Source organism: Thamnophis elegans, chromosome 13 (genome assembly GCF_009769535.1).
Source record: "Thamnophis elegans isolate rThaEle1 chromosome 13, rThaEle1.pri, whole genome shotgun sequence".
Taxonomy (NCBI): domain Eukaryota; kingdom Metazoa; phylum Chordata; class Lepidosauria; order Squamata; family Colubridae; genus Thamnophis; species Thamnophis elegans.
This window is the reverse complement of record NC_045553.1, coordinates 43,685,746-43,744,923: the sequence shown is the minus strand read 5'-3', so window position 1 is coordinate 43,744,923 and position 59,178 is coordinate 43,685,746. Positions and strand designations below refer to the sequence as shown.

The window sequence follows — 59,178 nt, the reverse complement described above, 5'->3', positions numbered from 1 at the left end:
CCCTAGAGGTCTTCTAGTCCAACCCTCTGCTCAGACAGGAAACCCTACACCACTCCAGACAAGTGGCTGTCCAGCTTCTTCTTAAAAAACCTCCAATGATTGAGCACCCGCAACCTCTGAGGGGAAATTGTTTCCCTGGTTAACTGTTCTGTCTGAAAATTTCTGCTTAGTTCCATGTTGCTTCCCTCAAATTATTTATTATTTCTATTATTATTTATAAAATTTATATGCCGCCCAATCCTGAAGGACTCCGGGCGGCTTACAAAAAAGAGAGAGAGAAAAAAGACACATAACAAACACATAACGAGGAAAAAAAACGGTTTAAAATCGCAACACCACATACATTCATTCTAATCGGGGCTGGATCTCAACAGTGAGGTCAACAGCCCCAGACCTGCCGGAACAGCCAGGTTTTTACAGCTTTCCTGTAGGCCATGAGAGTGGGTATGGTCCGGATCTCTGGGGGTAGCTGATTCCAAAGAGTCGGAGCAGCCACAGAGAAGGCTCTCCTCCGGGGGCCCGCCAGCCGCCACTGTCTGGCTGACGGCATCTGAAGGAGGCCCAATCTGTGGGATCTTACTGGCCGCTGGGAGGTATGTGGCAGTAGGCGGTCTTGCAGGCACGCTGGCCCTAAGCCATGTAGGGCTTTAAAGGTAATAACCAACACCTTGAAATCAAACCTTTTATTGTCAATGCACAGTATGTGTACAATGAAATTGAATGAAATGTCCCCGGTTAGTTTCCATCCCAGTTCTCGTTCTGTCTTCAAGTGCTTTGGTGAGTAGCTTGACCCCCTCTTCTTTGGGGCAGGCAAGAAATTAAATGTATTTGTATTTGTATTTGGTTTATTTGTATGCCGCCCTTCTCCAGGAGGGACTCAGGGCAGCGAACAACTCAGGGGGGAAAGGGAACATAAACAACAGTACACATAATTAAAATACACGAAAATCACACAGCCATACCAGTCGAGAGGGGAGGGGAACTCATCAACCCCAGGCCTGCCGGCACAGCCAGGTTTTGACGGCTTTCCGGAAGGCCTGGAGAGAGGTGAGGGTCCGGATCTCCGCGGGGAGTTCATTCCAAAGGGCCGGAGCTGCTACAGAGAAGGCCCTCCCCCGGGTAGTAGCCAGATGGCATTGGCTGGTGGACGGAAGCCGGAGGAGGCCGACCCTGTGAGATCTGACGGGTCTTTGGGAGGTAATTGGCAGCAGGCGGTCTCTCAAGTACCCAGGTCCAATACCATGAAGGGCTTTATAAGTTACGACTACCACTTTGAAGCGTATCCGGAGACCGATCGGTAGCCAGTGCAGCTCGCGGAGGATAGGTGTAACGTGGGTGTACCGAGGTGCACCCACAATCGCTCGCGCGGCTGCATTCTGGACGAGTTGAAGTCTCCGAATACTCTTCAAAGGCTGCCCCATGTAGAGCGCATGTAAATCAGGGTTTGCCTTGGGAACAGAAGAAAGCATTCTACTGCTGAACTGCAGCGAAAGTGTGACACTAAAGCCCATTTCCCCCCCTATTTGCCGTTCATTCCTACTCCAGGCACCAAACACCCCCGAATTCCAGACTCAAACTAAGACCTTGGTCAACCAGAGGAAAACCACCGAGTGGAGTTGCTCCATAAACCAGAGACCAGCTTCGGTTCTTGAGCAGAAGGAAGGAAAAAAAAAAGATCAATAAATTAATAAATCAGTATTTAAAAAAACAACAACAGCTCACTTATGCCTGACTTCCTGGAAACGATCCAATAAAGTAAAATGAAACAACAGCATCTTAAGAAGCAGAGTGATGGAGATTCGGGATTCGCCCTGGGCCATTGGTGAAATGCGAGCAATGCAAAAAATCAACAAAGAGGGCAAAAGTGTCCGTTTTATTGATTGGTCGGATTCGTCAATCATCTGCCATAGATATCAGAACAGGATAATTAGAAGGGAAATTGACACGGGCTATAAACACTCTAGGGCTGTCTGTCTGAAGCATGCTGGCTGGGGAATTCTGGGAATTGAAGTTCACTCTTCTAAAAAAAAGCCTAATGTTTCTCAACTTTTAAGAGAACAGTATGTGGAGTTGAGGTCCCAGAATTCTGGGAGTTCAAGTCCATGCAGCTCAAAATTGCCAGATTGAGGAACTGTACTCTGCCTAGACTGAATCATCTTCTTTTAATGAGCCCATAATCCCTTGCGGGGTGGAGTCTGGGCAATTGAATGGAGCTGAGGGTTTACTGGCCAGATGCCTTTCCTGTCACCAATGCAGAGTTTTGTTTCAGCAGATAACATTCTCATTATGCCCAGAGAGATAAATATCTGCCTCTACCTAGGATCGAACTCGCAGCCTCCTTGATTGTGAGGCGAGAGCTCCACCTCTAGGCCACCAAACCACTCAGTGCCCTAGACTGAATAAGGTGTCAAAGCCTGATGCTTAGAGGTTATTATAACTGCCTATGTAATACAGCCCAGGTTCGATTCCCAGTAAGGGTATGGCTAGCTGATGAGAGCTAAATAGCTTGAAATAGATCCATACAAGTTTCCCTTCATTTATTTATCAGCAAAAAATGTTATATACAGCATGCATATATATATATATATGTCATAAGAGACCATCCAGACAGAAACCCAATATTTTTACTGTTGCCTTTGTTACATTTGTGTTGTATTTGTGCTGATAAATAAATAAAGGGAGACTAGTATAGATCTATTTCAAGCTATTTAGCTCTCATCAGCTAGCCATACCCTTACTGGAATTGGTACTAAGATGCAATACAGCACAGGTTCCAATCCCAGTAAGGGTATGGCTAGCTGATGAGAGCTAAATAGCTTGAAATAGTATACTAGTCTCCCTTTATTTATTTATCAGCACAAATACAACGCATATATGTGTGTGTGTGTGTGTGTGTGTGCATGTGTGTTGTATTTGTGCTGATAAATATAGGGTTTCTGCCTGGATGATCTCTTATGACGAGCCGATGGACAGAGAATGGAAGCAGTGAACTTCCTCCCATATTTGGGCATACCAGGGGTTGTGACTTTATATATATATATATATGTGTGTGTGTGTGTATGTATATATACACATACATACATATATATATATGAATGAAATCCTCATTCCCCTACATCCCAGGAAGATGCATTTAAAACTATATCAGTTTATAATCGAAAAGCGGGCTCAAAATTTAAGAGACCTCCCCTGCAGCTTATTCCGAGCGAAAGGCAAAAGTGATGCATGGAAAAGAAGATACAGATGAGTGGGGGAGATAGCAGAACAGGATGCCCTACTACACACCCTGGCCTATTCACAAGGTCTATTTTTCCTGGTACATGCTGAAGTTACGTGGATATAAAGATTTGGGGGGAGGGGGTTTGTTGCATAATGAAGGGCATACATGAGCTTGCTGGCAAGAATGGCGGTAACCATCTTTGGATTGTATCCGGCTCTGGAATGATGGTCAAAACTTCAGCGGCGCAAAAAAGGAAGAGAGGGCCGAGGTGGCGCAGTGGTTAAATGCAGCACTGCAGGCTACTTCAGGCTTATTTTTTTAATCTCTAAACTGAGTGACTTAAGATGCTTAAGGCCGTGTGGCTCAAATCGTGACACAGCCCTCTTGCGATAAGAGAACGCGACGGTGGTGCCAATAAATAATAAGAGACAAATTTCCTTTCTTTTCTTAATTTATTACAAATATCTAGCAAACCAGTCACAGGGGTGGGTGGGGAAAAAAAATCCCAAACCAACAAACCAACTAGGCCTTAATACAACTTTATGAAAAAAAAAAAAAAATTCAAAACCTCGGTCGCTGTCGGTGGGCAGGAGGGTGGGAAACAGCATTTTGAGTTAAATTCACATCAAAACGTTACGGAAATTTAATCCATGGGCTTTCCGAACAAAACCACCTGCCCGAACTTTTGATTAAAGGGGAAACGAGAGATGATGCTTTCTTTCTTTTCTTTTTTGAAAAAAAGGAAATTCGGTTTTCTCAGTGAAGCACGTCTTTCCGATCGCCATTCCTTCTGCTGGTCTGTGTGTGTGTCTCTCTCTCCATTTTATAAGTGTAACTCTGCCTGGCGGGTAGCAAATCGCAGACCAAAAAAGGAGAAAATTGCTATGATTCATCCCAATTTTCCTCCCTTTTTTTTTTTTTTGCAAAGGAGCACGTGGTAGAAGAAGGCAGGCGGGGATCTGTTCCACAGGCATCCTAATCTTTGCCATCGGGGTGCTGGTGAATTGCAGAGCTTCGAACAGGTGGAAGGGGTGCTGCTTCCCCCCCACCCCCTTTTGCCTTCTGTTTTTTTATAGCTGTACTTTTCTTACGTTTTCAATTGTAACTGTGGTTTCATAAACAGAATGAAAGATGGCCTCCAACAGCCGGAAAACACCAAAACGTCACTTGGGCTTAGCCATGGCTAGAGAAAGGCTGCCCAATTTTGGCAACCTTAAGACCTGTGGACTTCAACTCCCAGAATCCCCCAATTCTGGGAGTTGAAGTCCACGAGTCTTGAAGTTGCCAAGGTTGGGCACTCCTGTCTCCAATCCCTTCACCTGTAAAGGGGGAAGCCGGGAAAACCAAGCGCCAAAATTTATTTGGGGATGTGGTCGCGTGTTTGGAAGGGTGGCCTGCAAGCCACGACGGCAGGTGGCAAGAGGACGACAATGGACACCGATTGTGCCCACGGTTATTACAACACTTGGCTCCAACGGGGAAACTGAGGTCTCGGTTAAGGACGGAAGGAGGGAGAGACAGCAGGATATAAAGATCGGACGTTTATGGCTTAAAAGTGGCTTTTCCCCAACCAGTTTAGGGATACAAGATCCATCATGCGCTGGCTACCTGGGTTTGCCATAGGTTGTACCTCAAAGCACTGGAGGGGGTCACACTAGGGGAATGTAGTCATGTTGCCTTGCCTCTTAAAAAACAGATCCAATTCCTCTTTTGACTAATTATTCAGGAATGCCCTCCTCAAAGCATCCGTCCAGGCTGAATCTCCAATCCTTCAGACCCTGCCTCGGAGGCAGGAGACGAGGTCACGTCTCGACGCAACCCGTCATCATCCGAGGATTATCTCTGAAAGCGGAGCTGTGTTCGGGGATTGGGACTTCGGATGCCCCTTTAGGAGATCCAGTCCAGAAAGCTAAAACGGCTGCGGACACATCGAGAGTTGCCAAGTCCCATTTTGCTGAGGGAGGGGCGCCTGTGGTGAACAACGGCTGAAGCGCGCTACACAAAATTGCAACCCGGGGTGGGGTGGGGGTGTTGTGTGATCTTTTGCCGGGCGTCTCTATTTTTCTGAAACATCACCGTTTTCGGCTGGAGGAGCGGGGGGGGGGAGTCTCTCTACACTTAGGTTGGAGCTTCCTCCTGGCTCAAGGGGGCGCTATGAGAGTTTAGCGGCAGGTGAGTATATGTGAAAGTCTTGGTGCGAAGATACATCACGATGCCACCCACCCACCCTTTGTGATTGGTGATCTCCAGAACCTGTGGTCCAGCTGGGAGGAGTTGCGAGGGGCGCGTGGCGAGGGGCTTGAGATGTTACAGGCGCTCTGTGTAGCTTGGAGGAAGCCAAATTCCCACCCAACCACCCCCAAAATCCATCAACATGTCACCGAAATGCAATTCCCGCTGGCTTTGCATGGAAGTCGCCATCGACGGCTGGCATTTTATACGCCTGGAAACGTAGTGTTGCTTCCTCTTAAGATTTGGGTGGGAACGAACAAACGAACGCAAAGCTGTTTAAAAAATAACATTCCTTCACAGCCTGCCTAAAGGACCAACTCAGGTGCCTGAGACTGGCAGCTTTGAGGGTCTGTGGACTGTGGAAAAATGTTCCTTTTCCAGCCCCGACCTAAAGGAAGTCCCACCGCTGCCGATCGGCTGTTTCAATTCATTGGATCTTGAACGGCGGTTCCTTTTCGACAGGTCCTTAGCGTCCAGTGCTACAGGTCACGAGAACTTGCAGTAAAGTTTGGGTTTCCCTTTTTTTAGGAGAACGTTCCTAACTATCTGGGCATCTTTCTTTTTTCAAGTAGTCTTAACCTTCTCACCGGGCGGGCCTTCCTCGGCCAAACTCCACCCATAACTAGAAATTATAAGGATTCGGGGCACGGTTTTTCACAACGGGAGGGAGGGAGGCCTGCAGCCAGACTCTCTTACCTCCCACCATCAGTTAAGAACCTTAACCAGGACTACCAGTAGAGGGTGGGGCAATCGGGAAGAAAGCTCAGGTCACGTACTGAACCCTCCCCAAGAATGCCAGGTCCGTGGAATGGATGATGCGGCCTCCAAGACGCTCCTCAAATATAACGATCTGGAGAAGGAAGGAGAAGAGAAGGGACGGCCCAGTTCAGAGAAAAGAGCGGTTCTCTTTCGGATAACTCTGCCCACATTCCTTCTTCCCATTTCCCCCATGACAATCAACCCCGTGAGGTGAGTTGGGCTGAGAGAGAGAGGGACTGGCACAAAATCACCCAGCCGGCTTTCATGCCTAAGGCAGGACTAGAACTCCCAGTCTCCTGGTGATTGGCCCAAAGTCACCCAGCCGGCTTTCATGCCTAAGGTGAGACTAGAACTCCCAGTCTCCTGGTGATTGGCCCAAGTCACCCAGCCGGCTTTCGTGCCTAAGGCGGGACTAGAACTCCCAGTCTCCTGGTGATTGGCTCAAAGTCATCCAGCCGCCTTTCATGCCTAAGGCAGGACTAGAACTCCCAGTCTCCTGGTGATTGGGCCAAAGTCACCCAGCCGGCTTTCGTGCCTAAGGCGGGACTAGAACTCCCAGTCTCCTGGTGATTGGCCCAAAGTCACCCAGCCGGCTTTCATGCCTAAGGTGAGACTAGAACTCCCAGTCTCCTGGTGATTGGCTCAAAGTCACCCAGCCGGCTTTCATGCCTAAGGCGGGACTAGAACTCCCAGTCTCCTGGTGATTGGCCCAAAGTCACCCAGCCAGCTTTTGTGCCTAAGGCGAGACTAGAACTCCCAGTCTCCTGGTGATTGGCTCAAAGTCACCCAGCCGCCTTTCATGCCTAAGGCGGGACTAGAACTCCCAGTCTCCTGGATTATAACCTGGTACCTTTACCACTGGATCAATCTGGTCCTGGGTCTATAGACAGAGGTGAAAAGAAAGAGAACGAGATCCAAATCAAGCAACTCACTTCGTTGTATCCCTGTTGGAGCCAGGTTCCCGGGAGGTAGAGTGTTTCCTGAGGGCCAATTTTCCAGTAGCGACCGAGGTTCTGCCCGTTGACAAAGACGACTCCCTTTTCCCAGCCCTGGAAACACAAAAAAGGGACCCCACTAAAGATGGGTCGAGATATTCGTCTTCTCTGATGGGCCTGGTGCCCTTACAGGTGGCAAGTGTCAGCTCAGCGATGAAATGTCTGAGAATCACACCCAATAGGTCAGAAGTCACCAAACTTTCGGACCTCAAGGGACCACTGAGTTCATAATTTTAAATCCCGCGGACCACTAATATGATCTGCCTAATGACTCGCTGGGTGGGCATGGCTAGGTGGTCATGTGACTGGGTGGGCGTGGCCAACTCAATGTCACTCCATGTCGAGGGGCACCTCGCTGGCCTCTACTTGCCCCTCCCCTCCCAGCCACTCCTCGCCTGCCTGCCCGGGCTCCTTAGGGCCCCAACAGGAAGCAGTTGCTGGAGCTAAGCAGCCACCAGGAGAAAGAGTTGGCAAAACAGCTCAGTTCAAATTAGATCTGACCGAGAAGGAGGCTCAGCAGAAGCTCCTCACTGAGGACTAGGAGCATAGGCTTTCCAAGCAGAGGGAAGACCTGCAGGAGTGCAAGACCAGGTACTGGCGCCTGGAGGCTCAGTGGGCTGAGATGGTCAGCCAGTTCCAGGCCATGATGCAGTCCCACTGGAACGAGGCCCTTTGGCTCTTCGCCACCAGTGGTGCTTCCCTTTGGCTTTCCCCCAAAGCCCCCCACCAGGAGGCTGAAGCAGACCCCAAGTCAGAATTTCTGCCCCCCCCTCTGCCCCCCCAAAAGACCCCGAAAGGGGAGACTCGCTGCAGCAACACAAGCGTTCATTGCACATATCCGACCCAGGGGCCGTAGTTTTGAGGACCTCTGATTGAGTGCAATATAAAAAATGCAAATAATTTTTCTGCGGACCACCAAAATTTTCTCACAGACCCCCAATTGATGACCGCTGCAATAAGCCACGTTTAAGAAACTACTGCAGTGGTGCCCGAAGCCCTACACATATTTTTTCTAGCTCCTGCTGCAAATAACAAAAAAGAAAGAAAGGAGACAAATGCATATTCATCATTACAAATTAAGTATTCTGAGCAAAAGCTCACCTTTTCAGACCATTGTTAACACCTTGTATCTAACAAAACAGGAGGCCAATCCCAACTGCGTGGAAAGAATACTAACTGAAAATATACAATTGGCCGTCCAATTGTTTCCTTTCCCTTCCAGTGCCTTACCACCACGAGATGCCCCTGGGCCACCAAGGACTGAGGCACGATGAAGGCCATTGTCAGGCCTGCAATGGTTCCTTTAACAGTGTTTCTCAACCTTGGCCACTTGAAGATGTCTGGACTCAACTCCCAGAATTCCCCAGCCAGCATTCGCTGGCTGGGGAATTCTGGGAGTTGAAGTCCAGACATCTTCAAGTGCCCAAGGTTGAGAAACGCTGCTTTAAGAATCTTTGGCCTGCCACACTCTCATTAAGGGGGGAGGGGAATAGCAAGGGGTAGAATGTGTTGTTTTCAAAATAAAAAATTCCTTTCTAGAAGCTCAAGGTTATTCTTTGTCTCCGCACCTTTGCACCTGACCGGAACCAGCTGGGTGGAGATGCCAGTGAGGAAGAAGAGGATTGGACCATGTGATGGATTTGTGGGTGTGGGGGACAAGATCATGAATTTTAAACTGGGGTGGAATCCCAGGGAGTTTCAGAATTGGGATTACATAGCATGATGCCAACATGTCTGTTTTTTATTAAATTGGAACTTTAAGGATAGCTCTGCCTTGGACTCTGATTTAATTCTGCACGATATTTGGAACGCTGATATTATCCCAATTCACAGCCATTTCATCTAGGAAGCAGGCTCAGGTAAATCCAAACCGAACTGATCTACATTCATCCTACACGCGTACATCTCTTCTTATGGCTCTGGTGAACCTGTCAACAACTTACCTCGAGCTTCAGGAAGGTATCCTGGGGCACAAACTGTACTTGGAGTGTCCCTCGGAAGAAGGCGGGGCCCACCGCGCTGTCCGGGATGGCACTCCAAGGAGATGTTCCACGCAGACTAGGGGAGAAAGAAAGGGCTGTTTCTTCCAAGGGGTCAGCAGGAGGAGGACTGCGGGGTCCTTAGTGCTCTCTGATCTCAGCTGTTTTTTCTTGCAGATGTTTCATTACTCAAACTAGGTAACATCATCAGTGCTAGAAGGGAGGAAAGGGGGGAGGAGGAGGGGGAGGGGGAGGAGGAGGAGGACTGTGGGGTTCTTAGTCTCTCTGAGCATGGTGGTTTTCTTGCAGACATTTCTTCACCCAAACTAGGTAACATCAGTCCTAGAAGGGTGTCAGGTTTGCAGAAAAGAGGAGATGGTGGTGGTAGTAGAGAAGGAGGAGAAGGAAGAGGAAGAGGAGGACAATGACTGTGAGGTCTTTGGTGCTCTCTGATCTTGGCTAGCAGATGTTTCATCACCCAACTAGATAACATCATCAGTCCTGTAAGGAAGTAGGGTAGAAAGGAAAGAAGGAAGGAAGGAAGGAAAAGAAAGAAAGAGAAAGAAAGAAAGAAAGAAAGAAAGAGGGAGGAAGGAGGAAGACTGTGGGATCTTTGATGCTCTCTGAACTTGGTTGTTTTCTTGCAGATGTTTCATCACCCAACTAGATAACATCATCAGTATGTTGTAAGAAAGTAGGGTAGAAAGGAAAGGAAAGGAAAGGAAAGGAAAGGAAAGGAAAGGAAAGGAAGGAAGGAAGGAAGGAAGGAAGGAAGGAAGGAAGGAAGGAGGAAGACTGTGGGGCCCTTGGTACTCTCTGAACTTGGTTGTTTTCTTGCAGACTTTTCATCACCCAACTAGATAACATCATCAGTCCTGTAAGGAAGTAGGGTAGAAAGGAAGGAAGGAAGGAAGGAAGGAAGGGAAAGAAAGGAAGAAAGAAAGAGGAAGGAAGGAAGGAAGGAAGGAAGGAAGGAAGGAAGGAAGGAAGGAAGGAAGGAAGGGAGGGAGGGAGGACTGTGGGGCCCTTGGTGCTCGCTGAATGTGGTTGTTTTCTTGCAGACGTTTCATTACCCAAACTAGGTAACATCATCAGGGCTAGTCCAAGGACCAAGGGCCCCTCATTCCAACCCTGAGCTACAAATATTCTCCTTTATAAGCCTTGCTTGTTGGGCAACGCATGCACTTTCTCCACCTTTTAGCAACTTTTTCTTGAGTAGACTTTCATACAGACATCCTGAACATAGTTCATCATCCCTCAGGTCAAACTCTCCTTCAAAAATTGGGATTCTTTCAGCTGGGCACTTGAAAACCTGGCTAGGTAGACTAAAGGACACACTGGAAATCCAACGAGCACAACAGGCCAGAAAAAAACTTCTAAGATGGATAGCAAAGAATATTTGTAGTTGGGGGTTGAACTGTGAGGTCCTTGGTGTTCTCTGGGCGTGGCTGTTTTCTTGCAGACAACTAGTTAATGTCATCCGTGCTCTAGAGAGCAAACCCATCCCCTTCTAACACTGATAACGTTACCTAGCTGGGTCAAGAAATGTCTGTAAGTAAACCAAGCTCAAAGAGCAACAAAGACCCCCCCCCCCACCAGAACGTCTAAGAAACATCCACCCATGTAGCCAGTGACCCAGAGATGACAAGCTCCTCTTGAGAGGCACCTTTAAGGTGAGTTGAGGCAGCCACCTGGCAGGTGCCGTTTGGATCCCTGAGCCAAGCAGGCGGCTGGATTTAATTGCCGCACAACGGCTCCTTCTCACTATTGTCGTGGCGGTGTTTTGCGATTCTGGGAACTTCGCCTGCATCTGTTCCGATCTGTGAATTGGGTGTTCCAAGCATCATCCCCGCCGACAACAAATTTCAACGGTTTTGGAAACAGAAGGGGAGGGGGGGGGCAGGGAGGGGCCGACAACAAAGCCTGCCAATTTGGTCTGCAACCTTCCTGAGGATTGCAACACGATTAAAACAACTTCCGAACTGCAGGGGGAGATTTTGAAAGGAAAGGGGTGCAAACAGAAGAGCCATTTGTCAAAAGCTGGCATTTGTTGGGATTTTTGCCGAGGGCCGGGAGTTGGAACTGATGGCCTCAAGGGTGCCTCCCGGCTATCACCGCTTTGAAGTGCTGTTGAAGTGGCTGTTCTCCAGCCAGAGGCCTCTACTAGGATTCTAGGACTGGGGTTTTCCCTTCCCTCTTCCACCAGCCTCCCTCCCTCGAAGTGCCCCCTGCCCTCTTTTAGAAGAGCCAGAACCCAGAACAGGAAGAATCAAAATTATTCCAGCTTGTACTGTAACCAGCAAACAATAATGACCAGTGGAGGAGATTTGTAGCTCAGGGGTGAAATGAAAGGTCCTCAGTGCTCTCTCAGCTTGGTGGTTTTCTTGCAAAGATCTCATTACCCAACTAGGTAATGTCATCAGTGCTAGAATGAAGGAGGTGGAGGAAGAGTGTGCTGTACTTAGTGCTCTCTGAGCTTGGTGGTTTTCTTGCAGATGTTTCATGGCCCAACTAGGGAACAGCATCAGCTGTGGAAGGGAGCTGGGTTTGTAGAGAGGAGGAGGAGGAGGAGGAGGAGGAGGAGGAGGAGGAGGAGGAGGAGGAGGAGCTCTCTGAGCTTGGTGGTTTTTTTGTGGATGTAACATCTTCAGTGTTAATCTAGCACTGTAATAAGTAATAAGACAGTATTGCTCAGTGGTTCTCCAGCTAAGTTTCAAAACACAACACAGCATAAGCAGTTGGTTTTTTCTTGTCAGTTCTTGTCAGTAGCTGTTTATCTCAAAAGTTTGAGTAATTGTGGAACTTTCCTTCCTTCCTCCCCCCTCTTTCCTTCCTTCCTTCCTTCCTCCCCCTCCCTCCCTCTTCCTCCCTTCCTCTCATTTTCACTTCTTTCCTTCCTCTCATTCTTCTTCCCTCCATGCCTTCCTTTCCTTCCTCCCTTCCTCTCATTTTCACTTCTTTCCTTCCTCTCATTCTTCTTCCCTACCTGCCTTCCTTTCCTACCTTCCTCCATCCACCCATCCATATCCCAACTTTTTTTTTTATATAATTAACTCAAAGTGGGAAACTTCTCCTAGTGACTGACCCAAAGTCACCCACCCTAAGAATTGAACTAGAACTCACCATCTCCTGGTGACTGACCCAAAGTCATCCAACCTAAGGAGGAACTAGAGTTCATCTTCTCCTGGTGACTGGCCCAAAGGAATCAGCTAGAGGAGGAACTAGAAATCACAATCTCCTGGCGGCTGACCCAAAGTCACCCACCCTAAGGAGGAACTAGAACTCACCACCTCTTGGTGATCGATCCAAAGTAACCCAACCTAAGGAAGAGCTAGAACTCACCATCTCCTGGTGACTGGCCCCAAGGAGTCAGCTCAAGGAACTAGAATTCACCTTCTCCTGGTAACTGACTCAAAGTCACCCACCCTAAGAAGGAACTAGAACTCACCAATTCCTGGTGACTGACCCAAAGTCATTCAACCTAAGGAGGAACTAGAATTCATCTTCTCCTGGTGATTGGCTCAAAGGAGTCAGCTCGAGGAGGAACTAGAAATCACAATCTCCTGGCGGCTGACCCAAAGTCACCCACCCTAAGGAAGAACTAGAACTCACCATCTCCTAATGACTGAGTCATCCAGCTGGTTTTAATGCCTAGGCTGGACCTAGAACTCTCTGTCTCCTGCTTCCTAGCCTGAGGATTCTAGCTTTATCTACCAAACCATTTTATCAGTCCTGGCAGTGCCGGATGGCATGGGAGTGAGAAAACTGGATTGAAAAATGGGCATGGCTGAGAAAGGCCGCTGCACGGCTCTGCGGGTTTGAGAGCGACCGGCCCCAATTCTTTGCCAGATGCCAGATTGCTGGCAGGTGGAGCTGCTAACTAGGATTTGGAGCCTGGCCAAGCACAATTCCAGTAAACAAAGGGGAAACAAATCAACAGAACAGGAAAAAAAAGGGGGAGGGGGTTGAGAGTGGGGGAGGGGGCTGCTGTTGCCGAGATTCAACTACGCAAACCTTTCCATGAAGCTGGGTTTCATTTCAAGGCTGTAAATCTTGAAGTTTCTCAAGGAGGTTTTGTTCAAAACAATGTCGCCAATTAAGCCTGCAAGAGAGAACGAGAGCAGAGACGAGGCTGATGAATCACCTTTCAAAGAGGAGGCCTGGCCGGGTGCCAGGAGAGGCAGCCGCCACCGCTGCCCACCGTATTTGGGGAGGGGGGAGTGTCCCCACCCAATTCTGAATCGGAGCACAGCTGGAAGGGGCCTTGGAGGTCTTCTAGTCCAACCCCCTGCAGGAGACTCTATGCCAGTGATGGCGAGCCTTTTTTCGCCTCGAGGGCCAAAAGCATGCCTGGGCGCTATTGCACGCATGAGGTGCCAACTCCCATAATTTAATGCCCCCCCATGCCGTGTCCCCTGCGCATATGTGCATGATCACCCCCACCACACTGTCCTGTGCATGCGCGCACGACTTTCTTGGAGCCTGGGGAAGAGCGAAAACAGCCCCCCCTCCCTCCCAGGCGGCCGGAAATGGCCCGTTTTCCGACTTCTGGTGGGCCCAGCAGGTCTGTTTTTCGACCCGCTTTCTAGGAGCCTGGGGAGGGCGGAAACCGGCCCAACACGCAAACCGGAAGTTCGGGGATGGACTTCCGAGTTGCCCGTTGGGCCATTTTTCTCCTCTCCCCTGAAGCCTCCGGAAGGTGAAAAATGGCCGAAAATCAGGGACGGAAATCAGTTGGCCAGAGCGTGCATGCGCGCTGGAGCTGACAGGTGCCCCTCAGAAATGGCACCCCCAATGTCCGGTGGCAAGCTGTTCCACTGGTTAATTGTCCTCCCTGTTAGGAAGTTTCTCCTTTAATTCCAGGCAGCTTCTCTCCTTGATTCGTTTCCATCCGTTGTTTCTTGTCCTGCGCTCAGGGGCTTTGGAGAATAATTTGGCCCCCCTCCACTTTGTGGCAACCCCTCAATTAGCAATAGCACTTAAGAGTTATATACCACTTCAGTGCTTATACAGCCCTCTCTAGGCTTTTACAAGAGGCAACTTTCCGGTTTTTCTTTGAAGTTCTTTCGCTTCTCATCCAAGAAGCTTCTTCAGCTCTGGAGGAGAATGGAAGGATTTAGACTCCTTGCAGACAGCTGGTCATTTGCATCCTTTTAGAGAGTTGTTGAGGCCACTTTTATCAAAGAAGCCATCTATGACAAAGTTGAACAGCCCTCTCTCAACAGAGGGGGAGGGATGCAACATCATCTATCTCCAGCCTACGACGAGTCCTTTCAACAGTTCCACACCCATTTGTACCACTCAGGTGACCCTGAGGACAGAGATAAACCTCCAAGTGGCCTCAACGACTCTCTAAAAAGGATGTAAACTGACCAGCCGCCTGCAAGGAGTATAAATCCTTCCATTCCCCACCATCAAGTCACAGCTTCTTGGATAAGAAGCGAAACGCCTTCAAAGAAAAACCAGTTGCCTCTTGAAAAAGCACCTTTGGGACCTCTTTCTGGGTACAGAACTTCAACGTTGTTGCTTTAAAGCAGGGAGCATACAATCCAGGCAAAACTTTCTTTTAATTACAATTAAAGTCACGAGAACAGAAAACAGCCTGACTTGCCTTTCCGCTGGTTGTTCAGATTAAGTCCATAGTTGACTCTCCCGGAGTTCTCGACTAAGATTTGCAGCTGCCTATATCCCTGCAAGGAATAAGAAAGAAAGAAAGAAAAAAACAGATAGTCCTTGATTTATGACCACAGTGGAGCCCAACATTTACGTTGCTAAGCGAGAAATTTTGCTAAGTGAGTCTTGCCCCATTTTACGGCTTTCCTTGCCACCTTTGTTAAGCGAATCCCTGCATTTGTTAAATCAGTAAGACTGTCCTTAATTGAATCTGGCCTCCCGCGGATTTGTGCTTGTCAGAAGGTCGCAAAAAGCGATCGCGGGACTCGGGGACATTGCAACCGTCATAAATGTGAATCAGCTGTCAAGCATTCTAAATATAAATCACATGTAAATGATCAGGCTGCATATGTGTGGAAAACGGTCGTAAGTCACTCTTTTCAGTTCCGTTGTAACTTTGAACAGTCACTAAACGATGCCAACTCCTAAAGTTGCCATAAGGAGAGAAGGGGGGGTGGTCGCATTCCACACATACTTTCGGCTAAAGTCAGATCTCAGATTACTGCAGCAGGTTTGGGAGGGGTGCACCTCATTGGTGAATGTGATTTATGACACAGACTGAGAGGAGGGAAGGAACAGGGGTAAAGTTCAGCTATAATTCAAACGAGGCTCAGAACTGACTGCAAAGAGGCCTTGCCAAATGGTTCTCCTAATAAATGACTAGTTTTGCATTGAAACTTGGCTCGATACTCAGGAATCAATTAGGGCATTTTTAGGAAACCTGACAAGCGAACTGTTGTAAGCCGGGGACTACCTGTACCTGAATCTTTGAAAGAAAAGGAAGCAGGGATGCAAGGCAGAAATCTGGAGTATGTAAGGAAGATCTGGGAATCCAGCTGCTTTTTCTCACTGCTCACCTGTAGGTTAGGAATGGAGAGTTCCTGCACATTGTAATCAAGCTGACCGATGTATCGAGTATTAATAAACACCTGCAGGAGAAGAAAAAAAACAACAAGGTGTTTTCATTGTCTTTTAACTTTCACAAAAGTCAGGAGATGAGAGGAGGGTTTATAGACCTTAACACCTGGGAGCCCTTGGTGAGAATTCCAGCGGTGGGAATCTGATCCAAGCACCCAATTGTAGCCGTGTTACAATGAGAATCATTTAAACAGATTATAGAAACGAACGGAATGAGGGGAAATTAATTAAACAAGCCTAGATTATTTAGCTTCAGTAAGTTACAATTTAGCAGGTTATGGCCATGCAGCTGCTCCACAAAAATGAAAAAAAAAGAAAGAAAGATATTTTCTGCTTTTAATGGCGTTCTGTAAATTGGGACATGGGGACGCGGTGGCTCAGTGGCTAAGACGCTGAGCTTGTCAATTAAAAAGGTCAGCAGTTTGGGGGTTCGAATCCATATTGATGCATGACGGAGTGACGTACCTTTTCCCCTCAAAAAAAGAGGCTGAAAATCTGGGTGCGTCTTATACACTGAATACAGCATTTTTGGCCCCCCGAAACACCGCCCCTTTTACCAAAATTGGCTGTTTTTTGCTCAATTCCCCCCCCCTCAAAAAAACCCCTAGGAGCACTCTATAAGCCTCCTAAAGGCTATGCATGCCCCCCCCCTTTTTTTTGACAAAAAACAGGCCTGTTTTCGCGAAATACGGGCTGTTTTTTGGGAGTTCTGCAGAGTGCAAAAACTTTTTTAAAAAATTTGCCTCTTCAAAATCTTGGTGCGACTGATACTCTGAAAAATATTGGTAGATTTAAGATGGGTTGGCATTCTATCACATAGCACACCAGTGAGTTCTCGCCAATGCATCCAGGCTGTGTTCACCCTTGCTCGCACCTAACCATTGATCCTCCGTAGCTACCACCTGCATTTCTGAACTGTGACAACTTTTAAGACTTGTGGACTTCAACTCACTTAGAGAGGGCTGTAGAGCACTGTAAAGCAGTATATAAGTCTAAGTGTCATTGCTAGAGTTAACTAAGATCTACCCAGCTTTTCCCTCCCAGAAGAAGGTACCATATTTTTCGGAGTATAAGACGCACCCAGATTTTGAAGAGGGAAATAAAAAAAAGAAAAGTTTTTGCATTCTTCAGACCTCCCCAAAACAGTCCTTTCCCCCCCGCAAAAACGGGCCTATTTTTTGTCAAAAAGAGGGCATGCATAGCCTTTAGGAGACTTATAAAGTGCTCTTGCGGGCTGCAGGGGCAAAAATAAGCAAAAAATGCCCCGTTGTTTGCTCATGTCTACCCTTCCCAGCTCCCAGGAGCTCTCTGAAAACCCCCATAAGGCTATGCTCGGCCATTTTGGTGAAGGGGCGGGGCTTCAGGAGGCAAAAAAAAAAGTTGTATTCAGTGTATAAGACGCACCCAGATTTTCAGCCTCTTTTTTTGAGGGGAAAAGGTGCGTCTTATACTCCAAAAAATACAATAATAATCTCGCACACCCATCCTCACCTGTGCTCGGTCCCGGATGTAATCATGTGAATTCAGGGTCCCTCCACCAAGGATGACGGTCTCGTAGAGGGTGTAGCCATACGCCTGTCCATTGCCATTATTTATTGGCAGGTTCTCCATGTTAATGGGGTATTCTGACTTCACAATCTGCAGAAAAGAAAGCAGAACGGGATGCTAACAGCGACTGCTAAGAAATAATGTGGGTTTTTCTCCCCCCTTTCCCTCAACGGCTTCCATAATAAGCTAACGCCTTGGTGATAATAAGGAGAGAGGAAAAATAGGTGTAGAGTTTGCTTTGAAGGTCCTTGTGTTTGTTTTTTAACTTAGTTGTTTTCTGGTAGACGTTTCATTACCCAAGCTAGGTAACATCATCAGTGCTAGAAGGGAGTGGAATTTGCTCTCTGTTTCCATACAAGTCCCTTCTAGCACTGATGAAGTTACCTAGTTTGGGTAATGAAACGTTTCCCAAGGTAATGGCTATGGAGAGTCTCCGTCCAGGTCGTGGTTGTGCCAAAGGTGTTTTTGTTTTTTCCCAAGTGGCAACTGGATTTTCTGGTTTTTCTTTCGAAGACATTTTGCTTCTCATCCAAGAAGCTTCTTCAGCACTGACTGGATGGTGGGGAATGGAAGGATTTATATTCCTCGCAGGCAGCTAGTCATTTGCATCCTTTCTAAAAAGTTGTTGAGTTGAGCTATTGAGGCCACTGGGAGGTCTATCAAAGAGGCCACCGATGACAAAATTGAGCAGCTCTCTCTCAACAGAGGGGGAGGGACGTGACATCATCTCAGTGGTGGGATTCAAATAATTTAACAATCCCTTGTCACTTGGAAATCTGTGATCGATTTGGATAGGCAAGCATTATGTAGGCGCCAAGCAAATCATCAAAATGCTTGTTTGCATGAACTAAATCAAGAAAACATATTTTATTTTATTTTTTTCTTATGAAACCTTCAGCTGAGAGGCTGAAGGGTTTGTGGCACGTTGAATGTTGCAGAATTTAGACAATCAGGCTAAGTTCCACCCCCACCCCACCCCACAAAATGCCACGCAAAATCATCTCTCGGAGATGCAGAATTGCTCTCCTGCTTGCTCCAAAAAGAGGGATGAAATAACAGACCTGAATGAGAGGATTGGGGACTCCGGGTACTTGAGAGACCGCCTGCTGCCAATTACCTCCCACAGACCCATTAGATCTCACAGGGTTGGCCTCCTCCAGGTTCCATCTACTAGCCAATGCCATTTGGCTACGACCCGGGGGAGGTCCTTCTCTGTGGCAGCTCCGGCCCTCTGGAATGAACTCCCCGCAGGGATTCGGACCCTCACCTCTCTCCAGGCCTTCCGAAAAGCTGTCAAAACCTGGCTTTGTTGGCAGGCCTGGAGGTGATGAGTTCCCTCCCCTCTCGACATGTATGGTTGTGTGACTGTTGCTTACTTTTATTATTTGTATTTCGTTTTTATGTTCCCCTTTTTTCCCCCTTGAATTGTTCGCCGCCGAGTCCTCCCGGAGAAGGGCGGCATACAAATAATAAAATTCTATTCTATTCTATTCCTTCAGACATGCATCTTTAACCTTGCAAATGACTCTTCAAGCAACTTAAGATCCACGGGCCGCTCGTTCTATTTGCATATTAATACGACGATTCCATTTTAAGGGTGCATCTTATCCATCCATCTCGCACCAGCGATATCCAAACACTTGAGATTTATTTCTGAGTTCTTTTAATGGGTGGGTTTGTTTCCATTCCCATCATCTGGCCAATTTGAACACCTTCCTCCCTGGAGGATGACTTACCTCCATTCCCGACAATAGTTCCCACAGTGAGATGTACTGCTGCATCAGGATGGCCCCGTAGGACGCTTTATGCGAAATTATCGGAGGCGGAGGGAGAGGAGTCTCTTTGGAGGAGGAAGAGAGAAAGGACCTGGTTTAATTCAAGCATTGGATCGGTGGGAGAAATGACTCAAATTTCTTTTGGCTTGAGAAGAGCTTAGTCAGTCCTTGACTTAAGAACACAACCTATCTTGCTAAGACCGATGTCACAATTTATCTTGCTAAGACTGATGTCACCAATGCCCTAATTAAATCATGAGCCTCGAGCCAAGCGTAAAAAAAAATCCAGTTATTTATTAGCAGCTTCATGTTGGACACGTTCCAAGTGAAGCCAGCACTGACCCCACTTAATTTACATCCTGGCTTTGACCCTGTTTCCCTCCCCTGCCTCCAAGGTGTGTCATCAGTCACATTCTCCAAGGAAGCAATTTCTCGGGTTGTACAGATCACTCCCCTCTGGCCACTATGGGTAACCCTGGAGACGGCCTTGACAGAGATACGGCTGGAATGTGCTTTTGTTTTGAATGACTGTTCTGCCTCGCTGCGGCTTCCTTCCTCCCTCCCTTCCTCCCTATTCCTTCCTTTTCCTTCCTTCCTTCCTATTCCTCCCTCTCTCCTTATTCCTTCCTCCCTATTCTTTCCTTCCTTCCCCCCTCCCTCCCCTTCTCTGTCCTCACCCCTCTCTTTCCAATCAACATTTGCTTTACATCCAGCCATGTTGTTATACAAAGACTCACCCTTCCTTACAGCCTTGGAAGTCACCTTCCAAGGGGAAGGTGACTCAGAACAAACCTCCCCTCTCCCCCTTCCCCCCTCTCCAGAAAGCGGCCCCTGGCTGTTGAATGGGATGAAGCTACACCGGAAGCAGCTGGGGGTCTCACACGCCCACGGGGTTGGGCCAGTTTTCAAGCTGGGCTCTTCTCGCCCACACTGGCCTCCAGAGAAGACAGGGACACTGCTCCTTTGTTCATGCAATTACCTATCATGCTGGAAAAAAGCTTGCGAAGTTTGAAGTACTTGGCGGTGTAATCCCCAGCCTCTGTCAGCACAGCATCATAATCTGGAAAAAAAACACCCCAAAGTAGAGCAAATGGGGGGGACGGGACCTAGTTTACCTTACTTACAGGTGCAAGTCATGTAAATCACAAGAATGTAACACAAACTCACACATACACATACCCTGGATTCACACAACGCTCTTAAATCAGATTAAGAACAATCCCAGCGTTTACTTTCTCACAATAGACTAAGTTTGGATAGCACTGCTTACTAGCACTGATGATGTTACCTAGTTTGGCAATGAAACGTCTGCAAGAAAAGAACCATGCTCAAGAGTAGCACGGACCTTTCACTTCAACCCCGAGCTACAAATATTCTCTTCTACTTGGATAGTTTTGTTGTTGTTAGTTGCAAAATCATGTCCGACCCATCGCGACCCCATGGACAGTGTTCTCCCAGGCCTTCCTGCCCTTTACCATCCTCTGGAGTCCATGCAATAGTACTCCACAAGGGAGCTCCCTCTGGTAAGATGCAAAATCCAACATTGGAAATTATGTTTGGTTCGGACATTTCCCCCCTGTAAATAAATATTCGGACGACGCCGGGTTATCAGCACTAGTTATGCATATGAAATCTATAAAAATAAAACAAAAACACACATCCTTCATGTCCCATGCTATTGGATTGAAAAACCCTGTTATTGCATTAATATTGCACTACAGAATAGAATTCAATATAGTTGGGAACTAACTGGCTGCTTCTGTCTTCACCTCCCGAGCATTCTTGGCAAGCCAGGCCTGATGGGCCAAGGGAACCTTACCGTAGCTGGTGATGGTGGCCTTGTAGTCGTTAAAATGCAGAGCGCCGTTCATGAATCCAAAATTGGTCCCTCCGTGGAACATGTACAGATTGATGGAGGCTCCTTGCCGGAGGACATCCTCAACCCTTTCCAGCATCTCTGCAGAGAGAAATAAAACTTCTAGTGCAACACAGCACTGGTGCGTACAGGAGGTTATAAGAGCCGAGGTGGCGCAGTGGTTAGAGTGCAGTACTGCAGGCTACTTCAGCTGACTACTAGCTGCAGTTCGATCCTGCCTGGCTCAAGGTTGGAAGTCAGCCTTCTTCCATCCTTCTGAGGTGGGTAAAACGAGGACCCCGATTGTCGGGGGCAATCGGCTGCCTGTCAGGTTTGGAAGCCATATTTGAGAAACATGCCTGTCTCGGAGTTTTTAATTGGAGTTGGGTTTTTCTGGAACGCTAACATTGTAAACGGCTTAGAGAGGGCTGAAAAGCACTGTGAAACGGTATATAAGTCTAAGTGCTATTGCTATTTTCCTTCCTTCCTTCCTTCTTTCCTTCCTTCCCAGTGGTTAGAATGCAGTATTGCAAGCTAACTCTGCCGATTCCCAGCGGCTCGATCCAGATTGGCTCAAGGTTGACTCAGCCTTGCCCCATAGCAAACAATGGATTAGCTGAACAGTTGCCAATTCTTTTAACAACCATGGTGATTAGCTCAAATCATCATCATCATCATCATCATCATCATCATCATCATCATCATCATCTTTTAACAACTCCTAATCCCTTGCGGGGTGGAGTCTGTGCAGCTGAATGGAGTGTTTACAGGCCGGATGCCTTACTTGTCGCCAATGAGGAGTTCTGTTCAGGAGATATACCGTATTTTTCAGACTATAAGATGCAACGTGATTTGAAGAGGTAATTTTTTTAAAAAAGTATTTGCACTCTGCAGCTCTCCCAAACCCTCTACATCTACATCTGCTTCTGCTATTGTTTGGAGCAATAATTAGAAGAAAGGAGGAGGGCAGAGGGTTGGGAAGACAGACGGAGAAGGAACTGCGCCAGCAAACAACTTACCATCTGCGTCAAAGACGTTGTGAGTTCCTCCCCAGCTATCAAACCAACCAGTCCAGTACTCCATCACCATCAATGGCTTGTCACGCTGAAAAAGGCAAACACATCAGGCGAATGCATGGCCTCGTTTGGAGTTGATGAACACATCTTCACTCGGCAATCATTTAACTCTGAACGCAGAAATGTTTGAGGCTAGAACTCACCATCTCTTGGTGATTGGCCCAAAGACACCAGCCGACTTTCATGCTTAAGATGGGACTAGTATTCCCAGTCTCCTGGTGATTGGCCCAAAATCACCTAGCCAGTTTTCATGCCTAAGGCAAGACTAGAACTCACCTCTCCTGGTGATTGGCCCAAAGTGACCCAGCTGGCATGAATGCTCAAGACAGAATTAAACTCACTGTCTCCTGGTGACTGGCCCAAAGTCACTCAACCAGCTTTCCTACCTAAGGCAAGACTAGAATTCAGTCTCCGAGGCTGTAATACCATTGTGATACATTAACTAATCCTTGATTTTTCTATTTCTCCCCCTCTCTCTTCTTTCCCTGTCTCTTTTTCCTTGAATGTCGCACTTTTTAGAATTTGAGCCTACAGGCCAAGAACTATCTAGCGTTTCTGAGATATAAGCCATTTTTGAAAGGCCTCCTGGGTGAAGATCAGAGAGCGAATGCCTCTTTTTAAAAATAAAACGAACACCGAGCGCTAGGGGAGGATTCAATGAAAACGGAAATGACTTTTGTTCTCTTCTTCACATCCAGATCCTGCACCAACCGAGGAATCAATGAGCTTCTCAGTGGGTTATTTACCGATTGTTGACAAGAAGGATAAAGGCAATCTTCCTCCAGCACATCAAGTAAATACATTTCCCCGAAAGCCAGCTCTGTCTGGGTATAAATTCTTTGGGGCTCAATTGAGCAGCGACCAATTATGGGTCTCTAATGAACATTTGGGCTGCAGAAAATGAACCCCAAGTAACCCTGGGGAAGAATTTACGTTTGAAAAGCAATCTATCTATTGTCTTCTTCTTCTTCCTCTTCTTCCTCCTCCTCCTTTTCTCTTTCTCCTTCCTTCCTTCCTTCCTTCCCTCCTTCCTTCCTATATAAAAATGGCTGTGTGTGTGTATGTTCCAGAATAACTCTGGAATGCCTCGAGCAATTTCAACCAAACTTGGTACACAGATGACTTATTCTCTGGAAAAAAAACACTGTGGGGGTAAGACACCCCTAACGCCTCTTGGGGAGGGGTGTTAAGATACAGCCTGTTGTGCCTTAAAATGGCTTCTATTGTGCAGCGCAGTGGACTTGCCATGGCAATGGCTTCACGGTACTCCACAAGGGGGCTCCGTCTTGTAAGAGGGAAAATCCAACATTAGAAATTAAGTTTGGCCCCGACATTTTCCCCCTATAAATAAATACTCGGATTATTGTCTGGTTATAAATAAATACAGATCCAGGAATTGAACACATCGGCATTTTTTTGCACATGGCGCCCTCCAAACTCTCCGATCATATAACGCACCCCAAGAGCATGAGAAGGTGAGGTCTCACCTCGGGAAGTGTCTTCCTTACCTGCAGTTTGCTGAGGGAGGACAGGAGTCCAGGCTCCATCTTCTGAAAGTTGATCGTGGCCAAAGCTATTAAGAAAAGAGGGAAAATGGGCAGAACAAGGAAAGATTTCAATCAGGCCGCAACAGCAGGGAATCCACAGGGAATCCTCCGACTTATGACTGTAACTGGGACCAGAATTTCGGTTGCTAAGTAAGGAAACTGTTAATTGTACAACTTCGTTTTGCTGTGGTTCTTAAGGGGAAGGGAAGGACCAGGGGTAACAGGATAGCAGTCTTCCAATTTTTTTTATAAAAGTTTTTTTATTTTCATTCTCTTATATATAGATATACAACCAGTTACTGTTCTTATTTATCTTTATCACTTTTACATATTTGTTTTTCCATCTAAAAGGTTAAAATATACATTCTGAGTTGCTTTGCTAACCATCCCACACGCCTATTTTGTATTATCACCACCCTATTTTTTTCTTTCCGTTTCACCCTCTCTCCCTTCTTTTCTTCCTTCCTTCCTCCTCTCCTTTCCCTTTCCTTCTTCCCTTGCCTCTCCTCTACTCCTCTCCTTCTCTTCTCCCTCAGATTCAGATTCAGATTAGTTTATTTGTATGCCGCCCTTCTCCGGGAGGGACTCAGGACGGTGAACAACTCAAAGGGGGAAAAAGGGGACATAAACACAATACACGTAATTAAAATACACCAAAATCACACAGGCATACAAGTCGAGAGGGGAGGGGAACTCATCAACCCCAGGCCTGCCGGCACAGCCAGGTTTTGACGGCTTTCCGGAAGGCCTGGAGAGAGGTGAGGGTCCGAGTCTCCGCGGGGAGTTCATTCCACTTACCCATTCTCCTTCTCTTTCTATCCCTTCCCTCCTTCCTTTCCTTTCCTCTTTGGAATATTGGAAGCAGACTTCCAATGCTTGAGTGGCTACCACAGAGAGGAAGGGGTCAAGCTATTTCCCAAAGCACCTGAAGGCCAGACGAAGAACAATGGATGGAAACTTGTTGTGACTCAGCAGAAGTTTGCTGTGAGTTGAGTCGGGATGCAGGATTAACAATGCAGCTGGGGCTCGTTAGTGTCGTCTTCTGGAGATAAAAGGACGGATGGTGCCACGCCCTGGTTGCAGAAGTCAACGTTCATCATTCATCGGTCGTGGTTTGTTTGTGAGAGACACTTGGATAAATGCTTTCCTTTCTGTAACCCTTATTCAAGGAGACACTTGGAGAAGTGATTTGTTTTGTAAGAGAACTTGGTTTTTGCATTCTGTTATCTTCTTGCCAGAGACTTTATTTATGTTTACTTTTGGGCTCGCAGCCAGCGTGAGCTGAGGCTGATAAAGTTCTTTCCTTTTAAGTCTGTCTGCCTGTCGTCTTTGGACGAGCGGAGAAGGATGGTCAGAACAAAAACTGATCAAGGAGAGAAGCAACTTGGAACTAAGGGGAGATTTCCTGACAGCTAGACCAATCAACCAATGGAATAGAAGCTGCCTTCAGAAGTTGTGGGAGTTTTATCACTGGAGGCTTTCAAGAAGAGACTGGACAGAAATGGTACGGGGGTCTCCTGTTTGAGCAGGGGGCTAGACTAGAAGACCTCCAAGGTCCCTTCCAGCTCTATTCTAAATCCTAAAGAGACTGTGAGAATCTTAATTTGAGGCACACACTTATTTTTGTTCTAGGTAGCTGCAGAAGAACATGATTATACAGGTACTCCTCCACTTACGGCCACAATTGAGCCCCAAACTTAGGTTACTAAGCGAAATGTTTGTTCAGTGAAGTTTGCCCCATTTTACGACTTTTCTGGCGGCCGTTGTTAAGTGAAGCGCTGCCGTTATTAAATCAGCGACACGGCTGTTAAGTGAATCTGGCTCCCCCCGTTGACTTGGCTTGTCAGAAGGTTGCAAAAAGCGGATCACGTGACCTCAGGACACTGTAACCGTCGTAAATATGAATCAGTTTCCAAGCATTTGAATTTTGATCATGTGACTATGGGGGGGATGCTGCAACGGTCATTAAGTATGAAAAACGGCCGTAAGCCACTTTTTTCAGTGCCGTTGCAACTTGGAACGGTCCCTAATTGGACTGTTGTTAAGTCAAGGACCACCTGTAGCGCCTATCCAGGGCAACAACAATTGCAACACATATAATGCTTTAGTAACAAACCAGAGGGACTAGCAGTTTAGTTCTTTCCAAAACGAAGACCCATGGCAGCATAGATAGAAAATCCGGAGTGCAAAACTGGTCTGCAACTCGACAGTTAATTGGTCAGGCAGAGAGAGAGGGGGGGGGGGGAGCGAATGAGTGAGTGAGTGAGAGGGAGAAAGACAGAGATAGAGATTGAGTGAGAGAGAGAGAAAGACAGAGAGAGACAGAGGGAGTGAGAGTGGAAGAGGGAGAGAGAGAGAAAGAGACAGAAAAAGAGAGCGAGAGAGACAGAGTCACAGAGAGATACACAGACCTACAGAGAGAGAAAGAGTGAGTGAGAAAGAGTGAGTGAGAGACAGAGAATGAGTGAGTGAGAAAGAAAGACAGAGATAGAGTGAGAGAGAAAGACAGAGAGAGTGAGTGGAAGAGGGAGAGAGAGAGAAAAAGAGAGAATCACAGAGAGATACACAGACCTACAGAGAGAGAAAGAGTGAGTGAGTGAGAGAGAGAGAGTGAGAGAGAGAGAAAGAGTGAGTGAGAGACAGAGAATGAGTGAGTGAGAGGGAGAGAGAAAGACAGAGCTAGAGAGTGAGTGAGAGAAAGACAGAGAGAGTGAGAGTGGAAGAGGGAGAGCGAAAGAGAGAGAGAGAGAATCACAGAGAGATACACAGACCTACAGTTAGAAAGAGTGTGAGAGAGAGAAAGAATGAGTGAGAGACAGAGAATGAGTGAGCGAGGAGAGAGAAAGACAGAGATAGAGAGTGAGTGAGAGAGAAAGACAGAGAGAGTGAGAGTGGAAGAGGGAGAGAAAGAGAGAGAGAGAATCACAGAGAGATACACAGACCTACAGAGAGAGAGAGTGAGTGAGAGAGAGAGAAATAATGAGTGAGAGGGAGAGAGGGAGAGAGAAAGAGAGAAAGACAGAAAGAGTGAGAGTAGAAGAGGGAGGGGGAGAGAGAGAGAAAGAGAGAGAGAGAATCACAGAGAGATACACAGACCTACAGAGAAAGAGTGAGAGAGAGAGAGAAATAATGAGTGAGAGGGAGAGAGGGAGAGAGAGAGAGAGAGACAGAGAGAGAGTGAGAGTGAGAGAGAAAAACAGAGAGACAAAGAGGGAGTGAGAGTGGAAGAGGGAGAGAGAGAGTAAGAGACAGACAGACAGAACTGCACCGAAACCATCCAGGAAGGCATTTTCTCTCGAGGGAAGAAAACACTTCCTTTCTTCTCCTTTTTTCTTCCAGCCTGCTTTCTAATGCGCACTTTGTGTATTCTCACAGCCGCCTCTTCCGAGGTTGTCATCGTGGCATCACTCAGGACCCTCATTATAAAACATTCCTGATTAACGTGACATGTTGACTCCAATGAGCAGATTGTTGTGACATCTGAAGCAGGGGCTGGGATCCAGGCGCAGGAGCCTGCCTGGACGCACAACTCCCAGCCAGAGGATGAATGAGCGAGCGAGATAGCGAGCAAGAAAACACTCAAAGGCAGTCAACACATTCGCGCAAAAGCACAGAACCGCCAGGCTCAAAGCTCTCTTCCCCCTCCCTCCGTTGTCCCTGGCACTCGAAGGGAGAGAGCGACTCCTCGTGGACGAAGAAGGGAACGGCTGCCACTTACGGGGAGGAGAAATATTTACACCGGATGGGATAGCCCAAATGGGCAGCCTGCTGGACAGTCCCCTGGGCTCGGGGCTTCAAAAGGGCAAAGGCCAACAAGGAATGGCCATGTGGGCACTGCAGGCACTTGGCTCTGCTTCAAAGCCAGCAAAGAGAACCTCCACATTAAGACTGGGCAAAAGGATCCTTCGAGAAAACGACATGATTTGAACTGAGCCCGATGGCAAACCTATGGCACGCCTGATCCAAGCGGCACACGCAGCGCCTGGCCCCGTGTGGTGTTGCCCGTTCCTCTTTGTGGTTTCTGGCATGTATGAGTGCATGGCCATCAGCTGGGATTTGCGTGTGCCGCAAGGCCGGGAACTGGAAAAGCTGGTTTTCTGTTTTCCGGCCTGAGCATGGGTGCTGGCCAACAGATCGTCGTGCGCACATGCACACCAGTAACCAGAATATTAAGTGGCTGGCGCCAGGGGTGGGTTGTTACCGGCATTACGACCGGTTCGGTGCGAACAAGTTCCTGCGCATGTACACCCGAAAAGGTCTGCGTGTGCGCAGAACATTAAAAAAGGAGGGGGGGGGAAGTACATTCCTGCAACGGAGATTGTTCTGCTCATGCGCGGAACCAGAAATCAAGATGGCCCGCCAACAATAGAACCGGTTTGGGTGCCTGGAGGGCCGAGTTACTACCTACTCGGCCAAAACAGTAGGAACTCACCTCTGGCTGGCGCGCATGCACACACCGGAAGCCGGAAGTTAATTTTCTGACACATTCATGCCCCCTAGGCAGCTCCTCTTCCGGGTTGCACGCATTCCCTTTTCGGCACTTGGTGGGGTTTAGCCGAAGATTCATCATCGACCCAGGTGGGGTTTATTCATAGAGTCAGAGAGTTGGAAGGGACCTTGGAGATCTTCCAGTGCAACCCTCTTGCTGAAGCAGGAGATTTTATACCACTCTGGACAGGGAGATGCCCAGTCTCGTCTTCAAAACCTCCAGGCATGGAGCCCCCACAACATCTGGGGGCAAGCCGTCCAATGGGCTAATTGTCCTCACTGTCAGGGAATTTCTCCACAGTTCTAGGTTCTTAGTTCTAGGACTTATCCCTTTGATAAGCCTCCATCCGTTGCTTTTTGCCCTGCGCTCTTGTCCTTTGGAGACTCCGCTGACCCTCTCCTCTTTGTGACAGGGCCTCCAATATTGGAAGACAGCTCTCCAGTCCCTAGTCCTTCTCTTCATTAGAATACCTAGTTTGCATTTATTTATTCATTCATTCATTCATTCATTCATTCATTTTGGCTTCTGGTTTGGCCATCTCTCCGTGAATTTGCAGAGAAGGGCAAACTCTTAATTTTGAGCCAGAGCGTTGCGATCTGTCATCATGAAGATCATCTTATCATTTTGATTAGGTTTAGCAAAGTTCTTTCTGCATATCTGATTGGGTGACTTGCCTGGAGCATACTAATGGGACGAAAATAAGTTTTAATAAATTAGCAGGCAAACAGATACATCCACACACACAGACAGACATTCTGGAAGCCGACCGTATAAATTACGCACTCATCCTTCGCATGCAGGACGCATAAAATAAGGAAAATTGGACGTAGCAACGGGGTGTCAGAAGCCATGGCCAGCAGCAGACAAGAATAGCAATTTTAAGCATTATATACACCCAAATTCTTTCTTATTAGCCTCACAAATCTGCCCTACTACCAGAAGGATTAGAGGCTTTATTGGCAAAGCAAAATGAGGGGGGTGGATGGGTGGGAAGAATGAAATTATTTACATTCTAAGCAATCAACCATATTTTTAATCAATTGGTGGTAACTCTCTTGTTTTTCCCAGTACTACTGAAACTGCTAGATGAATGGTTACAAGCACAGCATTACCCATACACTCTGAGCTTTAAATAGAGGAGGGGTTCCCAGCGTGGGGATGCGTAGGTGGGGCATGAAAGGACGCTGTGGCTCAGTGGCTAAGATGCTGAGCTTGTTGATCAGAAAGGTCGGCAGGTCGGTGGTTCGAATCCCTAGCACTGCATAGTGGAGTGAGCTCTCATTACTTTTCCCAGCTTCTGCCAACCTAGCAGTTCGAAAGTACCACCAATGTGGGTGCCAATAATGTCTTTGCTCAGAATAATATCTTATCTGTTTGATGAAGTGGCAGTAGTCCATAAATCATAGAATCACTTGGTTGCAAAGGGCCATTTAAGCCATGAAGTCTAACCCACCTGCTTAAGGTAAGAATTCAAATTAAAGTGTCTTAGGGACATGGTGGCTCAGGGGCTAAGACACTGAGCTTGTCGATCAGAAAGTCAGCAGTTTGGCGGTTCAAATCCCTAGTTCCGCGTAACGGAGTGAGCTCCCGTTACTTGTCCCAGCTTCTGCCAACCTAGCAGTTCGAAAACGCGTAAAAATGCAAGTAGAAAAATAGGGACCACCTTTGGTGGGAAGGGAACAGCGCTCTATGCATTGAGTCATGCCGGCCACATGACCATGGAGACATCTTCAGACAGCACTGGCTCTTCGGCTTTCAAACGGAGATGAGCACCGCCCCCTAGAGTCAGGAACAACCAAGATATCTGTGCGAGGGGAACCTTTACCTTAAGCATGGTTAAAGCAGATGGACCTTAAGAGAGGAATGACTTCAAAAGCTTTCTAAGGTCCATACAAATACTTTGCAGTGCTGCTGGTTCCTCACATGTGTTTACACAAAAAGCACCACGTTGCCCTTTTGCAAAATTGTAGCGGATAGGTGTACAATGGCACATTTTTTTAAAAAAAAAATCTCAGTCACAACTTTGCTCCGGACTCACACAACTGACCTCCTTCTACGGTGCCGTCTTTCAAACCATCCTTATTATCCGAGGTCACCAATAACTCCACCACCTTCCTGCTCAATAGGGCCTGTGAGGAAAAGAAGGATGACCATGCTGAAGTTCCAGAAGAAGCCAGGATCAAGGAACAAACCAGGGTTTGAAGGGAGTTACTCTTTCCGGGATCAACGCCATTTTAACCCAGATGTCCCAAAGGGGCATCTCCAAAAGACAAAATGGACTTTCTCGGGCTTTTTTGGGGGGTTTTCCTCGGAAAACGTTTTGTTTCTCATTCAAGAAGCTTCTTCGGTTCTAACTGAGGTTAAACCAAGAAAAAGTCCAGTTGTCTTTGGGCCAACCCCTCTCTCGGAATCCAACCTACCTCACCAGATAGTTGTAACGGGAAAAGTAAAATAAAAAAGGTGCATTAGATAAATTCACTGCCTTGAAATAACTTATAAATGTTGTGGCCCACCAGCTGCCAGTGGAGCTGGCAGCAGAGTCAGACAGTGAGGAGGTTAGGGAGGAACATGGGCCAGTCTTGGGGGCTGAGGAAAGCTCAGACGAGGGCTCTGAGTGGGAGGCGGAGAGGGAGCTCAACAGCAGTGAGGCAGAAGAGCAGCTGGAGCCTGTTCCCAGTGTGCGCATGCGCAGAGCTGCCAGATGAAGGGAACAGCTAAGGAACAGGGGTCGACTTGGGAGTAAAGCCACAGGTGGATGGTGAATGGCCCCTCCCATAGGGAACGAAGAGGAGCGAAAGGGGAGTGGGCTTTTGCAGGAAACAATCGGTTCCTTCATTCATTAGATTCATTTCAGGAGTGTGAAGATCTGTCCGTGAATCTCAGAGACTCTTTCCTTGCACAGCACCGCATGTGGAAAATATTTACATGGCAGCTTTCCAAGATAGATAAGGTCTGTGTTCATAAATTCACCGTTGAAAGACTGTTTGCCAGGCCTTTGCTGAACGTGAATGAGAGGAATTCACATTCGTTTAATAAAAGGGTGTTTTGTCGGGATCAGGAATCTGCTTCGTATTTTTTGGGGAAGCCTCGATCAGAACACCAGGTAAGCCTGGCACCAGCAAGAATTGCCACCAAGTAAGGGATGAGGGTGCAGCTCCGGGAAGATTTGCCAAGCTAAAACTGATAATCTCCCAGCACCTGCCTGACCAGGACACAGGTGGGAACTTGCCAAGTTCTCTTTGCTGGGTGAGATGACAGCAGGGGACCTTAATCAAATTAGCCGTCCTTCTGCCTTAGCCCCAGATTACCGGGGTTTTGCAAGGCAGCTTCGGTCTCCTTTTCAAAAATAATCTACGGCAATGGAGGCTCTACGTCTTTTACTATGGGGCCAAAAGTTTGTTTTGCGATTGACAAACTATTTGCTTTGGAAGAGCAGGAAGATCTCTCTCCTTTTGCAAGAAAGCTCAGGAATCTCTTTCACAAGAGGAATCCCAATTGAAATGGCCCTGATGGATGGATGTCTAACCTTCGCATGTCTTAACAGAAAAACAGAGTTGGAAGGGACCTTGGAGGTCTTCTAGTCCAACCCCCTGCCTAGGCAGGAAACCCTGCACCACTTCAGACAATTGGCTGTCCAGTCTCTTCTTAAAAGCCTCCAGTGTTGGAGCATCTACAACTTCCGGAGGCAGGCAGTTCTACTGGTTAATTGTTCTCATTGTCAGGAAATTTCTCCTTAGTTCTAAGTTGCTTCTCTCCTTAATTAGTTTCCCTCTGTTGCTTTTTGTTCTGCCTTCAGAGACTTTGGAGAATAGTTTGACTCCCTCTTCTTTGTGGCAGCCCCTGAGATATTGGAAGACTGCTATCATGTCTCCCCTGGTCCTTCTTTTCATTAAACATACCCAGTTCCTGCAACTGTTCTTCATATGTTTCAGCCTCCATTCCCTTAATCCTCCTTGTTGCTGTTTTCTGCACTCTTTCTAGAGTCTCCACATCCTTTTTACATCGTGGCGACCAAAACATCTTCTAAGAACTGGCTCTGTTGCTCTTAGGAGCTTCAGAGATCGGCAGCCAATACATTTAAAAAATAGTAAAATAAAACGAATGAAATAAAACCATCTTACTCTTTAACCAGCAGTTCTCCCCCCCCCCCACCCAGTAACTTTCATATTACTATATTACTCCTGTCTGTCCCCAAAGGTGCTTTTTTCAAGAGGCAACTGGACTTTCTGTTTTTGTTTTCTTTGAAGACGTTTCGTTTCTTACCCCAGAAGCTTCTTTAGTCAGAGCTGAAGAAGCTTCTTGAATGAGAAGCGAAATGTCTTCCAAGAAAAAGCACAAAGTACGGTTGTCTCTTGAAAAAGCACCTTTGGGACAACCATTGTATTGTATTTGTATTTTATTATTTGTATGCCGCCCTTCTCCGGGAGGACTCAGGGCGGCGAACAATTCAAGGGGGAAAAAAAGGGGGAACATAAAAGACAAAATACAAATAATAAAAGTAGACAACAGTCGCGCAACCATACATGTCGAGAGGGGAGGGAACTCAGCACCCCCAGGCCTGCCGGCAAAGCCAGGTTTTGACGGCTTTTCGGAAGGCCTGGAGAGAGGTGAGGGTCCGAATCCCTGTGGGGTATTCATTCCAGAGGGCCGGAGCTGCCACAGAGAAGGCCCTCCCCCGGGTAGTAGCCAGGTGGCATTGGCTGGTAGATGGCACCCAGAGGAGGCCAACCCTGTGAGATCTAATGGGTCTGTGGGAGGTAATTGGCAGCAGGCGGTCTCTCATGACCTGAATGACGGAGAATCTCTATAGACGTTATCCTGTCGATTATCAAAAGTTGCTGGACAGCGAGATGGACAGTGCATAAATCTAAGGAATTAATAAACATTACTCCGTCTCCTGTCCCGTGAGATCAATCAGATCAATTCTAGGATGTATCAACTCTTTGTGTGTGCATGTGCACTTGTCAGTGTGTGTGTGTGTGTGTGTGTGTGTTTGTGTGTGCTTGTTTTGCTTTTGTGTAACCTTCAGCATTTCATTTTCAGTTCCGAAGAGGTGGAGAGATCGTTTTTACCTGTTTTATGTAGGCCATGTAATTCTGGTCTTGGGCATAGGAGCCGTATTCGTTCTCCACCTGCACGGCTATAATTGGCCCTCCGTTCTTGTACTGGGAAGAGAAGAAGGAAAACGTAAGCAAATTGAGTGGTGCAGTTGGAGGATATAATTACTGTGTTTGGGATAAGATTTATGGAGGTCGACACTGTACAGTTTTTGCCTTGCTTCTCCACGGCTTGGTCCGGAGTTCCATTTTAAAAGAGAAACCAAAGGTCCCATCTGGCTCAAGAACACTTCCAGGAGGCAGAGATGGAATAAATCACAAAGTGCCTGCTGTACCCTCTCCTTACCACCAATAAGAAAGAAAGAAAGAAAGAAAGAAAGAAAGAAAGAAGAAAGAAAGAGAAGGAAGAAAGAAAGAGAGGGAGAGAGGAGAAAGAAAGAAAGAAAAGGAAGGAAGGAAAGAAAGGGAGGAAGAAAGAAAGATAAAGAAAGAAAAGGAGGGAGGAGAAAGAAAGAAAAAGAAAGAAGAAAGGAAAGAAAGGAAAGAAAGAAAGAAAGAAAGAAAGGGGAAGAAAGAAAAAGGAGGAAAGGAGGAATAAAGAAAGAGGAGGGAGGAAAAAAAGAAAAAGAAGGAAGGAAGGAAGAAAGGAAAGCAGGAAAGAAAAGGAAGGAATAAAGAAAGAAATAAAGATAAAGAGAAGGAGGGAGGAGAAAGAAAGAAAAAGAAGAAAAGAAAGAAAGAGGGGAAGAAAGAAAAAGGAGGAAGGAAGGAATAAAGAAAGAGGAGGGAGGAGAAAAAGAAAAAGAAGGAAGGAAGGAAGGAAGGAAAGCAGGAAAGAAAAGGAAGGAATAAAGAAAGAAATAAAGATAAAGAGAAGGAGGGAGGAGAAAGAAAGAAAAAGAAGGAAGGAAAGAAAGAAAGAGGGGAAGAAAGAAAAAGGAGGAAAGAAGGAATAAAGAAAGAGGAGGGAGGAAAAAAAGAAAAAGAAGGAAGGAAGGAAGAAAGGAAAGCAGGAAAGAAAGAAAGATGCTCAGGATACATGTGAACATTTAATAGCATCCCAGGAAGGTTTAGAAAATTAATCTTGGGGGTGTTTGGGCATGATAGGATCTACCTGGTTTCTAATTCTGGTGAGACAAAGATCGAATGATTTAAAGAAAAGAAAAGAAAAAGAAACCCTAGGAATAAATAAATAAATGGTGTGATTTTATTTACCTGAAGATGGACCACCTGGGGTATTAGGTTGTCAAAGTAAGAATCGACAGCCTCGGTGAAACCCTTGTAGGTTGTCCTCAGTTGCATTTCAGGATCCTGAAGCAACCAGCTAGGAAAGAAGACAATCAATTAAAAAAGGAGAAGATGAAATAAACAAGAAATCCTTGTGACCACTGACAGTTTTTGCTCACCCTCCTTTAATTCTGGACTGGACATTCAGCTTGGTTTTAAATCGTTTTTAAATGCTTGAAGAAGTTCTTTAAACTATTCATACACACACACCTGCACCCACATACACATCTTAAGAAAGATGTGTAGATGGGTAGAAAAAAGCTTACACTGCAGTTAGGTAGATACGAAGGAAGGAAGGAAGGAAGGGGCAAGCAAAGGGGGAGGAGAAAAAGAGAGAGGGAAAGAGGGAGAGAGAGAAAGAGAAAAAGGAAGGACAGAAAGAAAGAAAGAAAGAAAGAAAGAAGACATAAAGAAGTAAAGGAGAGCTAGAGAGAGAAAGAAAAATGAAAGGGAGAGAGAGAGAGAGAAAGAAGCAAAGGGGAGAGAGGAGGAAAGAAAAAATGACAGAAAGAAGCGAAGGGGAGCTGGAGAGAAAAATTGAAAGAAAGAGAGAGAGAGAAAAGAAAGAAGGAAGGAAGCAAAGAAGTAAAGAGAAGAGAGGGAAAGAAAAAATGACAGAAAGAAGCAAAGGGGAGGGAAGGAGGAATCTTGGATAGTTCTAACATGTGCAATATAATATTTTTTCTATCCATTTTACCTATGCATTTTCTAAACCTTTTCTAATGCAACACGCTTTCGTGTGGCATTTTCCCTAGAGAAATGACAGCACTTTTTCTTAATATCTATATGCATTTCAGGATTTTTTGAATTTTAAAAAAGGGGAGATTGTTTTGCATAAGACTGCATTGGCCTTGAATACTGCAAAATTAGGTTAAGTTTGTCCTAGAATGCCAACCACATTGTTGTTGGGTTGTTGTTTTTTTTGCCCTTTCTAAACTTGCCTCAAATTGCAGGTTTAAATAACTGAAAACATTTTTAAAATGCAACGGCGTGGAATTGGAGAAAACCAACTCAAAGTCAGCTCCCTTCTTGAAAAGAAGGTGGGGAAGGTTAAAAGAGAGAGGCAGAAAGTCTCTTTGAGCCAAGATTCTCTGGGGACACTCAATCTCTGGTGGCAAAGACAAGTGGAAAAAAAATAAAAAAATAAGCAGGACTGGTGAGTGTCGGTGACTCCCTTGGGACCCGGTAACTAGGAAGGATTTTCAGAGATGACGTCGGACGCATCAAGAGTATTGCTTTAGGGCCTGATATCTAGAGATTATCCCCAGAGGGAAGAAATAAAACCAAGTGAAGGAAAATAAAAAAAAGGAACCCAGCTGAGGAAGTCAGCCGTTCCTTCCAGTCACTAGAAAGGAAGATGGAGGTCATCTGAAGAATCAGCCAAAAAATGCAGGCCAAATCAGGTTAAATTCCCAGTCTGACTAAGGGCAACTTCTGTGGAATTTTGCACAGGGCAAGAAGCAGGGATGAAATCCAGCAGGTTCTGACAGGTTCTGGAGAAGCGGTAGCGGGAATTTTGAGCAGTTCGAAGAACCGGCAAATACCACCTCTGGCTGGCCCCAGAGTGGGGTGGGAAAGGAGATTTTACATTATCCTTCTCCTGGAGTGGGGAAGGAATGGGGATTTTGCAGTATCTTTCCCCTGGAATGGGGAGGGAATGGAGATTTTACACTATCCTTTTCTCAGGAGTGGGCTGGGAATGGGGATTTTGCAGTATCCTTTCCCTGGAGTAGGGAGGGAATGGGGATTTTGCAGTATCCTTCCCCTGGAGTGGGGAGGGAATAGAGATTTTGCAGTATCCTTTCCCTGGAGTGGGGAGGGAATGGGGATTTTGCAGTATCCTTCCCCTGGAGTGGGGAGGGAATAGAGATTTTGCAGTATCCTTTCCCTGGAGTGGGGAGGGAATGGGGATTTCACAGTATCCTTCCACTGGAGTGGGGAGGGAATAGAGATTTTGCAGTATCCTTTCCCTGGAGTGGGGAGGGAATGGGGATTTTGCAGTATCCTTCCCCTGGAGTGGGGAGGGAATAGAGATTTTGCAGTATCCTTTCCCTGGAGTGGGGAGGGAATGGAGATTTTGCAGGATCCTTCCCCTGTCACGCCCAGCAAGCCATGCTCACAGAACTGATAGTAAAAAAAAATGAATTTCACCACTGGCAAGAAGTCACCTGTAGCTAGATGATCAGCATCAAAGACCAAAACTCTTTAATTACAGGTGTTGCCTTTTGCGGAGTTGAGTCCTTTATCTATCACTTTTGGAATGAACCAAGATAGTAATGTGTTCTCTCTCTCCCTCTCCCTCTCAAACACACACACACACACACACACACACACACACGGTGTTTCACAGCAGAGATGTCAACCGTGGCAACTTGGAAGACCTGTGGACTTCAACTCCCAGAATTCCCCAGCCAGCCATGACCGAAAGGACGGGAGTAAATTCAGAAGGCTTCCCCTAGGGATCATTTATGACTTAGAACTCAGAACAACTTTATTGTCACTTTGAATGTACACTAAACAGCATACATTAAAATGAAATTTCGCTGCATGCAGCTCTCAAAGGGTCACCGTCTCCAATATACACTACATAAACATGACTAAATAAATTAATGGCCAGATGCCTTTCCAGTCGCCAAAGCGGAGTTTTGTTCGGCAGATACATTCTCAGTGCGCCCAGAGAGAGAAATATCTGTCTCTACCTAGGATTGAACTCACAGCCTTCTGATTGTGAGACGAAGGCTCCGCCTCTAGGCCACCGCACCACTTGCCCACAGTTCCACCCCAGCCGCAAATATTCTACTTGCCCCCTCTGATCTGAAAAGACAGCCAGAAGATACTTAGGCATGAACACTACTTTCCGTGGATGAGCCAGCATGGCCTACTTATGCTCTCCGCCATTATGGATCCCCAAATCGTTCTCTTGAAAAATGTTATCCGCTGCTTTTATGTGAAATGGGCGTGAAGGGAGGGAACGAATGGAAGGAAGGCAGAAATTGCTTTTATGCTGAATAATTGAATGCAGAAGGAACAAATGGTGCTTTTATTCTGGGTGGGAAGGAAAACACTCTGGCATCGGGCAAGTTCTCACCCACGTCACCCTGCATAAGCTGGCCTATTGTTCCCTTTCCCCCCCTCTTCCTTCTCCATCTCCATAGCTTTGATGACAGGGCTCCAAATTCCTGAGATAGCTTGTCCTTCTCCATTCTTCAGGCCATCCTCTCCCCGCTCCTCCCGCCCCCGTTCTGCTTTTAAGTCACTGGACTGCAGGGTCAAAATATCGCTTGTCCAAGGCTCCAAAGTCTGTCAAGAGAGGATTTCAACAGAAGGCCAGGCTTCGCTGATGCACTTTCTGTTAATAATCTAAACTGAGAAATGGGGAAGTTAGAATAGAATAGCAGAGTTGGAAGGGACCTTGGAGGTCTTCTAGTCCAACCCCCTGCCTAGGCAGGAAACTCTACACCACTTCAGACAAATGGATATCCAACATCTTCTTAAAGACTTCCAGTGTTGGAGCATTCACAGCTTCTGGAGGCAAGTTGTTCCACTGATTAATTGCTCTAAGGGTCAAGAAATTTCTCCTTAGTTATAAGTTGCTTCTCTCCTTGATTAGTTTCCACCCATTGCTTCTTGTTCTACCCTCAGGTGCTTTGGAGAATAGCTTGACTCTCTCTTCTTTATGGCAGCCCCTGAGATATTGGAAGACTTCTATCATGTCTCCCCTAGTCTTTCTTTTCATCAAACTAGAGATACCCAGTTTCTGCAACCGTTCTTCATATGTTTTAGCCTCCAGTCCCCAAATCATCTCTGTTGCTCTTCTCTGCACTCTTTCTAGGGTCTCCACATCGTGGCGATCAAAACTGGATGCAGTATTCCAAGCATGGCCTTTCCAAGGCCTTATAAAGTGGAATTAACACTTCCCGTGATCTTGAGTCTATCCTTCTGTTTAATTGCTTGTCACAAAATGGCTGATTTTTTTTCTTCCTATTTTTGGGGAGAAATGTTTCTGCGGAGAATTTTGCCTCGACTTCTGACCCAAAAGAGCAGTCAGTGTGTGTGGCAGAAGAACTCAGAACAGCCGTTTTGAAGCGGAGAGGCATTTCCTATCACCCTTTGCACAGGGTTCCTGGAGAGGGAAGGGCAGGAAAGCAGAAGCCTTTCCAAATCCTTGTCATTTTTCATTCCCATCATGCCTTTTAACCCAGCTGCGTTTTGTAGTACAGGTAGGCCCGTGAGGGCAAACCTATGGCATGCGTGCCCAAAGTGGCACACCAAGCCATGTCAGCTGGTGCGCTTGGTGTCGCCCGTTCCTCTTCTGGGTTTCTGGCATGAATGCACGCATGACAACTGGCTGTCCTTCGCGTCTGCGGCAGTGCTGGAAACTGGAAGCACTGGTCTATGCGTGCCAGCCAGCTGATCTTTGCGTGCGCATGTGCGCCAGTAACCGGAAGTTAATTTCCCGGTGTGCGCATGCCCAGTGGGCAGCTTCTCTTCCAGGTCACGTCCACCAAACCGCGCACTCCCTTTTGGGCACTTGGTGCCGAAAAGATTCTCCATCACTGATATAGGCTAAGTGTGACTATTGGCTATCCCAAAGTTGCTTTTTCTGAAAGGCACCTGGAGTTTCTCATTTTTTTCCCTCTTGAAAACATTTCCCTTCTCATCCAAGAAGCTTCTTCAGTTCTTGGATGAGAAGCGAAATGTTTTCAAAGAAAAAAAAACACCCAAGAAAGTCCATTTCCCTTTAAAAAAAAAGTACTTTAGGGACAAACCATGGCCTGAAGGATTGAGAATCTCCATAGGCATTTGACCACTGGCTCCTTTTAGAGTATCTTGGTGGTTGTCACAAGGAAGAGGGAGAATAACATTTTGATAAGCTTGTAATGGGGGAAAAAATAAACAAAAGTTAAGACTACGGAGATTCTCCGTCATCCAGGTCCCGATTGTTGCTTTTTCAAAAAGAGACAACTGGACTTTCTGCTTTTTCTTTGAAGACATTCTGCTTCTCATCCAAGAAGCTTCATCAGCTCTAACAGGATGGAGGGGAATGAAAGGATTTATACTTCTTGCAGAGAGCTGGTCATTTGCATCCTTTTAGAGAGTCATTGAGGCCACCTGGAGGTTTATCTGTGTCAACAGAGGGCGGGGGGAGGGATACGATACCATCTATATCCAGTCTACAAGACAGTCCTTCCAACAGTTCCAAGAAGGTTCCACACACCCATTTGCGCCACTCAGGTGACCCTGAGGACAGAGACAAATCTCCTGGCGGCCTCAACGACTCCCTAAAAGGATGCAAATGACCAGACAGCTGTCTGCAAGGAATATAAATCCTTCCATTCCCCACCATCCAGTCAGAACCGAAGAAGCTTCTTGGATGAGAAGTGAAACGTCTTTAAGGGGAAAAAAACCAAGGAAGTCCAGTTGCCTCTTGAAAAAGCGCCTTAAAAAAGAAAGGAAGAGGTTGACATCCCAATACTGCAATACTTTAATCTACAGGAAAATTTCCTTCTGCCTTTTTTGTTTCCTATTTAAAGAGGCTTCTCCAGTTTAGGAGTTGCAACTTAAGACTTCGAAGCAGCAACATCTAGAATGTTAGGAAAGTGAAAGGGTGAGGAAATATTGCTCTGAACCAAAAGAAATTATCAGTTGGAAGGACAGCTCAGTGGAATACGCCCAGCAGAAAGCTTGCTGCTAACAGGAAACCAAATCAGTTCTACGCAGACCGGATACATTTCATTTGGGAAGGAAGAGCCTATTATGTAGAATATTTAAAATAAAATAATATGTGATAAACAAGGCTCACTGCAAAGGAATGACCGCTGAGTTTGTCTGGAGCATTAGTTCTATTTGGCTATAGCAGTAGCAATAGCACTTAGTCTTATATACCGCTTCATAGTGCTTTATAGCCCTTTCTGAGTGGTTTACAGAGTCAGCATATTTGCCCCCAACAATGTGGGTCCTCATTTTACCGACCTCGGAAGGACAGAAAGCTAAGTCAACCTTGAGTCGGTCAGGATTGAACTCCTGGCTCTGAGCAAAGTTATCCTGCAATATTGTATTCTAACCACTGGGAAGGAAACGGAAGAGAGGGGAAGGGAAGGGAAGGGAGGGAAGGAGGAAGGAAGGAAGGAAGGAAGGAAGGAAGGAAAGAAGGAAAAAAAATTGCAATAGCACTTGGACATATACTACTTCATAGTGCTTCACAGCCCTCTCTAAGCAGTTTACAGAGTCTGCATTTTGCCCCCAACAATCTGGGTCCTCATTTTACCGAACTCGGAAGGCTGAGTCGACCTGGACCCTGGAGAGATTCGAACTGCCAAATTGCATGCAGCCGGCAGTCAGCAGGAGTAGCCTGCAATACTGCACTCTAACCACTGCGCCACCATGGCTCTTATTTATGCTGTAATTATCAGATTTCTTTTCCTTAAAATTAGACCTATGAAAGCTGAAGACAGAGTTAAGGAGTAACGTTTTGCACAGAAGTCAAAATCATTCAGACTTACCTGGGCAGGCCACCGAGGTCCCACTCTGAGCATATATATGGTCCAGGACGCAGTATCACCCATAGCCCTACTTCTTCTGCTGTCCTAAGAAAAGCCCTGGAGAAGCAAAGGAGAAATGGCAACAGCACTGCAAAGGCAGAGCGGACTCAAATTTAGCAAAGGAAGCTCAAAATAAAAAAATAGCACTTAAAACTTAATATACCGCTTCACAGTTCTTCGTATCCCACCCTGTGCGGTTTACAGAGTCAGCATTTTGCCCCCCAATAATCTGGGTCCTGATTTTACCGACCTTGAAAGGATGGAAGGCTGAGTCAACCTTGAGCTGGTCAGGATCGAACGCCTGGCCGTTGGCAGAATTAGTCTGCAATGCTGTATTCTAAACACTGCGCCACCCTGGCTCAAAAACTGACTTTATCTAAAAACCTAATTATAGAATGTAGGGATTATTAAAAGGGACTCGTGAAATTTTCCTGCCAACTAAATTCTGCTGATAGTTTTACAGAGTTTGCAAAAGTTATAGCTATCAAGGCTCAAATGTAGTTTTTCCTCTCTCTCCCTCCCTCTCATCTCTCTCTCTTTCCCTCATCTCTTTCTCTCTCATCTCTCTCTCCTCTTTCTCTCATCTCTCTCTCATCTCTTTCTCTCTCGTCTCTCTCTTTCTCATCTCTTTCTCTCTCCTCTCTCTCTCCTCTCTTTCTCTCATCTCTCTCTCTCATCTCTTTCTCTCTCGTCTCTCTTTCTCATCTCTTTCTCTCTCATCTCTCTCTCTTTCATCTCTCTCTCTTCCATCTCTCTCTCTCTCATCCCAGCCCCAAATCACCATCTTATGCTGATACTCATTTAGAGATTCTATTGAAATTCTAATTTTTATTTATACATCTCAAATCTGTGTACATAATGCCCAATCGTTTTTATTACGATCAACAGCACAAGAACCTCCTGTATTTCTGATTTCCAACTCAAAACTATCTCTCCACCTTTTTACTTCTAAAATCACCCCTCTGCCTCCTAGGACTGCATAAGAATGATAAATTCAGCATATGTACATTTGATATCAGATGAAAACGGATGTTTAGATCGCTAGATTTGTTTCGTAAAGAAAAGGGAAATATACGCCTGATACGTACTGCAGATCCAAGTTTCCGCTGAAATCAAAGTTCCCTCTGACGGCCTCGTGAAGATTCCACGGGACGTACCTGGAACATGCAGTGAATAAACATCTCCTAAGTACAGACACGTGACCAATGGCTACTAAGATATAGGTCGTAAGTCAAGGACTACCCGCATTCCAGGGAAATCAGCAATTACATTGAGACAAAGCTGAGTGTTGTGGCCCGCCAGAGTCGGACAGTGAGGAGGTTGGGGAGGAACATGGGCCAGTCCTGGGGGCTGAGGAAAGCTCAGATGAGGCCTCTGCATCGGAGGCAGAGAGGGAGCTAAACAGCAGTGAGGCAGAGGAACAGCTGGAGCCTGTTCCCAGTGTGTGCATGCGCAAAGCTGCCAGAAGACAAGAACAACTAAGAAAGCAGGGTTGACTTAAAAGTCACACCTTGGAGGTGATTGGCCCCTCCCAGAAGAAACAAAAGAGGAGCGAATGGGGAGGGGGCTTTTGCAGGAAACAATTTGTTCCTTCGGTTGTTTCAATAGTGGAAAGTTCTCTTTGTGACTATGAGAGACTCTGTGCCAAGTGTTGCCTTGCCCTGCCTTTGGAAACTAGTTATCTGGCAGCTCTCCAAACGAGATAAGGTGCGTGTGGATAAACATTCCTCTGAAAGACTGTTTGCCAAGCCTTGCCGACTGGGAATGAAAGGAATTCACAGTCGTGCAAATAAAAGGAGTTTTGCAGGGACCAAGACTTTGCTTCTTGCTTTCTAAGGAATCCTGGGTCAGAACACTGAGTGGGCCATGAAGAGGAGACCAGCCTTACGTTGTGAGGGTGTTCAGGCCGCAGGCCTTCATCTTGACCAAGCGGTCCCTCCAATATTCCCGGGGGATGCGGAAGTAGTGCATTGAGCCGCCAAGGATGCGAAAGGGCTTCTCCTCCAGCAGGAACTGTGAGTGCTTCGCCTGCAAGCCCAGCACTCGACCCCAGAACCGCATGGGAATGATGTTCGTCAAGTTAAACCTGAACAGGAAAGAAAGCAAAGGGTAAGAATAGCAGAGGCAGTTCGAGAGTCGGTTTAATCTAGCGGTTAAGGCGCCAGGCCAGAAAGTGGGAGACCGTGAGTTCTAGTCCTGGGGTAGGCATGGAAGCCAGCTGGTTGATTTTGGGTAATCATCCAAAATCGGCTTTCATGCCTAAAGGAGGACTAGAACTCCCAGTCCCCTGGTGATTGGCCAAAGGACACCCAGCCAGTTTTCATGCCCAAGGTGTGACTAGAACTCCCAGTCTCCTGACGTCTGGCCAAAGGACACACAGCTGGCTTTTATGCCCAAAGTGTGACTAGAACTCACAGTCACCTAGTGGTTGGTCAAAGGCCACCCAGTTGGCTTCTATGGCCAAGATGTGACTAGAATCCCAATCTCCTGATAATTGGCCAAAGGCCACCCAGTCGGATTCATGCCCAAGGTTTGACTAGAACTCACAGTCACCTAATGATTGGCCAAAAGACACCCAGCTGGTTTTCATGCCCAATGTGTGACTAGAACTCCCAATCTCCTGATAATTGGCCAAAGGCCACCCAGTCGGATTCATGCCCAAGATGTGACTAGAACTCACAGTCATCTAGTGATTGGACAAAAGACACCCACCTGGTTTTCATGCCCAAAGTGTGACTAGAACTCCCAATTCCTGTTAATTGGCCAAAGGACACCCAGCCGGCTTTCATGCAAAAGGTGTGACCAGAACTCCCAATCTCCTGATAATTGGCAAAAGGACACCCAGTCGGATTCATGCCCAAGATGTGACTAGAACTCACAGTCACCTAGTGATTGGCCCAAAGTCACCCAGCCAGCCAGATTACATGCCTCTTCTCTCCTGTATTTAACCCATTTCATGGGGTCGTGCTATAACCTCTATCTTTCTACCTCTCTTTGCCCTTCCCCAAGGTCATCCTTTCAAAGAATCTTTCTATTTCCCTTCAGCATTCATGATTTAACTTTGGAAATTCTCCTTCACTTCTTCAATTTGCGTTATCCTGGGTCTCGGGGTGGGGGGGGAGAGGGGGGAGAAGGAAAAAGGAATCACAGTTTTCAGGAAGAAATCTTCAATCCAGACTCGAAAACTCCGAACAAGGAAACTAGCAGAGTGTTGAAAACGGGAAGCTGCAAAATGATGGGTCTCTGCAGGTGTGCGTACGCAGACCCCGTTTTCAGACACAAATGTTTAAAACGTTCCCAACAATCTGCAGCGGTATTCTGGCAGCACCAAGCTGCGCTGTCAAACAAGAAGCAGATATAAAGAGGCGCAGAGAATCCGGAATTCTCCCATGCTCTGTTTCCTTAAGCAACAAAACATTTTGCTTCCCCCCCCCCCAATGTTTCACAACGCAAAACCAGCGAACCAGAAGAAAAAGAATATATCTCCGATACCTGCCTATTTACAATAACTGAATAAAAATGGCCACAATCCAGTGGACTTCATCCAGACTGTGGGTTTTTGTGTTCTTCAAACCGCTTGCGTTCAACGTATTATCTCAAATCACTGTAGAAACTCTTAGGAACGGGGAATGCTAGCTTGTCTATGTACTGGTGTGATGGAGACAGGATTTAGCAAGGACTTGATGCCTTCTTATAAGCTGGTGGACACAATACTCATCAGAACTATTAAACAGAAGTTGAACTGTGCCCTGTTCTTAATTTTGCAAGGCTTCTTCTCCGACAACACTGCACTGCTAACTAGGGCATACAAAACCTTTGCTAGACCAATTCTCGAGTACGGCTTCTCTGCCTGGAATCCACATTGTATATTGGACATTGATACAACTGAACGAGTCCAGAGGTATTTCATGAGAAGAGTCCTCCATTCCTCTGCTCACAATAGAATATCTTATGCCACCCGGCTCGAAATTTTGGGCTAGGACAACCTGGAACTTCGCCGCCTACGGTCTGACCTGAGTGTACTACACAAAATTGTCTGCTACAACGTCCTACCTGTCAACGAATACTTCAGCTTCAACCTCAATAATATACGGACAAACAATAGATACAAACTCAAGGTAAATCACTCCAAACTCAACTGCAGAAAATACGACTTTAGCAACAGAGTGGTCAACACCTGGAATGCTCTACCTGACTCCGTTGTTACATCCTCAAACACCCAAAACTTTAACCTTAAACTGTCTAGTGTGGACCTCATTCCATTCCTAAGAGGTCCATAAAGGGGGCGTGCATAAGCGCACCAGTGTGCCTACTATCCATGTCCTACTGTCCCCATTTATTTGTACTCATTGCCTTTGTCCATGTCCATGTTTATACACCTGTTATCTTGTACATATTTGACAAAAAACTAATTAACTAACTAAATAAATAAAAGATATTTCTGCCATTAATGTCTTATTCCTCTACTAGAGGAACAGTTATCCAGGGGAAAATAATGTGCAAATTGATCATGAGAAAGAAGTGAAAAACAAGGTGACTTTTTTTTTTTAAAAAAAGAGGAAATCTCACGTGTTGGCAGAATTGCCAGGGGAAGGGAACAGCTAAAGAACAGGGGTCGACTTGGGAGTAAGGCCACAGGTGGGCAATGAATGGCCCCTCCCAGAGGAAATAAAAGAGGAGCGAAAGGGGAGTGGAGTTTGCAGGAGATTATTAGTTCGCTTAATTGGTTCGTGACTCTCCGAGACTCCTTACCAAGTTTTGCAGAGATCGGCCTGGCAGCTCTCCAAGCCAGATAAGGTCTGTGACCGTAAATCCTCCCTTGAAAGACTTTGCTGGATGTGAATGAGCAGAATTCACAGTCAATAAATAAAAGGGTTTTTTGTCGGGACCAGGAGTTTGCTTCAGGCTCTTGGGAAGCCTTGGTCAGAACAGTAACCAAGGTCACCTGAGCATCTGTTAGCCCAACACGGAACTGATTTACATCAGCAGCAATACGTCTTCCTTTGTCCATTACTTTTTATGATAGGCAAGGAATGGCTTCCTTATTTGCCCCCCTTATTTAAAGTCTCTAAACCATAGCCAGCTTGACGTGGCATTGCTCTCTGCCCTCCTTTCTGTATTTGATGATCTGCCAGGGAAATTCTTCCCTAGGGACTAACAGATTCGGCAGGGGAGACAGAGACGCATACACACAACTGTACCCCCCCCCCAGGCACCCCAGTGTTCCCAATTTCAGTTTTTCCAAATGAAATGCCGCACGCCCAAGTGCACGCTCCCACCATCGGCCCAAATATGTCAATTTGTAGGCTTTATTTCCCCTTCTCCAGTCATATTTGATCTTCCTCCACATTCAATTTGCATCATTTGCTCGGCTTAATCTAACTAGAACATCTACTTTTTCCCCCTTTCTTTTGCAGAAGTAATAACCCAGCTCACAAACCAAGCATATGAAAGAAAGTGTATATATATATGTTGTATTTGTGCTGATAAATAAATAAAGGGAGACTAGTATAGATCTATTTCAAGCTATTTAGCTCTCATCAGGTAGCCATACCCTTACTGGGATTCGAACAAAGGCAACAGTAAAAATAATGGCTTTCTGTCTGCTTCCTCCCATATTTGGGCATACCAGGGGTTGTGACACAATACATACCTATTTCCCTGGCTTAGCTGATAAAGGAGGAGAGCCTGTGGCTTAGTGGCTAATATAACTGCCTAATATGTAATACAGTCCATGCTCGATTTCCAGTATGGGTATGGCTAGGTGATGAGAGCTAAATAGCTTGAAATCTATACTAGTCTTCCTTTATTTATTTATGAGCACAATTGCAACACACAAACACACACACACACAAACACACATATCATGTCCGTAAAAATATATTATAAAAAGACAATGTTAATAAGGGTTTAGGTTTTTTTTTTTTTTTACACATTAATGAATATTGCCCGGTTGTGTACATAAATTGTAGCCAAACCAAACAGAAGGACATAGTTGTGTAAATTTGTTTGAACTTCCATTCTGGGGGAAAAAAAATATTTGTCCGCTTTAACCAGTTGCAGACTAGTGTTAAATCTGCAATTTGGAAAACGCCTCTTTCGAATCAAATCCTAAACTAAGCACTATACAGATAATTCACTTAGTGACAGTTTGAAGTTACAAAGGCATTGAAAAAAAACTTTAGTTTTTATATATAATGTACACTGAGGATGGAATTTAATTTCACTGTAGGAGGTGCAATGACAATAAAGTAAACTAAACTAAATTAAAGTCGTAAAATAGGGCAAAATTCACTTAACAAATGTCTCACTTCGCAACAGAAATATTAGGCCCAATTGTGGTTGTGAGTCAGGGACTACCTGCAATCTACTGTTTTGGAGAAGTCACTACTTACAAGGGCTAAATGTGACCTTAATTTTTTAATTCCGCCCTAGAGGAGCTTAACTCAATATACCTTCCAATAAGAGGGCTTCTAAAAACCCTTTGCTCCACTAACCTGAAGATTTACTCGTTATCCAGCTTTAACAGAGGAGGCAGCTAAGTAGTAGGTCATGACTTTAGAAGGGCATTCGTCCTAAGAAGAGGATACACCAGCCAGCAGAAACACAAAGGAGTTTGGAAGGCAACCGCAGGAATGCAGAAAGAATTTTAAAAGTACTTTTTCACACATGCAGGACTTAAATCATCCTGATTCAAACCCAGAGATATGCGTGCAGGTATCACTAGAAGGGAAAGGAACTAGGAGGGGGAAAAATAGTTTAGTTTATTGGGTTTGTACGCCGCTCACTCCCGGAGGACTCCGGGCGGCTTACAATAAAAAGGGGAGGGGGATAAATAAGACAAAACAACAATTTAAAATACAACAACATACAGAATTAAAGTGGGGCTGGATACTTCAACAGCCCCAGGCCTGCCGGAGCAGCCAGGACTTAGTAGCTTTACGGGAGGCCGGGAGGGTAGTAAGGGTCCGGATCTCAACGGGGAGGTCGTTCCAGAGGGCCGGAGCTGCAACAGAGAAGGCCCTCCCCCGGGGGGTCGCCAGCCGGCATTGGCTGGTGGATGGAATCCGGAGAAGGCCAAGTCTGTGCGATCGAATCAGTCTTTGGGAGGTAATTGGCAGGAGGCGGTCTCTCAGGTAACCAGGTCCGATGCCATGCAGGGCTTTAAAAGTAACGACTAGCACCTTGAAGCGTGTCTGGAGACCAATGGGCAGCCAGTGCAGCTCGCGGAGGATAGGTGTAACGTGGGTGTACCGAGGTGCACCCACAATCGCTCGCGCGGCCGCATTCTGCACTAACTGAAGTCTTCGAACACTCTTCAAGGGCAGCCCCATGTAGAGCGCCAAAAATGTACCAATTTGGGTCATAACAGGGCATACAAGTGGCCAACTGCATTCCTCTTGGAACTCCAACTCCCATCAATCCTAGCCAGGGGGTTAACAGCAAGGGATGAGTGTAGTTGTGATCCAAAAATATTAAAGAGAACGGAGGCTGGCTATCGGTGATTTGAATCGATTCTTTGCAGTTATCTTTTCTCCGTAAATGTAAAGTTAAAAAGAATATACCGGTTTTGTATCAAAAGTGTTTTATTTTTTATTTTTGAAAAAGGCAACTGGACTGATTTTATTTTTATTTTTTTTAGGAGGAGGAAGAAAACAACATTTGGCTCCCTACGCTGGAAGCTTCATCAGTAGTGTTGGGTGGTGCGGGAGAGGGAAGGACCATCATCTCAAATCAGTCGGGTCGCCTTTTCGAAAAATAAAAACCACTTTCGATACAACTATGATAGGGATGTCCCAAAGATGGTTTTTCAAGAGGCAACTGGACTTTCTGGTTTTATTTTGAAGGCGTTTCGCTTCTCATCCAAGAAGCTTCTTCAGCTCTGGCAGGATGGAAGGGGATGGAAGGATTTAGACTCCTTGCAGACAGCTGGTCATTTGCATCCTTTTAGAGAGTTGTTGAGACCACCTGGAGGTTTATCAAAGAGGCCATCTATGACAAAGTTGAACAGCCCTCTCTCAATAGAGGGGAAGGGATGCGATATCATCTATCTCCAGCCTACAACATAGTCCTTTCAACAGTTCCACACTCATTTGTATCACTCAGGTGACCCTGAGGACAGAGATAAACCTCCAAGCGGCCTCAACGACTCCCTAAAAAGGATGCAAATGACCAGCTATCTGCAAGGAGTATAAATCCTTTTTTTTCTTGGAAAAAAAAGCATCTTTGGGACAACTATGACCTGGATGACGGAGAATCTTCATAAACATAAAGTTGTATAGTTTTTGAATTCTCCCAAATTTCCCCCACTAATGATCTGATCAACTACTGGACACTTGATGGGAATATTTTTGTACGTGTCTATCATGAATTGAGGCTGGAAGATAAGACATTCTTTTCATACAAATAACTTTTTGTTTGTGGTTCCAAAGAGACCAGACTATTCTTCTGTGTTTCTTGCACATTTTTTAAAGAAGGAAACACATACTGTATATACTCGAGTATAAGCCTAGTTTTTCAGCCCACTTTTTGGGCTGAAAAAAGCCGCCTCGGCTTATACTCGAGTCAGTGAAAAATTTGCCCGAAATGGAGGAGAAAAAGGGGCGGGGCCATGCCGCTGGGTGACACTCGTGAATGGCCCAGTGCCCCTGTGAGTTTCCCCTCCCTCTGTGTCAGTTTGCCGCACAGCGCGCACCGCACCATCCCCCCTCCTCACGTTCTAATGTAATGCAGGGCTGTCTTACGATTCCCCTTCCTCCCCCTCCTGCCGCTCTGCAACGATGTCCCACCTCCTCCTTGTTATGGCAAGCAGCCACATAGCGATGTCCCACCTCCTCTGGTACAGTGATCCAATGATAGGAATCACTGTGCCGTGTGTCATAGGAGGCGGGACATCGCTCCCGCGGCTGCACGGGACATCATCATCACAGCGGGACATCAGCATCATGAGGTGAGTGAAGTATTTCATTGAATACACCGCTAGTTTACTGTTTTTCTTTGAAATAAATATTCAAAAACATTATTGGTATCTATTTTTATTTTTGAAATTTACCGGTAGCTGCTGCATTTCCCACCCTAGGCTTATACTCGAGTCAATAACTTTTCCAGTTTTTTTGTGGTAAAATTAGGTGCCTCGGCTTATATTCGGGTCGGCCTATACTCGAGTATATACGGGTATATTCCAACATGGAAGTGTCAACATGAAAAAAACTTAATTAGGGGTTAAAGAGAAGAGTTTGAGTATTATAAAATTTGGAGTAGACTGAACAAGTGGCTAGAAAACAGAATCCAAAACATGAAATAAAAGTTTTAAAAACTATTGATTATACTATGAAGAAAAATGTATATATGTAAAATCTGATCATGTGCACTATAGTATTATATTACAATATGATTTTTACATTAGCACTAGAATTGTTAAACAACCACGAGAAGACAATAATTGAACAGTAAACTACAAAAGCAGAATATATATGCTGATAGGGAAGCTGTAAAAAATTATATTATTATGTGGTTTGTTTGTGGTTTTCATCTGTTTTGTATTTGTTTTTGTATTTTTCTTGTTTTTTTTTTCTTTGTTCCTTTTTTTTACTTGGGGTTTTCAAACTTGAAAATGTTGAATAAAAACTTTTTTAAAAAAAAAAAAAAGAAAGAAGTTAACTAGGGGTGAAACTAATTTGACAACAAATTAAGAATAACTTCTGCTACGAGAGGGAGGGAGAGAGGAATGGAAGGAGGGTGAGATGGAAGGGAGGGGGAGAAAGGAGTGTTAGAGGGGGAGGGGAAGTAGGGGAGGGGAGTGTTGGAGGGGAGAAAGGAAAGTTGGAGGGGGGAGAAAGAAAGGGTGTATGGAGGGTTGAAGTGCTATATTGGTTTTGTATTTTGGGGAATACAAGGAGGGCTGTGTCTATTGCTCAATGTTATATGGCCTCAATCATGCACAGTATATATGTGACTGTATGAAATGAAAATGAAAAATGAAATAAAACATTTGAAATCAAGAATAACTTCTGCTAGGAAGATTTGCTCTTGATTTCATGATGGATGACCTGTTTCTGTCTCCCTCTATTTGGCCAGAGAAGGAAATAATTAAAACATTATTTAAAATACACACATCTGCTGTTCAGCCCTACAAAAGAATTGCATTCAATCTTATAGAGCTTGAAAAAAAAGTCATCAGAGTGGCAGCCTTCAAAATTAATCTTTTGACAACTTGCAAGCTAAGGAATAGGCTCAGTCACTTCTTCCTTCCTTGCTCAAAGCAAATCAATTTTTATTATAGCCGTAGATCGTCCTAAGGGGGTAGGATACGGCCCTTAAAAGGAAGCCAGTATAAAGGATATAAAAACTGTGAATTTAAATGAGTTATTAAAAAAAAGAAATAAGGTATAAAAGATGCACAAATTGAATTGATGGAACAAAAGATTTAACAAGTGAGAAAGGAGCATAAAAAGTTAGCAAGCGGGAAAACTATCTGCATTAAGTTTCGGAGCGCCGTAGTGCAATAAACCAGGCGCACACGGAAATCTAGTTTATACTGTTAAGCCCCAAGTGTAAGCTAGAAGCCATCCTGTGATGAATTGAGGAGTGCTGCTGCAGAGAATCTGGTAATATTATATGTTGCAGCAGGGGTGGCATCTGAAATCAACAGGATGGTGTACAATTACCTGGTCTGCCTTGTGTATTTATGTAGTAGTGGTAAGATGAGACCGGCATGAATGTTGCTACAGTACAAACATCAAATAAGAACATGTGTTCTGATTCACCAACGTCTTTCCTTTACCAACAGAAAACCACCATGGGGTTAATTCCCAGGTGACGGAGGTTTCCCTTGTTTTGCAAACAATATGAGATTTTCTTTTTCTTAATTTCTCAGCAAAGTGCATGAAATTATTTATAAAACAACACTGGGTTTATCTAAGTAAACAGCTGATGAGGCGGGCAGTGCTGCCCATCCAATAGAAGGACATGAAGAGATGGGGGGAAATGGACACGGCAACCTGAGCCAGGCATTCTTGGTCAGTCTGACCTACCTCACATGGTTGTTGTGAGGAAAAATAGAGGGCAATCATATGTTAGGCTTGCTGCCTTGAGTTATGTATAAAAATGAAAGGCAGTTTGGTGATAATCCTAGCTTAGAAACCAGGAGGCTGAGAGTTCTAGTTCCACCTCAGGCATGAAAGATGGCTGGGTGACTTTGGGCCAATCACCAGGAGACACTAAGTTCTAGTTCCACCTCAGGCATGAAAGCCGGCTGGGCCAATCACAAGGAGACAGTGAGTTCTAGTTCCACCTCAGACATGAAAGTCGGCTGGGAGACTTTGGACCATTCACCAGGAGACAGTGATTTCTAGTCTCACTTTAGGCATGAAAGCTGGCTAGGTGACTTCAGGCCAATCACCAGGAGACAATAAGTTCTAGTTCCACCTCAAGCATGAAAGCCGGCTGGGTGACTTTGGACCATTCACCAGGAGGCTGAGAGTTCTAGTTCCACCTCAGGCATGAAAGCCAGCTGGGTGACTTCAGGCCAATCACAAGGAGACAGTGAGTTCTAGTTCCATCTCAGGCATGAAAGCTGGCTGGGTGACTTTGACCATTCACCAGGGGACAATAAGTTCTAGTTCCACCTCAGGCATGAAAGCCGGCTGGGTGACTTTGGACCAATCACCAGGAGACAATAAGTTCTAGTTCCATCTCAGGCATGAAAACCGGCTGGGTGACTTTGACCATTCACCAGGGGACAATAAGTTCTAGTTCCATCTCAGGCATGAAAGCCAGCTGGGTGACTTCAGGCCAATCACAAGGAGACAGTGAGTTCTAGTTCCATCTCAGGCATGAAAGCCGGCTGGGTGACTTTGACCATTCACCAGGGGACAATAAGTTCTAGTTCCACCTCAGGCATGAAAGCCGGCTGGGTGACTTTGGACCAATCACCAGGAGACAATAAGTTCTAGTTCCATCTCAGGCATGAAAACCGGCTGGGTGACTTTGACCATTCACCAGGGGACAATAAGTTCTAGTTCCATCTCAGGCATGAAAGCCAGCTGGGTGACTTCAGGCCAATCACAAGGAGACAGTGAGTTCTAGTTCCATCTCAGGCATGAAAACCGGCTGGGTGACTTTGACCATTCACCAGGGGACAATAAGTTCTAGTTCCACCTCAGGCATGAAAGCCAGCTGGGTGACTTCAGGCCAATCACAAGGAGACAGTGAGTTCTAGTTCCATCTCAGGCATGAAAACCGGCTGGGTGACTTTGACCATTCACCAGGGGACAATAAGTTCTAGTTCCACCTCAGGCATGAAAGCCGGCTGGGTGACTTTGGACCAATCACCAGGAGACAATAAGTTCTAGTTCCATCTCAGGCATGAAAACCGGCTGGGTGACTTTGACCATTCACCAGGGGACAATAAGTTCTAGTTCCATCTCAGGCATGAAAGCCAGCTGGGTGACTTCAGGCCAATCACAAGGAGACAGTGAGTTCTAGTTCCATCTCAGGCATGAAAACCGGCTGGGTGACTTTGACCATTCACCAGGGGACAATAAGTTCTAGTTCCACCTCAGGCATGAAAGCCGGCTGGGTGACTTTGGACCAATCACCAGGAGACAATAAGTTCTAGTTCCATCTCAGGCATGAAAACCGGCTGGGTGACTTCAGGCCAATCACAAGGAGACAGTGAGTTCTAGTTCCATCTCAGGCATGAAAACCGGCTGGGTGACTTTGACCATTCACCAGGGGACAATAAGTTCTAGTGCCACCTCAGGCATGAAAGCCAGCTGGGTGACTTCAGGCCAATCACAAGGAGACAGTGAGTTCTAGTTCCATCTCAGGCATGAAAACCGGCTGGGTGACTTTGACCATTCACCAGGGGACAATAAGTTCTAGTTCCACCTCAGGCATGAAAGCCGGCTGGGTGACTTTTGACCAATCACCAGGAGACAATAAGTTCTAGTTCCATCTCAGGCATGAAAGCCAGCTGGGTGACTTCAGGCCAATCACAAGGAGACAGTGAGTTCTAGTTCCATCTCAGGCATGAAAACCGGCTGGGTGACTTTGACCATTCACCAGGGGACAATAAGTTCTAGTTCCATCTCAGGCATGAAAGCCGGCTGGGTGACTTTGACCATTCACCAGGAGACAATAAGTTCTAGTTCCATCTCAGGCATGAAAGCCGGCTGGGTGACTTTGGACCAATCACCAGGGGACAATAAGTTCTAGTTCCATCTCAGGCATGAAAGCCGGCTGGGTGACTTTGGGCCAATCACCAGGAGACAATAAGTTCTAGTTCCATCTCAGGCATGAAAACCGGCTGGGTGACTTTGACCATTCACCAGGGGACAATAAGTTCTAGTGCCACCTCAGGCATGAAAGCCGGCTGGGTGACTTTGACCATTCACCAGGGGACAATAAGTTCTAGTTCCACCTCAGGCATGAAAGCCGTCTGGGTGACTTTGGGCCAATCACCAGGAGACAATAAGTTCTAGTTCCACCTCAGACATGAAAGCCGGCTGGGTGACTTTGGACCATTCACCAGGAGACACTAAGTTCTAGTTCCACCTCAGGCATGAAAGCCAGCTGGGTGACTTCAGGCCAATCACAAGGAGACAGTGAGTTCTAGTTCCACCTCAGGCATGAAAACTGGCTGGGTGACTTTGGGCCAATCACCAGGAGACAATAAGTTCTAGTTCCATCTCAGGCATGAAAGCCGTCTGGGTGACTTTGGGCCAATCACCAGGAGACAATAAGTTCTAGTTCCATCTCAGGCATGAAAACCGGCTGGGTGACTTTGACCATTCACCAGGGGACAATAAGTTCTAGTGCCACCTCAGGCATGAAAGCCGGCTGGGTGACTTTGACCATTCACCAGGGGACAATAAGTTCTAGTTCCATCTCAGGCATGAAAGCCGGCTGGGTGACTTTGGGCCAATCACCAGGAGACAATAAGTTCTAGTTCCACCTCAGACATGAAAGCCGGCTGGGTGACTTTGGACCATTCACCAGGAGACACTAAGTTCTAGTTCCACCTCAGGCATGAAAGCCAGCTGGGTGACTTCAGGCCAATCACAAGGAGACAGTGAGTTCTAGTTCCACCTCAGGCATGAAAACTGGCTGGGTGACTTTGGGCCAATCACCAGGAGACAATAAGTTCTAGTTCCATCTCAGGCATGAAAGCCGTCTGGGTGACTTTGGGCCAATCACCAGGAGACAATAAGTTCTAGTTCCATCTCAGGCATGAAAGCCGTCTGGGTGACTTTGGGCCAATCACCAGGAGACAATAAGTTCTAGTTCCATCTCAGGCATGAAAACCGGCTGGGTGACTTTGACCATTCACCAGGGGACAATAAGTTCTAGTGCCACCTCAGGCATGAAAGCCGGCTGGGTGACTTTGACCATTCACCAGGGCACAATAAGTTCTAGTTCCACCTCAGGCATGAAAGCCGTCTGGGTGACTTTGGGCCAATCACCAGGAGACAATAAGTTCTAGTTCCATCTCAGGCATGAAAACCGGCTGGGTGACTTTGACCATTCACCAGGGGACAATAAGTTCTAGTGCCACCTCAGGCATGAAAGCCGGCTGGGTGACTTTGACCATTCACCAGGGGACAATAAGTTCTAGTTCCACCTCAGGCATGAAAGCCGTCTGGGTGACTTTGGGCCAATCACCAGGAGACAATAAGTTCTAGTTCCACCTCAGACATGAAAGCCGGCTGGGTGACTTTGGACCATTCACCAGGAGACACTAAGTTCTAGTTCCACCTCAGGCATGAAAGCCAGCTGGGTGACTTCAGGCCAATCACAAGGAGACAGTGAGTTCTAGTTCCACCTCAGGCATGAAAACTGGCTGGGTGACTTTGGGCCAATCACCAGGAGACAATAAGTTCTACTTCCACCTCAGGCATGAAAGCCAGCTGGGTGACTTTGGGCCAATCACTTGCTCTCTGCCTCAGAGGGTTGTTGTGTGGGGAAAATAGGAGGAAGTATTAAGCATATTTTCTGCCTTGAGCTACTTATAAAGTCATACAGGAAGGATAAACATCTAGTACAGTGTTTCTCAACGTTGGCAACTTGAAGATGTCCGGACTTCAACTCCCAGAATTCCCCAGCCAGCGAATGCTGGCTGGGGAATTCTGGGAGTTGAAGTCCGGACATCTTCAAGTTGCCAACGTTGAGAAACACTGATCTAATAGGTAGGTAGGTAGATAGATATGATGCAAATGTATTATTGTAGTTGTAGTTGTAGTTGTTGTTGTTGTTGTTATTTCTTAAAGAGGCAGGCTATGCACTAACCTGTCCAATTTCCTCTTGATGCAACCATCGCTTACTTCTGTTAGGAAATGCATTTCCATTGCAACCACAGGGCAACAGAAAACAAACAACTCTTTAACTGCCAAGGAGGAACTAAGGCATTATCTGGGCAAAGGCAGTTGGTAGGCTTACCAACAGATCTGGGAGTCTTTCTGTAAAACACCAGGCGCAAGGATGAGAAGGAGGGGGGTGGGGTGGGGGTGGGAGTCTACCCAAAATAGCCAGATGACCCAGGATGGATGGGGACGGGTCCTCTCTTTCTGGCATGTCTCCCCCTGGTATCTGAGGTATTGACCCGGCTGGCGTCCCAAAATCCTTGCCAACTTTGAAATGGGCGCGTTTCAACACACTGCGGATGGGAAGGGGTGCAAAAGCAAGTTTGAAAGATGCTTGCAAAGAAGGAGGGGGGAATAAACTTTTTTTTGGAGGGGGAAGAGATTAGATTGACAGAGTTGGAAGGGAACTTGTAGGCCCAAGCTGGAGACCCTCCACCATTTCTGACAGATGGCAGTCCAGTCTCTTCTTGAAAGCCTCCAGTGATAAAGCTCCCACAACTTCCGAAGGCAACTTCTGTTCCATGGGTTGATGGTTCTCTCTGCCAGGAAATGTCTCCTTATTTCCAGGTTGAATCTCTCCTTGGTCAGTTTCCATCCATTATTCCCTGTCTGGCCGTCGGGTGCTTTGGAAAATAGCTTGACCCCCTCCTCTCTGTGGCAGCCCCTCAAATATTGGAAGATGCTCTCCTGTCTCCCCTGGTCCTTCTCTTCCCTAGACTAGACATACCCAGTTTCTGCCACTGTTCATCGTATGTTTTAGCCTCCAGTCCCCTAATCATCCTGGTTGCTCTTCTCTGAACTTTTTCAAGAGTCTCAGCATCTTGGAAGGAGGCAATCTGCCTTTAAAGCATAGCTGTGCACCGTGGTGTGAGTGTTTGTGTGCATGTGTGCGTGCAATTTCCTTTGCAAAGTGAATTGCACACACACTTTTGCAGAAATTATGTTCCTGCAAAGTCTGGACCGAGCAAAAAATGTTGGGAGATGGAGGTGTCCCATTTTCCATATGGGGAGGAGGGGGGGGGTCTCCTGGAGCAGCATGTGGCTCTTTCATCCCTCTGCTGCGGCTCCGTCCCTCAAAATATGTGAAACAACCGCCAATGTGCGACACCCGTCAGCAGGCAATTTATTGAGCTTTTCGACCCCTGGTTGGTTTTGTCTCTCCTGGTGTTTTCTTTTCTGTGGGAAATGGGTCCAAAGGGCTCTTCGAGTGTTTAAGGTTGCCGGCCCCTGTCCTAAGGGGATTACCGATTAACAGAGTTGGAAGGGATCTTGTAGGTCATCTAGTCCAACCCACACCCAAGCCAGAGACTCTACACCATTTGGGGTGCGATGGAATGCAATGGGATGGGGGGTGGACAGGTGGCTTTTATCCCGCCCCCCCCCTTGTTATCTTCCAGCCCCTGGCTGTGGATGATGGGTCTGGTGGTCGTCAGGTGGAGCAAGGGGCGGCTGGGGATGATGAGGGCGGTATCTATTTGGGGGGGGGGTGGAAAAACACCAGTTTTAAGAGCAACTGCATGGAGGGAGGGAGGGAAGGAAGGTCACCTCTGTCTGGGGATGATGGGTAGGGGAACCCCTGGGAAGATGGGCTGGGGAGTGGCCTGGGGAGGGGAGGAGTGGTGGTCCCACCGAGGGGGATGGGGTCAGGGGGCGGGGCATCGAAGCCACGCCCCCTCCCTCCTTCTCTCCCTACCTCCCTCTCATATGCCTCACCTGCGGATGGCGACGGCGGTCAGCAGCAGCACGAAGAGGCCCGCCAGCAGCCGGCGACGGCGGCGCCCTGCGCAGCTCCACATGGCCGACGACCTCCGACCAGACTCGGGCCCCGTCCAGCCCCGCTCCGGCCGCTCTGGCTCCCACGCACGGGCGCCCCGTTAACGGGCGGAGGCGCCTCCCATTGGAGGAGGGCGGGCCAGGCACCGCCACGCCATTGGCTGAGGGCTCGGGAAGGCGGGCGCTCGGGCGCGCGAGGCCCCACGCGACCCCTCGCGTCCATTGGACGGCGCGCCCGTCGCTCTTTCGCCCCGCCCAACGCCGGCTCACCTGTGGCCCGGCGGAGCGCGCTCTGTACGTGGTCAGGAGCCCTCTTGCCACCCGCTGACGGTCTCTGATAGGTCTGCCTGATAACACGAAAAAAACCCTTTCCCATCACACACCCCCGATTCCCCCACAACCCCCCCAAGAAAAAAACCAAAGGAGGCGAACCCGTGCAATGCTTAACGTGTGAACGCGGCCAAGAAGCGTGTCCCGTTGAGACACGTGTTGGAACTGGGCTGTTAAATGTTCTGCTCTTGAAGATGTGAAAGAGAATGAAAAAAAGAAGGGTGGAAATTACAAAACAAATGACTTCCCATTGTCATTAAAACTGTTTACAATTGCACCGAATACAGATTACATCCTATCTCCCTCATTGTATCATAGATCTAATCCCTCCTATCAAGTCGTCAAAAGTATAAATCATTTCTCTGCAATTTACTTTCCTGCACTCTCCTTTGATTTTATTTTCCTTATTTTAATAGTAACAGAGTTGGAAGGGACCTTGGAGGGCATCTAGCCCAACCCCCTGCTCAGGCAGGAGACCTATACTAGGGATTCAAACTTCCAAACTGGTCATTGATTCACCTTTATGACCGTTTTGGTATCCCAGGGTCACGCAATCCCCTTTTGCCCCCTCCTGACAAGCAAAGTCAACAGGGAAGTTGGATTCACTTAAAAAACTGTATCACTAACTTAACAACTGCAGTGATTCACTTAACAACTGTGGCAAGAAAGATCGTAAAATGGGGCATAACTCACTTCAATGAATGTCTCACTTAAAAACAGAAAGGCTGGGCTCAGTTGTGGTCGTTAAGCCGAGGACTATC

General features: G+C 46.5%; 1 protein-coding gene across 1 annotated transcript; it reads right to left on the bottom strand.

The window, feature by feature from the left end:
• Window positions 1-3,657: 3,657 nt before the first annotated feature.
• LOC116516599 (beta-galactosidase-1-like protein 2) lies at window positions 3,658-58,219 on the bottom strand. Its single transcript, XM_032229192.1, has 19 exons — window positions 58,028-58,219; window positions 42,841-43,038; window positions 42,041-42,109; window positions 40,914-41,009; window positions 34,339-34,447; window positions 33,139-33,231; window positions 30,114-30,195; window positions 23,539-23,603; window positions 21,974-22,058; window positions 20,919-21,056; window positions 20,079-20,159; window positions 19,061-19,164; window positions 17,268-17,414; window positions 15,716-15,787; window positions 14,797-14,875; window positions 13,200-13,287; window positions 9,150-9,264; window positions 7,144-7,260; window positions 3,658-6,302 (listed from the first exon to the last, which is right to left on the bottom strand). The coding sequence occupies exons 1-19, from the start codon at window positions 58,108-58,110 to the stop codon at window positions 6,216-6,218; spliced, it is 1,908 nt and encodes a 635-aa protein (XP_032085083.1). The 5' UTR covers window positions 58,111-58,219; the 3' UTR covers window positions 3,658-6,215.
• Window positions 58,220-59,178: the final 959 nt, after the last annotated feature.

What these genes read in the sequence shown, in the direction of transcription:
- LOC116516599 (XM_032229192.1), bottom strand. Translation starts at nt 58,110, where the DNA reads ATGTGGAGCTGCGCAGGGCGCCGCCGTCGCCGGCTGCTGGCGGGCCTC. An exon ending in ACCGCCGTCGCCATCCGCAG is followed by an intron (nt 43,039 to 58,027) that starts GTGAGGCATATG and finishes TTTCCTGTTCAG; the next exon opens with GTTTAACTTGACGAACATCA. An exon ending in AGCGGAAACTTGGATCTGCA is followed by an intron (nt 41,010 to 42,040) that starts GTACGTATCAGG and finishes TTGCTTCTCCAG; the next exon opens with GGCTTTTCTTAGGACAGCAG.